Below are 61,300 nucleotides of genomic sequence, written 5' to 3'. Positions count from 1 at the left end.
GGGCGGGGCCTGTCCACACACACACTCAAATGGTATAAACACACCTGTTGGCTCCAAAAACGTCCACTTGTCAACATGTACACAACACAAATAATGTTCACACACGCATACCTATGCCTTCAAACCAGCTAGTTTGAAATATTTCATTCAATCACCCAAAGTATTTGTACAAAGGTGAGCTAACACCTGTGGTCGAGTGAGTGTTTATGTTCTTCTGAAGTAGATGATGGAATGTGAAAAGAAGGAGGGAGAGTGCCCAGCCATCCCCACACCAAGACCCCCGCCGCAGCAGCAGCGGCAGCCAGAACCCCTCTACAATTATTTTTAACATTGATTCAATTTATATCATACATTTGTAGATGATACAATTGATGATACAATTGATACAATTAATTTTTAACAATCCAATTCGATCCGATTCAATGAGCTAAGATTGATCCAGGACAGTGTATTTAGGAGTGTGACTCAGAGATAATTACTTACTGAACAGTGCTGGTGAAGTTTTCCAGATTCCTTGTATTTCTTGCAAGACACAATCAACTGTAAATTATATATGTGTACAAACATACAAGAATTAATGGAAAATCCGTTCAAATTTTAGTTTCATAAAGTTCTGCACAATGTTGTTTTTCCACATCAAAATTATACAAATGGAACATTATTAGATCATTTTACCACACTGTATGGTGACATGTCTTTGCAAAATGCAAAAATCCAAATGGCATTTTCCAAGATCAATATAATATGATTTTAGAATAGTACAGCTCAATTCGATTAACAGCTTGCCTCAGACAGATTGAACTGGTTGGAATGTAGGAATATAAATTGATTAAGTCGGTTAATCGTTACACCTACCATTTACTTAAATTCATGTTGAATTATGGTTGACAAAAAATACTTATTAATGCTCAGCTGAGGTAAAATCAATGGAAAGATTTTTTTTAAAACGGTGCCATGAGCTGTTTTTATAGGAGATGTAATATTTTTATTCAACATTTTCATCAACTGCAACCAAGAAAGTAGGTATTACAATATCCCTTATCGAATGGAGTTTATTTCTTTCTTTCTTTCTTTCTTTTTATTCTTTATTATTTAATAAAGCTGTTTTCATAGATTTTTCTTACACATGGATCTGTGGCTGAAAATTGGCTGATCGATGTTTTCTGTGATCTACTTTTTTTCCCTGAGGGCTGTCAGTGATTGGCCTAGAAATATGAATCTGGGCCAATCCAGAAAATCCATACCAGATTAATCGATCAGAGTTGAAAGTCTACAGCGAACTGAGTCGTTTTCCCCGTCATTTTGCTGTTTTACTTCCACGTTTTACTTTTTGTTACAGCGGAATGGACACCGAGTTTACTTTCAACTCTCGTCGCTCCCCGGTGGTCTGTTTACACGGCTGTGTAGCAACCAGCCAACCTTTAGCCTCGACGGTGGGACTGGGTGAGTCAAAGTAACCATGGAAACTTGCAAAGGCAAAGTTCAACAAATGTCCAGTCGTCACCAACAACAATTACCCTTTTAAAACCATTTTACTTTTACATTTAAACCTTATTGTTTGAAGTACACTAGATGGTTAATTATTTATAGAAAAGTTTTTTTTATATGATATTTAGATGAAACTAAAAAATACACAAATATTATTTAATTTTCCGCGTATTTCAATTCAATAAGGACCTATTTGGCTCAAATTATTTCCTATATAGTAGAATAACTGAAAGAGGTGTTTATACTATATTATTGCTGTCTGTGTGATATTTGACTTCAGTCATTTGTGTGTTTTTGTGTGCAGATATCCTAAAGCGTGGTGGCAATGCTGCAGATGCTGCAGTTGCCATAGCAGCAGCCCTTGCAGTAACTGAGCCCTGCAGCACTGGCCTCGGTGGTGATGCTTTCTGCTTGTTCTACAGCGCAGACACTGGAGAAATTCAAGGGATCAATGGCAGGTGGACACCCCCCTGTCACTCATGCTACACCTGTTCTTGCAGAACTCTTATCCAAGCCTTTCTCTGTGTACGCAGTGGCCGAACAGCTCGCGCTCAGACTCTGGACTTCATGGAAAGTCGTGGCTTCTCTACAGAATCTCCTCCCTCTGTGTTTGATGCTTTGAATGTTACGGTACCAGGTGCCGCTGCATGCTGGTGTGACACCAAAGAGTTATTTGGAAGCCAAAAGGTTGGCCTGTTTGTGTTTCTTCTTTGTTCACATCTATTTTTCTTTTAGTGGATCATTTATTTTAGTTTTTGGCAAAACAAAGGTTTATTCAGTATAAATGTTTACAAGTGCAGTTGAGTTAAGAAAATTTTCCATCCGGGACCGGGTCACAGGGGCAGCAGTCTAAGCATAGATGCCCAGACTTTGTTCTCCTCGGCCACATCCTCCAGTTCCTCTGCGGGGACCCAAAAGGCGTTCCCAGGCCAGCAGAGAGATGTAGTCTCTCCAGAGAGGACACTCTCTTTAACTGTACAGCGATGTAATGTTTTTGTCAGTTAATTAAAAAAAATTAGTTCATTTAATTCTTACCATTCTATAGATTTACTATTTGTTTTTATTTTTGCCAGTAAAACTATGTCTAGCAGATTTTCTTTCATGTGAATTATTTTCTGGGTAATCCACTTCACTGAACTTTTCTGTTTTTAATCCTCTACCTGCACAATAATCATATTAGCTTTATTTGCCCCATTGTACATGAATTTTTAAATCTTTTTTTTGTAATGTTTTGGAATTCTTACAAATAAATAAAGTACTTTTTTGTGCTTGTAGAAAGTTTTAAACTCTTTTAAAACATGTCCTAATTTCCCGTGACACAGTGATTCTCCCATCCAGCTCATTGGCGTTTCCTGTAATTGACATGTGTTTCCTCTGTTTCCTTCTGTAGCTGTCCTTGCAAGAGATCCTAAGTGGAGCAGTGGAGCTGGCAGAGCTGGGGTTTCCTGTTGCTGAGGTTACAGCTCACCACTGGGCGGACAATGTGGCTGCTCTGAGGGATGCTGGGAAGAAACTCGGAGATGACTTACTAATTGACGGTCATGCACCTAAAAGTGGACAAGTATTCAAAAACCCAGCTCTGGCTAGAACTCTCAAGGTAAATCTTTAAAAATAAGAAAAAAGAATGAGGTAAATATAAGATGTCATGATATTAGGAGCATTGAATTAATTTTAATGACTTTTTTTCTCAGATACTACTTAAAACCTTGATTTAGTGTTTGGAGACTGGATTTATCCATTAAAGTACATCATTATTTAACTTGCAAAGTCAGCTTTTTTTTGGCAAATTGTTTTACATACTAAAGTTGACGAACACTCAAGCTAAGAATAACATTACCAAGATATTTTCCTTAAATTTACTATACATTTACTTTTTAAATAATAAGTCTCCAAACCACTGTATTGGCTTGTAAATTTGGCAAGTGCATCCTCGGAGGCTTCCATCATTTATCTCAGCCTTTTTTTATTTATTTGCAAAAAATAAATTAATAACGTATTTAACCAATATACTTTTAATTACCTGCTGTGTTTTAAAAAAAATCATTTATGGTGATTTAAAAAGCAGGTTATTCTCAACCATTAAAATGAATTGCTTGTCAGCTATGTCATCATCTTTCACATTTGCAGTGGTTGCACAGACCGGTGTTTCCCAAGCCTGCTCCTGAAGTAACCCTGTCCCGGATGTTTTATTTGTAGTCCTTATCTAACAAACCTGGCTGAAATACATGTGACTCATTCTCAGGTCTCTGTAGAGTTGATGAGCTGAGTCAGGTGTGTCAGGCTAAACCCAACGGTAAAACATGCAACGTTTTTTCTAGTTCTAATCCATTTATTACCTTTCGGGGTCACGGGCGAAGGCAGGGAACACCCTGGACAGGTCGCCAGTCTGTCGCAGGGCCACAATCTTAAACCCATGCACTCTCACATTCACATCTATGGACAATTTAGACAGTGGGAGGAAGCCGGAGTCCCCGGAGAGAACCCACGCATGCACAGGGTGAACATGCAAACTCCACACAGAAAGGTCCCCCATTGATGTTCTGTTTCAGGTCCCCCAGCCAGGATTTGAACCAGGGGCCTTCTTGCTGTGCTAACCACCGTGCAGCCAATCTGGAAAATACTGTACTATTTATAAAGCATGTCGTTTTTTCTTAAAAAGTCTAACACGACGGCCAGTAAACATGTCACTATTGCTAGGTCTTTAACTAGTTTTATTCCAACTCTTCCTGTCTGTGATGGTTCAGTAAAACCATGGCTGAGTCAATGTGTGTGTCCAAGTGGGTTTTTGTGTGCTTCTCTCACCACTGTAAAATTGATTGATTATTTCTTTTTCTGAAATTTCTCTGCTGTTCGAAATGGAGAACTGCAGGAAATCCCTCAAGACGGCCCTCCATACACAGTCACACACACGTGCACACACGGTCATGTTCATAAAACTGCAGAAACAATGGCAATGACCTCAGCTTCATAACACTTGGTCATTCTTCAGCGATTACATAAAGTCATTTCCTTAACTATGCATTCACACCCATGTATGAGTCACTTGATAACGTTTAGTAAATGTAAACCCACACGCAAGCCTCTCAGAAATGTCAATGAAATTGCACAAGCAAAACACAAATCCAACCATTCATCCATCCTTCTCGCGCTCATCTGGAGCCGAGTCATGGGGGCAGCAGTCTCAGTAAATATGCCCTGACACTTCCTCTTCACAGAAACTTCCTTCAGTTCTGTGAAGGCGCACCCAGGCCAGCAGGAAGACATAGTACTCCCAGTGTCCAGGGTCCCTCCTCCCAGTAGGACATGCCTGTAATACCTCTCCAGGAAGGCATCCGACTTCAGGGTGACCGAACTCCTCAACTAGCTCTAAGGGGGAGCCCAATAACTATGCAGAGGAAACTCAGTTCAGCTGCTTGAATCTGGGAAATCCCTCATAAATGACTGCTGTAGTTTAAAGATTGTTTTTGCAGTTTATTATGATAGTTCTTGATAACATCTGGCTATAATATAAACTCTTGCATCAACAGGAGCTCGGTGAACATGGAAAACCAGGGTTTTACCAGGGCAGAGTGGCCAAAGCCATCGTTGATGTTATCAGTAAAGATGGAGGAGTCATGACCTTGGATGACCTCCGTAGCCACAACAGTGAGGTTACCACCCCGATTAGCACAGAGTACAAGGTCAGCAAAGAGATTTGTTGGACTTCTGTTTTGATGACAGCATCATTCTGTTTAATGATGATGTTTTGTGTTTAGAGAGCACGTTTGTGGGAACTTCCTCCAAACAGTCAGGGGCTGGTTGCCCTTCTGCTTCTCAACATACTGGAGAACTTTCCTCAACTTAGAGGTAGTTTGATTTGATTTGATTTGAAATGGTTTATTTCAAGCAATCAAATAAGAATAATACACAAAAACATTACAATCATCAGTTATACATTCATACAATGACCTATCAAACTTAGGATAATTAGACATATTAATAAATATTGCTTGAAAGGGAGTGGAAGGAAGCAAATTTATATAATCCCACCCCGTTATACCGTGACCATTTTATTACATGATTTATCATTCTCCGGTTCATAACTTTTATCATACAAAATTAAGAATCATTTGGTATCAATAAAGCACATGACAAAGATGAACTACTTAATTATTATGTAAAAATAACTATTTTAGAAATCAACATGGCAAATGCAGATCATTTATTCAAAATATATGCAGATTATTTTACTTATAAAAGTCATTTATATGATTAAAAATTAATGCTATATCGGTAAAATAGACATAACACTGTTACAAAAATCTTCATAGCAATAAATGCTCAAGTATCAAAAGTTAAAATATGTGCAAAATTACATTATGAAAAATCATGAATCAATTTTACAGTTTTTTGAGCAAGTGAAGTAATATCATTAGAAATCAATCAATTTAACCATTTTTAATAATTGATTAAGCATTTTTTTATGATTTTTTATTTTATTTTATTATAAGTTAATGCTGTGAAATAAAATAAAATAAAAAGGGTCCATTTTCTTTTGAATGACCAAGATTGGTATTCCTTCTTCTGCTGATTAACAGCCGTTCTTCTGGGTTTAAACAGAGTTTATAGTTCTCTTCGATGTTATGTCTGCAGACATTATATTAATGTACGTATCCTTCTTCAGCTGATATCAGCGGTGCTGAAAGTTGAGGTCAAGTTGTCTGCAGGTCAAAACTTTGCTGAAAATCAGGGTCACTTCAGACTGTTGGAGAAAGCGATGAATCCAGGCGTCATATTTCTTGAAATTATATTTAGCTCGTTGATTTATTACTGCAATATCAGCGACTCTACAGTAATACAGTTCAAAGAAGACATGGTGAGGTGAATAGAAAGCATAGCATATAGTTCATTTAATGTACTTTTTCAAGATTGTGCGACAGAACATGGTCTGAACAGCTGCACCACGAGAGCAAGTATAAGTCATTCTGAGTCTGCTTATGACATAATATTACATTTTATTATTGAAGTGATTCATTTTGACTATTATGTAATGTTTTTATTAAAAGTAGTTTGCTCACATAAAGAAAAACAGCCTTCAAATTCTGACTGATGATATGAGATACGTTTTCCCCACCCCATACTGTCTGACCCTGGTCTTTCTGACTTTTAAAAAAAAACATCACTCCGTCAGACCTCGGATGGACTCAGAGATTTTGAAAGTAGCTGTGTCTTCTATGGAACAGTATAATAATGTAACACAACTAAAGATGCACATAAGGTCCTATTAGAAGTTGTTTGCTTTTGTAAGCTTAGTCTAAATTTTATTGTTACTGAAATAGAAAATGTGATGTACCACATGCTGAGGAAGCTGCAATTGAGATTTGTTTTGATTAAATGCGTAAATCAAAAAGCATGGGGAGTCCAAGCTCAGAGAAACGTCAAGTGTCAAGAGGTCTCAAACTACAGTGTCCAGTGAAACAAAAAAAAATCTATCACCAAAAATATTTGTTCCACCTCCTCTAGACTGCCACATTTAGACCCAGTCAATCTTCAATCTCAATGACTGTGTTGGGCGACCTAATAAGCAATCAGCGCTCCAAATTCTCTACAGACAACAGGAATTTATGCACTCTATTTAGACATCCAGAATCGTGATCGTTTTGTCTTCCTTGAGTTGGTTTCTGAAACACATAACTTAGCTGAGGAAGGCTTGGGTGTCTTGACGAGTATTAACATTTTCTTGTGTGCTCTGTAGCCACTGGCCATAACAGCTCTGACTACATCCACGTCTTTGTGGAGGCTGTGCGTCTAGCACAAACAGATGGCCTGTGTTACCTTGGTGACTCAGCCCACACAAGCATCCCTTTGGAAACCCTACTGGACAAGAGCTACAGCAGTCAGAGAGCACAGCTCATCATCATGGACAGGTGTGTACTTGTGTTTGCATGTTTCTGCTGGTACCAGTGTGTGCCAGTCGATCTCTGTTGACTTTAGATAGGATTGTAGACTTTTACTTCCCCTGACCTTAGCGCCCATCCCATCAGTTCTCATCCCTCGATCTACAAAGGGTGTGTGAGTGTGGGTTCTGACGATAATGTGCATTTACATGACTGTGGTGAGGACTTTGAGCCTTAGGACATTATCAGTTTTAAGACAAATAGATGCTAAACACCTAAAACTGCATAATATTCTGTCAGCGTGGATTAATGCACCGACATTCCTACAATCTCCTCCTGCATTGTTTTCTTTTTTCTGCTGATACTGCTGTTGTTTCATATTTTTTTAAAATGACCATGTGATGTTAAGATAAATCAAATGTGATTAAAAAAAAAAAGCCCTTAAATAGAATTTTTATTGAACTTGAGACTGGGTTTTGTACGGTTTTTCTCACTGCCTCCTTTTATTTCTGTGGTTAAATCTTCATAAAACAAGTGAGAGAAAAATAATAGGTTATTTGCTGCACTGTGATAATTACCTTATATAAAAGTCATTAGAACAGTTACTTAGGTAGATGTTTATGTGATTTAAAACCTCCTCGTCTTATGCCACTCAGAACAGCGGCTTCCTAAAAAGATGCCTAAAAATAATAGATTTCATTTACTTGGTTATTTCGGCATACCTATTTTGTTTTTCATCGCATTGCTGGAAACTTGTTACAGACTAATTTGATTTCCTTTGTCTGGATGAACCTGAAGAGCCATGGAGCAAACCAAACCCGGTCCGATTACAGCAAGTGATACAGTCTACTTCTGCATTATCGACAGCCATGGAAACGCATGCTCATTTGTCAACAGCACCTATATGGGCTTTGGGACCGGCCTCGTCCCTGATGGCTGTGGGTTTTCACTACAGGTCTGAAATTCAAAGTTTATCTTCACTGTTAGTAAAAAAACATAACAAAAAAAAAAAAAAAACTAACAATCAAAAAATGTAAACTTTATTGGTTTTTATAGTAAGAAAGTGTGATAAAACACATTTAGACCTATATAGAAAACGTAACAACATTAGATCTCTACAGAACAGTGTCTTTGCTACTCAAACAAATCTTCAGTGCATGGTCAACTTTTAAAACTACAGATCTTTTTACTGGATAAACAGAATTCATTACCATGTGCAGAAAACAGGCTACAGATCCCACTGTAGCCTGTTTTTGGACATAAATTATTACTTATATTATTGGATTTTGAAGTGTAATAATAATATATATATATATATATATATATATATATATTATGAATATAATAAACTAAGGTGAAATACCTTGTTGTTCAAAGCCAAGACTAAGAAGTAATGTAGAACAAATGAAAAAAGTCACATTTCCATATTTTACGACCCATTTTGCTTGTTAGCAACGCTTTACAGGTACAGCTTTGAATAGTTTCTTTTTTTTCATGTATTAATTTTATGACATAAAACAAGAACAACTGTAAACCTTTACATATCAGGACTTAAATGAAATAACCTTTGATTGAATGATGACCCCATGTATCAAAATTCAAGTATCTTCTTTCTAATTTCATATAGATTCTGTGGTGGGGAAATAAAGTTACAGTACTTTGACAGGTCATCAGCCCTTAGCATATAATACAAAAGCAATAAAGACTCCAGTTATGGGCTAAAAAATGTCTTATTGTTGGAGCTCATTAAGATAAGAGAAGAGCTGTAAAATAATAAGTGGAAAACATTACAGTAGCCATTCTCAAGAGATACACTCCTACTAAGTTGTGTCTGTTGTCAGATCTTTACGATCTTGGCTGGATGAACATTTTCTATATAACAATGTTCAAACAAGTCATAGATGTTGATGGAGGTGTCATGATTTGCGGTCATTTTGGAGCTAAAGATGTATTGCAGTCACCGAACTGAGCATAACTATTGTATTCAGAGATATAAAAAAGTAGAGAAATTTACAAAGATTAACTGTTTTCTGCTTTTATCGTGTTCTACTTTAGCACAACATGACAAAGAAGACTCTTTTGTTCTCTTGTAGAATCGTGGCGCCAACTTTTCTCTGCACCGTGGCCACATAAACTGCATTGCTGGAGGAAAGCGTTCATACCACACTATAATCCCTGCACTCCTCACTGACTCTGTGACTAAATCACAAAAGCCGCAACAACTCCTTGCAGCCCTCGGAGTAATGGGAGGCTTTATGCAGCCACAAGGACACGTCCAGGTATTCAGTTACACCAAAATGGGGAAAAAAACGGGAATGCTTGGTTTGATGGTATTTGTGTTTTATTGTATATTACAAAATCCAATCTTGAATCAGGTGCTGCTGAACATGATGGAGTTTGGGATGAATCCTCAACAAGCTCTGGATGCACCCAGAGTCTTTGTGCAGTATGACCAGAAAAGTAAGACTTTCACACCAAACATACATGTAAAAACAATCCTAGGTAGAATCCTTTTTATCCTTCAGCAGAGGGTCATGTATTAAAAAGATACAATTTTTTGCTTTTTATTGAACCCTAATCATAAATTAAATCTATTAAAACTTTTAAAAAAAGCTTTTTGAATATTCTTTTTTATCCAAAACAACAAAATAGATAAAGGATACTTTTATAATATTGAATGTTAACTTAAATTTTGCAGGTAAGCATTTAAGTAAAGTTACAATTTTTCTTTATGAAGCCCATTCAGAAGAACACACTGATATACAGTAGTTTTGGTATAACGCCTTTGCAGGCGGACAGTGGTTTGTGAATTTGGAGGAGGGGATTGAGCAGGAGGTGGCTGAGGAGCTCCGGAGACGAGGCCACAAAGTAAACTGGCCTGTCACAGGTAAACAAAACAAACACACATTTATTCATATTCTAATGTGACATTTTTCATCTATCTATTTTGGAGTTCCCAAAGCGTGAAGCAGTCACACATTAATGTGTAACTTTAATTGCTGTATTGTTGTAAAGCATAACAATCCCTCAAAACAAACAGTGCAACTGCTTAAACAAATTGTTGTTTTAAAGTACCCATATCATACAGCCGTTTCCATAAAACTTTTGGCTTCCTGTTGCAAACAGGATGCTTATTTGTTCCTCTTCCCATTACTGGTCTTTGCTTTTCTGAAATGTGTGAAAGCACAGATACCACAGCAGCTCTTCAGTTCTGCTGTCCTTTGCAATAAAATCTCTTTTTTAGTCATCAGCAAAGACTTGAAATCTCAGTAGTTTGAACCATAAGGAACAAACCGTCACAAGGTTAATCTCTACAGTTGACTGCTGAGCCCGAGTTTTTGTTTTTTGACTGATGGCGCATTCATATTTTCATCTCCAAACATGCTATCAGCCTCAGTTATTTAGTTTTGATCCCTACTGAAGCATATATAAATCAAGCCACTTCAGCTCCAAAATATATAAGCAAAAACATCTCAGAATTTTTTTTTTCCAGAGCTGAAAATAAAGTCAAACGTCAATGGGTTAAAGGGCATTACGGATGAACAGTTTACTGGAACTGGGCTCATCATTTATTTACCCTCACAGGCCACCAGAGGTCTCAGTTTGGGCGGGGACAGATCATCACAGTGGGGGACTGGTGGAATCCATCTGCCACTCAAGCCAGCCGTTTACCCAGAGTGCTCTGGGCTGGGTCGGATCCCAGAGCTGACGGATGTGCTTTAGGATACTAGTGACATAAAAGTAGCTGATCCTCTGTATATCCACAAGTATCAATTACAGATGACTTTCTTTCAAATCAAAAGTGAACATTTGTTTGGGTTTGATAATTAGAATGTTTTTCTGCTCTTTAATGTGTGATTAAGCCAAATGGTCTTGATTCTGGTTAATATTTGATAGGATTTCAGATAACAAAGTCAAAGTCCAGTCTCTCCACACCAAGACTTTGCTGAAGTGCCTTAACTTATTAGGTTGTGATGTTCTGCAAAAGCAGAAGAGAAGAAGAGAATTGTTCTCCTAAAGTTGACTTCAAATTGGTTTGGAAAATTCCAACAACTTGTGATGGGTCAGCTGATACTCTGACAATATTTACCATGATCTATAAAACAACAACAACCCCCCCGAAAGACCTGTGCTGTTGTATGTAGGATTTTGGTATCTAATTTATATATATATATATATATATATATATATATATATATATATATATATATATATATATATATATATATATATATATATATATATATATATATATATATATATATATATACTCAATCCTCAGGAATTAGATTTTAGAAGATGACACAGCGTCTAAAAAAATCCATACAGTCTTAAACAGAGAAATTTGAAAATATGTGAGAATCAGTTGACCTTGTAGGCAATAATACGATTTTGACTCGAAACTTGGCTTGAAATAAATTTGCAAGAATATTAACTTTTCTGTTGCAGTTAATGGAGCATGATATGAAGCTGTAATCATTCACACAGAATTTTTTTTCGATGTAAAACTTGGATCATTCTGTACCATGAGTTTGTATTAATTTAAAACATTCCAAATAAACTGGAATATTTCTGAATGATTTCATTCCTTCATTTGAATTTAAATTTGAATTTTTTTGGAACAAATATCAATAAGGGTAGTCAGAGGGACCGCACGATGGGGTTGATGAAAATAAATAAAATCTGTTTAAAAGACAGGCAACCATTAAAGGTGCTGCATATGCCGGAACAACAATAAACCCTACATGGACAATCAAACAGCACAAGCTAGACTCCACAAACTAGGACCAATAGAACAACCCAGAAATAGAGAAGAAATTATAAAGGGAAAAATGAATAAATCAATGGTTACAACTAGTATGTTTAAATACATTAACAAGTCATGAGAATGGCAACAAAAATATTTGAGCGTTAACATGTCAACAGGGCAGAATAGAACACAAAGTCACACAGACAGAAGAATTAAAGCAGAAAAAAGACCAAAATATCTTCAACTCTGACAAAATATATAAACACAAAACAAAATGTGAAAGAGGATAAATTGAGATATCATTTTATATTTCTTGTAGGGTATACTCCATAATGGTTGTAGGATCTGTTATCAGATCTTGGCTAGTAAAAAAAAAGAAACAAAAAATTCTAGCTACCCCTATACCATTAAATTATTACAGGGAAGTCAAAGTACCGTGTGTTTTTTTGTAAAAAAAAAAATGCAATCATGACTTATTTACTCTAAACAACTTGTTTACCATTCACTTTTCCACCTATATGCAAGTCTCTCAATATTAGACTTTGTCATAAAGCTAATCTTCTTACAGCTCCAAACCCATGCTGGTACCACACGTTCACTCCCATAATGCTATGTGTGCATGCAAACACAACTGGCTTATACAGCTCTAATTCATGGCCGTTATTGGTTAACCAGGTTTGATACTGCTGATTGTTTGGATAGGTTTCATGGTAACTGGATCATAAAAGGTCTAAAAATGTATTAGCCCTCTAAAAAACAAACATTGTACCTGTGTTGTTTCCTCTATTGCTATATATGAGGGGCTCACACCTAACCCAACTTCAATCGTGCAAAGTTTTAACCATAAGAAGACAGTAGAAGTACGGTGGCCCTGGAGTACAAATCACATCAACAAATCCCTCAACGTAAAAACATATATAAGGTCATGACGACAATCAAAAAAGCAAAACAAATAATCAAAAACTAAAAACAACATTACATTTTAGAAATTTCAGAAACCAAGGTGCACCAGGTGTCTGTATGCAGACTCGTCCCCTCCTCTGATGAGGCCAGGGACGGTTGTGATGTCTGGATGTTGTTGGGGTCGGGGGAGGTGCAGTCGTAGGTGTAGAGTGAGAAAAGCTTTGGACTGCGACAGCACCCCTGTGGTGTTCTGGTGCTGACTGTAAGCTCAGCAGAAACCTTCTTTCCCATCCTCACCACCTGTGGTCGGTCAGTGAGAAAATCCGGAGTCCTGTTTCTGGTGGTTGTTGGTATTCCCAGTTCTGCAAGTTTTGCAGTCAGCTTCAGGGCCTGATGGTGTTGAAGGCAGAGCTGTAGTCCAGGAACAGTAACCGGGCGTACGTGTTCTTGGTGTCCAGATGTTGCAGGGTGGAGTGAAGTGCCAGTGCCATCACATCTTCTGCTGATCTGTTGCGGCGGTAGGCAAACTGGTGGGGGTCTACTGATTCGTCGTCCAAGGAGTTGATGTGTGACAGAACCAGCTTTTTCACTGTTGTGTCGTGTCTTTTCTTCGGGACCGGCACGATCATTGAGGACTTGAAGATTCCTGCGATAGCGAGAGGTTGAAGATGTCTGTGTATACCTCTGCTAGCTGCTCTGCGCAGGCTTTCAGAACCCTTGGTGAAACGTGGTCCGGTCCCGTTGCCTTGTGCGGGGTTCACCTGTTTCAGGGCCCTGAGGACCTGTGTGAGACACCTGCAGTGCAACCTCTTCTGGGGCCCAGGAGGTCTTTTGGGGGACCTCTTTGTTGTTCTGGTCGAATCTTGCATAGAAGCTAAGGGTGTCTGGCGGAATGTTCTGATCTACTGGTGTTTGTCCTGTAGTTGGTGATCGATTTGATCCCCTGCCACAGGCCTCTTGTGTTGGTTTCCCCGTGGCAGCTCTCAATTTTCTGGCTGTAGCTTCTTTTGGCAGCCTTGATGGACTTCTGGAGGTCATAGTGAGCATGTCTCCTGATTTGAAGGCTGCACGCCGTTTGTTGATTTTTATGCGTATGTCTGTGTTGAACCAGGGTTTTTGGTTAGGGAAGATGCGGACGGTCCGAGTTGGAATGCAAATGGAGGTGCACCAGTCTATGTAGCTGCTTACTGTGTCCCCGTATTCATCAATGTTAGGGGAAGCTGCTTTGAAAATGCTCATATCTGTGGCCTCTAAGCAGCCTTTGAGTTCTTCCACAGCCTTGTCAGTCCATGTCATTACAGTCCTGGTTGGGACTGGATCTGCTTTAAGCCTCCTGGAGTATGTGGGATTCAGAATTTCCAGAATTCAAAATGAAACACAATAATAAACCGGAAAAGGTTGGACTCATGGGACATCGCTGATTGGATGATGACGTTTGATTTTTGATGTTTGAGGTTTTTTTTAATGACTTTCTAATGTCCACATACTTATAGAAGTTTTATGATAATGGACCCTTATTTGTTTAATACTTTTTTGCTCTTTTAATTGTTTTTTTTTTTTAAATACATTTTTGCTTTGAGTGATTTGTTGATGTGATTTCGACTTCAGGGCCACCCTACAAAATGGTTGAAAAACTGTAAAACAATAGTGTTTAAGCAAAATGGGAAACATTTCTGAGAAATTGCAAAGCTAGAAAGCAAAAATGGGAAAGGCAAAAATGGCAAAAAAGAGATCGATCAAGTTGTAAAAGAACCACCAGCCCATATGCATTGAAAGCTATGCACACTTTATAAAGGTTAGGTAGAAGTTGCTCAGCAGCTTTAGTTTGCCCTTTATGCAACTGCATTGCAGACAGAATGAGGTACAATAACATATCCTGGGATCATAAGAGTCAATCCCAAGTCAAACACAGTGGTCAAGCAGCTGATGCCTATGCCTTTCAGCAAAATTAACTGAAACCAGTTTAAATGTGCGTGCTTTTCAAAATTAGTTAGGTCTGGAAAAATGTGTAGACTTTATTGTAACTTTTATTTCTTATTTGTGTTTCGACATGCTGTTTTTCTTTTGCCTGCTAAACAATATGTCAGATTTATTTTCTTAAAGACCCACTACAATTTAAAAAAATGTGTTTTTGATGCTTTTAACATGTTCTTGTAGATTTTTTCTCATGATGAAGAATATACAAAAAGAAAATTAAGATTAAAATTGCATTTCTGAGTATTTTTTGTTTCAAGTTGTGGTGCATCAGGAGCATATGCAAAAATGCAGTTTAAAAAATCTTGTAGTTCCCTGCTCCGCTCCATCCTGATGGATCCATTTGCAGACAAATAGATCCCACAACAGTCCCGCCCACAACTCAGGGGTGAATTTCTATTGAACTCCTGCTGCTCTGCAGAAACGTTCTCTTTTTCTTTAAATACCTTAAGTAAAATCGACATAATCATAATTAAAAGACCACTGGGAACGCCTTTAATATATCAAAAGATGAGTGGGACTTTAAACTATATTATTATAATTATTATTGTTAATTATCCTTTTTTATCGTAGCACATTTCTGAAAAGAGGGTTAACATCAAATTTGAGATTGATGGTTTAGAGGGGATTATCAACCATTAGTGTTCATAACGTAGACATAGGGCACTGGTACTGACTGTGCATTTTTACATGTCAACCAGCTTTTGTGAGTGAGTCATTCAGAGGAAATTGAACTTTAAAATGTTGTTTTGTCCTGCTGTGTGTGAAACAAAAACAAAAAAAAACACTCATAGCCAATCGGCAATCTCCTTCCTGTGAGAGTTTCCTTATGCTCATTCTGTCATGAAAGCTCCAACCCCCACCCCCCAAAGAGAAGAAGTCTGTCCCACTCCTACACACTAACCCTAAGCAAGCCTCTTCCACTTCGCTCCTTTTTTTTTTTTTTTAACAATTTCTGGCTCCCCAGCTGCTAAGACCCTTCCCTCTGAGCGTTCTTTTTCCCTCTCGCCTCAGCCAGCTGCAGCTTTCTCCACTTCTCCTTGTAGTTTGGTTTTTGAAGGAGAAATGTGTTGTTCAGTGGGCTTTGCCCGTTCCTTGGGACTGGCACTGTTGCCACTTGCCCTCTGCTGTATTGTGGCCAACCTGCTGCTGCTGTTTCCAATGGGAGAAACTACCTACATAGAGCAGGATCATCTATCAAGATACATCTGGTACTTTGGTGGACTAGGAGGTGGCGGACTCCTGGTAAGTAAAATGTCAATTGGGACTACATTTAGGTTTAACTGGAAAATAAAATTTAAGAAAAGATTAGATTAGGATTTGTAATGTTTAGGGTTTTACTAAACACTTCCAGCTGGATGTGCTGGGGAAATATAGTTTATAACCTAAAGAGTAGGTTAAATTTCTAACCTGATAATTGTTTTATTTGAGTCCTATCAAAAGTCAACTTTTAAGCTTTGGCTTGAAATCGTTCAATAGACATTGTTTTAAAACCAGGAAATACTTGAATTTGCATTTAATCAAGTTACACGACTTCCCTTTCTAGGAAAACCTCCTCATAACTTAAAGTAATCCTTAACCCTTGTGCTATCCTAGGCACTTTAACCTTGGGAGTTGGGCCATCTAGACCCCACTAGACAGTGCGCTGAACCTTTTTTCTTCAATGATTTGTGAACCTCACTGGTGTCCATGGACTATATGAAATCTTTCCATCTTAATCCACCTTTGTCATGGTAAGGGTGGGGTCATCTAAGATAGCACAAGGGTTAAGAAAGACGATGATGATGTCTGGGAAAAGCCACAACACAGTGAAGAAAGAGAGTCACTGAAAGGGACCTAAGAGATGTTCAGCCTGGGTCTAGAAACTAAACTGAAAAAAAGAGGGGGGGAAAAAAAGAAAAGAAAGAGCTTCTTTGAAAAGGATTTGAGCCACGTGACTCTGGAAATCTCCACTTTTTTACTTGCTGTGCACATTTTTTGCAGTGATTGAAACATGATTTTCTTGGCTTGCTCAGTAGAGTTTGTTGCTGTTTAATACAGTCAGCCCCATTTTTTTGCGAACATTTTTGTACTCATCGATTTATTATTTTTAGTTTATGTCATTTTTTAACTTGTTCTTCTCATCAGTTATTTTATGTCTTCAAAATAAAAAAATAGCTTGTTGTGGTTTTCTTTTCAGCACCAGACTGACGGATTTTAAACTCTGAACAATAGTGTTTTGTGTGAATAACAGTTAATCTGTCGGCTCTGCCTGCCGCTGATTGGGTGGGTTTATGTGGTTCCTGAGCAGAAAGGAGCTTTTCTTTTTATGTATTTCTATGCTGGAGCACAGGATAGCCTGTATGTCATCTAGATCTAGATTACAGTAATACATGAAGACTCACTAAATTGGCTTTTTCCATTTCAACAGGGTGGGTTTAGAAGTTTGTGTCAAGATGAAGTTTTGAACAACAGCTTTGGTATCAGAGGCAGGACACTCTTCCTATTCTAGAGGAATCACTCTATGGAAGAAAAAAAATCACAAGAACTACAAAAAGTCCAGGACTTATCATTTAAAGTGTCCTTTGACATTCACACGAAACTTAAAAGCAAAAAACATAGACTTGTGTTTTATTCACACTCTGTTGCTTCCATTATGAGTGTCAGCTTAACCCTTGTGCTATCCTTGGCACTTTAACATTGGGAGTTGGGTCATCTAGACCCACTAGACAGTGCTCTGAACCTTGTTTCTTCAATGATTTGTGATCTTCACTTGTGTCCATGGATTACATGAAATCTTTCCACCTTTATCCACCTTTTTCAATGGTAGGAATAACACGTCAAAGTAAGGGTGGGGTCATAGGATAGCACAAGGGTTAAAGTACTATTTCAGAACAGAAACGTTTCATGTTTCTTTCTATAATGAGCAGAATGCATAAGGTTAATTTGTCGTTGGCCGTTTTTGTGTGGAAATGACCAAATGCCAAAGAAACAAAAAGCAAACTGAGACCCTTTAGAAACAAATCTATCTTTAGTTGCCACCCTTCCTCTTTCTTCTGCTTCCTTCCTTCCTTTTTCCCACTGTCTTCTTTTCTTTCTGTGTCATCAGTTTTTCCTTTAGCCTGAGCTTTGGGGTGACATCCCGGATGTGAACATCTGAGCAGATGTTTCTGTGAGGCCATGTAAAACCTTGGGAACTTGTTCCTTATAGGAGGATGTAATTTATTGTTTTTGAGACACGAAGATATGCAACACAGGAAAGACAGATTTGTCCGCACAACCGGGAACAAAGGATGAGGCCATAGTGATTATTGTTCTTCTTTTATTCCCTTAGTAAATCACATTTTGTTCTAGACAAACTTGTGTAGTTTTAGGTATTGTTATATTCTCTTTTAAAAAAAAATGTCATTGTATGTCACCTTTAAAACTTTTAATCTACAAACGTTTGCCTTTATGACTTTGGAGTAAATATTTATTTCAACCAAAAATGATTTTACATTGAGCTTAACTTAAAAAAATTTAATTAAGAAGATGATATATGGGCTATTTTATTTAGGCTTATGGATCAGAAAGTTTGTTGAACACTTTCCTTATGTTCAAAATCACTTATTTCCGTAAGTGAAAATGATGCTACCAACTACCAAATCCAAGTCCCTAATTGATCAAAGTTCAACTGGCTTAACGTTCAACACTTATTCAATTATTGTGCGTTTTGTATTTAGGGGCTGAAATTGGATTTGATAACTTCACATGTGAACATGAGAGCTATGAAAGCGGAAGCCTGAAATGTGCATATACACTTGTTTCCATAGACTTTTCATTAAAAGTGGTCGCGTAAACGCACGTTGCGAAGGGCGGTGTAAACGTGGCTTTACAAGTTAAAGATCTATTTATCTATAAAGACAGTCAAATCTTCACTTAAGTTTTATCCAGATATAATTTTCCATTTTATAAATGTTTTTCGTTTTTTTTTTTACATCAAAGTACAACATTCAACGTGCACACAGTAGAAATAAACATTGTCACTGTTAGCACATTATTTCTACAATCCAAACAATGATGTACGTTACTGGATTATTTCAGTAATCTTTCAGTAAAAACCGACAAAAATAAAGCAGAATTACAATACGTAAACATGACTCTTTCAGATCCCAATGATAAAAAAATGTCTAATGTCAAAAACATGGAACTTTTATTCAAAGGCTTAATGAATGTTTCTGTCATTCCAGATGCTGATTCCAGCTGTGGTCTTTATCACTCTGGGGAAATGCAGCTGTTGCTGGAATGAGAGCCTAATGGTAAGAACTGTGTTCAAAAAGCACCGGAAGCACATTCTTGACAGTATACAGCCAGAACATTTTGCTGTTGCTACACACACAAACCCTCATTCTCTGCTTGTTTTAGCTGCTGTTTTGATGCACGAGTATCTTATTGAAATGTTGATCCAGATTGCACAGTTTTTTTCCATCACTTTATGTTCACTATTTGGACAATAACACTAATAGCCAATTAGAGAACCAAATCAGCTCTTCTTCCTTATTAGACAACAGTACTAATACAGCTAGGATTATTCAACAAGGGTCCCATTGTTGAGTAAGACATCACAATGTGAGCCCGACTGAAACTTATTCAGGCAACTGACACAGCTGCACTTGTGTGTGATATGTGCGTGCCTAGCAGCTGCCTCTATCTCTCCAACATGAACAGGATAAGAGGAACAGCCAGCATTGATTCATACAGCCACAGAGCCACAATACTATACCCTTACACAAGCAGCCAAACATGTGCTTGTTCTGTTAAAAAATAGCTGTGTGCCGTTGTGTTGTTCCACAGATGTGTGGGTCGGTTTTCGCAGCTGTCATTGGCCTCGTGGGTTCTGGATATTGCTTCATCATATCGGGGCTTGCCTTGCTGCAGGGTCCTTACTGCTTCACTTCACTTGGGTGGAGATACCCCTTTTCAGAGCTAGGTGGCAGGTGAGGCACACTAAAAAGTTTATAAAGCAATCTAACAAAATTTGAAACTTTTTCAGTTAAACTTCTTTATCAAGTTATGATTTTCATTTATGTTCACAACAACAACACGAAAATGTACTCTGAGTTATCCTTTAGTCAAAAATAAAGTCACATAAACATATTTTATGAAATTATAGTGATAAAATGCAACACAAAATAGCGATAATGACTTAAGATGTTCTTTTCCAGTATTTCATTAATTATTTAATTGTTTTATTTAATAGTTTTGTATTTTCATGAGTCTTAATTATAATTTTAACAAGATAATTAAAAAAAATCATGTTCTAAAGAGACTTTACTCTGTGCTTTGAGAAAGAAAGTATTTAAATATATTTAGATATTTGGGTAAAAACATATATGACTGTCACAGATTCTGCAAGTTATCCCTATGTTAGTAACCTTTGTTATTGTGATCCCAGCTCTCTTCAGGTCAGTTATCATTTCCTCTGTGTAGTTCTGGACTATTTCCTCACTGTTCTCAAGATTGTGTTTACCCCATGAGGTAGAAATGGCTCACTTGGCTTGCCAGTCACCTTATATTTCTTTCATTTGTATTAATAAATTCAATCCAATTCAATTCTATTTATATAGCCCAATTTTACAACAATAGCTTTCTCACTGGGCTTCCTTATTGTATAAGAACATGAAGTCATAATGAACATGAAGTCATAAAATTGAATAGGTATTGGCTAAACTAAACAGACTAAGCTAAACTAGGCATCCCTGCCCTTAGACCCTCCTTATGAGTAAGGAACAACTCCTAAAAGAAACTATTCCGGAAAAAATAAGAAGAAACCTCAGGGATGTCCATGTGAAGGAGAGATCCTCCCCAGGACGGACAGGCGATGTACCAGAACTCACTCGTACTATAACACTCAATCTATTGTCTTACAAGCTGCTTGTTTATTGTACTTTGGTTCATCTCAGTCTTGTTTGGGTATACAATCCTGTCCCTGGTGTTCTTAGACAGCTCTTTGGTCTTAGTCACGGTGGAGAGGTTGCAGTCTCACTGCTTAAGGGTGTGGACACGTGTCCTTTGCACAGATAACCAGTTCAAACAAATGACATAAATACACGTAATGAGTGGAGGTAAGAAGATAGCAGAATCGGTGACTGCCAAACCCTCTACCTGTCAGAGGTAATGTATATCTTGCCAGAGAAAAGCATAAAGTGTACAGACAACAAGGATTTTTCATATAACACTTATCTATTGCTTCAGGATTTTAATCTCATTTTAGATGCTGTAGACCTAAGCCTGTTAAGAAAGTCTCAACTAGAAAAAAGACAAATTAAAACATAACTGAAAAAAGAAAGTATATGGCTGAAATCCTGCATCACAGATAGAGATCAGCCATGAGGAAAGACATCATATCAACTTTATTCTTTCTTTCTAAACTCTCTTTTTTGGGGTCTATTCCAGCCATTGTTGGGTATAGGCGGGAGAAACCCTAAACCCCTAAACAGTTTACCAGTCTTTTGCAGGGCCTCACTACTAAACACACTCACACCTAGGGATAACAGAGTCATCAATCAACCTATGAAGCATGCTTTTGGTTTGTAGGAGAAAGCTAGAGTGCCCAGAAAAAAGTCTTTGCATGAATGAGCCAAGATTTTCATGCTGTGAGACTAGAGTGCCAGCCACTACACCACTGTGCAGCTCAATGATTAGCATTTCCTTCCAAAAAACAATACATTCAGTTAGATCAACTGTTAGAATTTGTGTGAGTAACCTTTCTTTTAGTATTTTGTTTTTCAATGGATAAGCTTGTCATAACATTATTTAAAAGCTGCTATAAATGTATTTAGTTAAAAGTATACCAGTTAAGTTTGCATCTAAATACAAAAATGTCTGCTGTTTTCCCAACATTACATTTTCATGAAACTAAAGCTTAAAGCTTAACTAAACTTCCATTTATCTTTTGAAATGTTTGACCTTTGACATTTTTGAAGCAAAAAATGTGAACCCTGATAACACTGTGCTACACTTACACAAGTTTAGACTTGAAAAAGCTACAGTTTTGCTTAAACTAGCCATGATTTTGCACATTTAGGCTTTGAGAAAATAGTGTTTAAAGTATTATGAGACAACACAGTCATTTACGAGTTTAACTTTCATGCAATCTTCAGTTGCTTAAAAACATATTTAAAAGTTGCTAAAATGTCAGTTTCCTTCTCTGGCTGTCCTGAAAGTTGATTGAGCTGGTCGAAGAATGTTCTCTGAAATGAGAGGAATGTATACAGCTGTTTAAAATTATAATGGCAAATTCTTTCCTAATAATTCTGTCATAAGTCATAAACATGTCTGTAACTTTGTGTTTCAGCTATCTGCTAGAGCCAGAGTCGTGGTCCAAGTGCCACCAACCCGTTCATATTGTGGAATGGAACATAACCTTGCTGTGTGTGTTACTGGGTCTGGCTGTGCTGGAGTTCGTCATCTGTCTCTTACAGTTGGGCAACGGTCTAGTCAACGCCATCTGTCGACCTTGCTGCTACAAGCAGCAGTACAGCCTAAATGCTTAGAATTGTCACTCATGTGTCGGCACTTGTACGTCCAGAGTACACACAACAGCACTGGTTTTTCACTGAAACTCACACGCACCATTTTTAAACAAACATCAGATGTATGGTGTTGTTTTCATGTTTAAGGATTAAAACTGTCATGCAGTCAGGGGTAAAAAGAAACTAAGGCTACAAATGTAAGTTTGTACTGCAGTTTAGGGAAGTTCTACAGGAATGATAAAACAGAAACGTGGGGTTTTTGATCATTTGCAATACTTTTTTTTTAATAGAATAGGTGGTACATTCCGTCTGAAGTTTTGGCAAAAAAATTCCTATTACTGTAATAAACATTAAATGGGTCTTATTTTTATATATGCGTTGTTTGTATACCTAAGAAATCATGTGTCTGTTGCAAAAACAGACTTTGGCAACAAATGAAGGAATTTGTGGTCATTCTCCATGAGATTGTTAGAATTTGAGATTCAGGATTGTCAAAATTGATTTTACAGTTTTTGTGTGCTTTTTTGCATATCTGAGCGAACACTGAAGTTTCCTATCTTTGAAGTTTGAATGTGTGCTTTTGATGTTGATGTAACAAGAAAATGTAAAATGATGTTTTTTTAGATTTATTTGCGATAATAGTTCATTGTAAACCAACATCATATAAATATATATATATATACATTTAGTGTTCCTACTTTGTACATGTTCATGTTTTTAGAGAACGCATTACTTTAAGATAAAAGGACTTATGTTTAGTGTGTGTTTTCTTTCTTTACAACATTAAATTGAATTGTATATAATTTGATTCCCTTTTTTATTTTATGTTGAACTTCATAAATCTGAAACCAACTTCTTTTTTAATTTGTTGTATAAAAATCTGTATGTTGGTCAAAAAACAGATGCCCTTTGGTAACTGTGTGCTGCAAATGCTCGTTGGGCAAGTTGGAAAATTTTGTGCACTGGAATTTCCAGAATTGTCCATTGATTTATACTGCATTAAGTAATTCATGCCTGTGAGCAAAATCACCAGAAACTTTTCCAGATATCTATGAATCTATTAGAAATACTTATTTTTAACATCTTTCCAAATACTGAGATTGACCACATTTTAAACTGACAAGAGAGTCAAAGCCACCTACTAAAATACTAGAAACGTATTTTTTTATGATTTGGACCACTCTGTCCTTAGGAAGGCACATCTTAATTGTTAATGAGTTTTACAACAATGACTAGATCAGAAATGAAGCCATTTTCAGCACAGGCTGAATGAAATGAGTTCTGTGTTAATGATTATGAACAATTAATTAGGCTGCAAACGCTGTGGCTAATTATGAATTAAAGCTAGCTAAAGTTTTAAAAAAAATTGGAAACATTTACAGATGGAGGATGAGTTTCAGGACAAATGTTTGGTTTGTCACAAAAAAAACCATTCTGTTCATTTTAAGTTCAGCCTGCTTATCAGGCAGCTACATGTTTGCCTCCCAGTCTGACGGTCAGTGACCTTTTTATTTCATCAGTCCTAAGCGTTGACTGTGTCAGTATAAAGACAAAGTACAGAGAAGGTCTGAGGTTTAGAGAGGCTGAATGGCCATCTGTCAAAAGTTTGACCCGACTCATCCTCTTTATTATCTTAGAAAGTCTTTTAAAAAAAATCATTTCATTACTTTTGACTGAAGAAAAAGAATTCTCAAAATGCATCGATTTGTCATAAGAACTGCATTGCTCTTTTGCTGCACTGCAATGTGTGTTTCTGGTATGAGAAGAGAGTATTTTCTCAGGATAGAAGAGGTAACTTGGAACTATGCACCGAGCGGGATGAACCTTATTCAGAACCAAACACTCCAGGAGGATGAGTGAGTACACATCACACTTGGGTACCTGGACTTGAATGAAGTTGAACAGCACTACAAGTTAAATGCAAGGAGTTTAAGATTTGTCTTAAGGATAAAGATTGTAGTGTCTTCTTAAACTCATTTTTTTCTCTGTTAGATCTAACAAAAACATCTGTTTCCTGTCCTTCTATTGACGAAGTGCAGATACACTAGTCTGTATCATAAAGTCTTTTGTAACTAAAGAACACTAGTTCTAGAAGTCTTGACATTTAAGTTTAACTGGAAAAGATTTTCAGCATCTTGGTTTTAAAAAATATTTATATTTAGTGAAAGTGAGTCAAGAAAAGAGTGTAAAATACTTACGTACTGTAAAGCGTGTCAGATACATCGCATCAATGCACCCAATACTAGAAACATGCTGAAAGTCAGTTATAGCTTTTTCAAGAAAGAAATACCGAGTTATGATGAAAAAGGACTTTTACTACAAAATACTTTTTTGGAAAAAGATTGCCTTCTAGAATATTAATGTTTGCCAAAAATATAGACATGTTATAATTTTTAAAGTGAAAAAGTCTGCAAATCGTTATTTTCTTTTTTCTTAAAACATAGCAGCCTGATGTATGGATAAACAGGAGGCCAAAATGGTAAATGGTATATGCTTAGATAGAGCTTTAATACCTTCTTAGGAGGCCCAAAGTGCTTTACAGTCAGAGTCCTATTTACATACGTATACACACAATGATGGCAGCTCTGCTGCGAAAAACTGGTGCCAACCTATAACCACCACAAGCCATGTGGGGTTCAGTGTCTTGCCCAAAGACTCCTCAACACATGGGTGGGGCAAGGCGGGAACTGAACCTTCAGATCAGAGGTCCACCACTCTACCTCTGCATAACTGTTTTTTATGGTCTGTTTTTAGATTACAAAAGATGTAACTTAAAAATAATATAAAGTTAACGTTTTAACATAAAGTTTTCCACATATTTAAAGGGTGTATAGATACTTAAATGTATGTAACAAGAAAATAATTCCGAAACTGAAATTTAAGCTGGATGTCCAATCAGTAGTAACCTTAAAGAAGCATTTTCTGCAGCACCTGGTCTGAAAGCAGACCTCTTTTCTGATCCATATTTTAACTTTGACAATAAAATCAAAATTGTTTAAATATTTTTGTGTCAAGTTTAGCATAAATCCCTCTATTAAAAAAAATCCTCAAAAATAAAAATAAAAAAACGAAACAAGATTTGAAAATTCTTATGTCAAACTTGTTTTCCTTTTTTTTATAGAGAAGCGGCAGTCTTTTTGAAAAAGGGCCCTCAGCGAATCGGCTCCACCTACAAGAAAGCAGTTTACAAACAGTACAGTGACGCCACCTACAGAACAGAGGTGGTAAAACCAAACTGGTTGGGCTACCTAGGCCCAGTGCTGATGGCCGAGGAGGGGGACACAGTGATTGTCAATCTCAAAAACTCAGCATCCAGACCTTACAGTATTCACCCACACGGACTGAACTACAGTAAAGGCAGCGAGGGTGAGACTCAAACACATCAGGGTCTGGGCAGGGTGTAGACACTGGTATACATCCCTTTGTTTGTGTGGACATCTGCAGGAGCCCTATATCCAGATGGAACAAGTCATCTACTGAAACAAGACGACTCTGTGCCCCCTGGTAGAACTGTGATCTATGAGTGGACCCTCCCAGAATCTCACAGTCCAACAGCTGATGACAATAACTGCATGACCCGGTTCTACCACTCACATGTGAACGCAGTAAACGACATCAGCTCGGGACTCATAGGACCCCTTCTCATCTGTAAAAGAGGTATTTCTTTTGTCCACAAAGAAGCGCAAACACTGGATATCCTTTATATTACATTCAATTGGTGAACAACAGCAGAGAAAAAGAGGCTCCACCACAATAAGTATAGCACAAAATACTAATACACAACGTGAAAAAGAAACAGCTCAGAAATCTATGCATTTTTTGTTGGAGGCAGCACATGTAGCATATGCTTGACTTTTTAAATGAATGAAAGTAAAAATAATCCAACCATTCTTTAAAAAATATCACATTTTACTTAAAAGAGAATAAATCTTGGAAAAAATATTCAAATGACCAAAATACAAAGTCTGGTTATGGTAGTTGTACGTCATGCAAACCAGTTTATCTGTTTTAAGAAATAAATACAACAAAATAAAAAGAGTATTTTCTTGTTCTGTGTAGGAACTCTGGATGTACATGGAGACAGATCTGCAGACTACACCTACGCTTTACTGTTCATGGTGACAGATGAAAACTTCAGCTGGTATCTCGATGAAAACATCAGGACACACATCACCAACCCTGTTGGGAACCTGAAGCAAGATGAAGATTTCATCGAGAGCAATAAGATGCACGGTTTGTAGAGGAAGAACATCTTTTATTTTTTATCAACACCCAGATGCACTGATAACTTTGTGTATATATATTTCTATTTATTGCAGGAATAAATGGTTTTCTGTATGGCAATCTGCCTGGACTGAGCATGTGCCAAGGTAACAAGATTCAATGGCACATGATAGGTTTAGGCAATGAGGTAACATGATTAATAACACAATATTGGTTGAATTTATAGTTCACAAACTGTTGTAACAGCTGTAATAAAAAGTAATGTTACCAATGTTACAGGTGGACATGCATTCAGTTCATTTCCATGGTCAGATCCTGACGGTCCTGAAACACCACACAGACTCGGTCAGCCTGTTCCCGGCCTCTAGTTTTACAGCGGAAATGGTTGCAGACAATCCAGGACACTGGCTGCTGGCTTGCAACGTCAATGACCATCTAATGGGTGAGAGGGATTACATGTTGTTTCTCAACAAACACACAAACAAAAAAGTTAGTTATGCATGTAGATGTCATGCCTCTACTTTAAAATAACTGGGGATGTCTTTCTTTAATTGTTTTATTTTGTGCAACAGCTGGAATGCAGGCTCTATTTGAGATCAAGAAGTGCTTTCCCAATGTCCATAAGCCAAGGCCTCACGGTGAGCTCAGACAGTTCTTTATTGCTGCTGAAGAGGAGGTCTGGGACTACGCTCCTACAGTGCCAAGTGACGGGTGGGTTACTTTACACACACAAAAAATAAAGGTCATGTTTCTCTTGACACCCACACACTTATTTGCCCTTTTATTCCCCTCAGTGAGGCACAGACATTTGTGACCAAAGGTCAAAACCGCATTGGAAGCCGCTACAAGAAGGTTCGCTATGTGGAATACACTGACAACAGCTTCATGACAAAGATGCTACGCAGCCCAGAGGAGCAACATCTGGGAATTTTGGGTAATCCAAGCTGAACATTAAGCATATAAACTATCATTCATTACATCAAAGTCATCGAACTTGACTGCATCTCTTTCTATTTTAAGCTCCCGACTCACCGCTTCTTCCAAAGAATAACTTTTTTAGTTATTTTAACGTTTTTTAGTTTTTTAATCTGGCTTGCTTCGGCATCTAACTCTGATCTACTACTTCTAACCAAGACAAAGCTAAAAAATACAGGCTCAATACAAAAAGAACTAGAACAAACACCAAAATATTGTTCAAAAGAATCATAGAAATAGTATTTATCTAAAAGAAAATTTTGGTGACCACAAGATTTTTTTCACTGCACTGGATTGTATTTTAGAAGGACTAAAGCTGTCTACAAACTTTTTCATAAACACTGATGTTAAATAGACATTTTCTTGAAAAAGATGAGCAAAATTATTATGTAAAGTGTTGGAGTAATTTAATAACATTTATAATTGAAATCTTCATGACTTGTTCTTTTTGGCAACACGTTTTTGCCTATGAACCAAACCTTTAAAAATCTGTTTGCTTTTGGGTCACTTCTTCTCCTCTTGAACTCAACCAGGTCCAGTTCTGCGCGCTGAAGAAAAAGACACCATCCGCGTTGTTTTTAAGAACAAAGCCAGCCGGCCGTATTCAATACAGCCCCACGGAGTGCAGTACAGCATAGAACAGGACGGGACTCGCTACTTCAATGAGCTTGAAGGTTCATTTATTTCAAAAAACTGTTATTAAAGTAGAACATTCTAGTCCTTTTCTCAGCATCTTGTTTTAACTTTAAATTGTTCTTATCAGAGTCGTACACAGAAAAGAAACTGAGGGAGCTGAAAAAACAACCAAGTGAGTTTAAGTCTGGCTATAATACTGTTACTGAGATTCTATCTAAAAAAGTTTTAATGCAACTAGTCATACCATTGCATCTGCAGGGGTGGTGACTCCTCCACCAGCGGCTTTGGTCAGACCTGGGACAGTGTATACCTACGAGTGGACGGTGCCTGAGGGTGCGGGACCTGTGGAGGGAGAATCTGACTGTCTGACATACCTGTACTACTCTGCTGTCGACCCGGTCAAAGACACCAGCTCCGGTCTGGTGGGACCTCTTCTCATCTGTCGACCAAAATCTCTGAAGAAAGGAATACAGGTGAAAAAAGATGCAGTCAATATAATTTTCCTATAGCTTTTTAGAGAAAAAGAGAAAGCGTTTCCCTTTTAATCCTTCTCCATCGAGGTTTAATGAGTTTTAGAATTGCTTCACTGTTTTTCAAGGAGTTTTTTTTTTATTTCAACTGGAGTTAAAAAACTAGGCCCAACCTGGGTTCAAGCAAAATTATGTTTACTCAGAAAGTATACTGTTTTTGGCTGACATCTGCCTATCTTCTACTTGTGTTTTTTCAAAAATATATTACAATTACAAGGTCACTCTGACCTTTAAGATGCAATTTTACAAGATAGGAACACGTTTTTCAGGCATAGTAGAAAATTGGACCATGAACAGTCTTCAGGGCCAAGGGAAAGTGCAAATTGAATTAGAAAAGCCCAATGAAAAAAACTGCATAAACTTTAGCAGCTGTTTCTTTTTCTGTTATCTGATAATCATAGTACACTTTTGAAACCTCTTTTCAGCCTTTAAAACCAAGATAAGAAAACAGCTCAAAGCAATTCTCAGAATAAAAGGAAACGTTTTGTTTTCTCTTTTAAATGTCACACAGAAAAACTTCAACAAAGAGTTTCACCTCATGGCCACAGTGTTTGATGAGAACCTCAGCTGGTATCTTGATGACAACATTCAGACTTTTACCACTGCTCCCAAGACTGTCAAAAAAGAGGATGATGGCTTCATGGAGAGCAATAAGATGCACGGTGTGTCCAGCCTTGTGTTCCTCAGACACCTCTGCTTTAATTCAGTTCATTTAAACCTTATGTAAACAGTTTTGCCTTCTCTATCTTGATCCACTAAGAGCCACAGTTTTAACCTAAGGCTTTTCTTTTTAGTTGAAGTGTATTTATGTGTTTGACTGAACATAATAAGTAAGATCAATAGATCTGCTGTGATTTAGTCGGCTTCAGGAGAAGTCACGTTAGCATACTCATTAAGAAAAAAAGTCTAAATCAATGAATTCTATGTTTAGAGAAGATGAAAGCTTTTGAATTAAAAATGATAACATAAGAAAAGTTTTACAGAAATGAAAACAGTTGCAGTGTTTTAACGTCACAGCAAAATTCACTTTTATGCACATGTCTACTGAACATCCCCTCTGAATTATTCAGCCTTAATTGATATCAAATTTACTTGTTTTATACTCCTTTGTCTTTTCTTTTAGCAATCAATGGGTTTGTGTTTAAAAACTTACCTGGCCTGACAATGTGTAAAGGGGACAAAGTCTCTTGGCACCTGTCGGCGCTGGGATCAGAGACGGACATCATCAGCCTTTATTTCCAGGGCAACCGTTTCATCTACCGGCAGAACAGACGAGACACCATCAGCGTTTTCCCTCACATCTCACACACCGTCACTATGGAGCCAGACAGCATGGGTATGGATTTGCCTCTAACGTTCTACCAGGTCAAAATCCCAGGACCAGTAAAGTATGTGTATATATAAAGAAAAAAAATTGACAAACTAAATCCGAAATAAGAATACAAGCTTTTCATTGATTTAGAATAATAAATACAAATTTCATTCACTTTACAACATGAACAACAGCCATCTTTTACTATTTCAAAAATTATAATTAGAAATATTTTATCTATTGTCAAATATGGAAGGCTCTACTTTCCACCTGAACTCAGAGATTTCAATAGAAAATAATAACCACAATCAAAAGAAACAGTTTTACTGTAGGTAGGTACTGTAGTGATGGGTGATTCTACACTGTCCTGTAGCTCAACATGGGAATTCAGCAGGTTTAGAACATGGATGACTAGATATTATTTTAGTTTTCTAATTTAACAGTTGTATTAGAAATATTTTTTTCCAGCAAATTTGAACCATTTATTTACTTCCACTCTTTACAGTACTTGTGAGTGTTTAAACGTTTTCTAATCAGTGACTTGGTTCATTCAAACTGATTAGTTTATGTACATAGGTGTTAAAACAGGTGGAGTAGCCTGTGACAGAGTTTGTGGGTTTACCACACAGGTTCACATGGGCAGCAGCTCATTCACAGCAGCTCCCTTCAAGGCAATTTTTTTGTGTGTTTCAGGTCAGTTTGAAGTGGTGTCCGCCACACTGGACCATTATCGGAATGGTATGCGAGCCAACTACACTGTGGAGAAATGTAGTCTGTTTCAGCGCCAGAGTGAGGTGATGCTCCATTCAAAAACGTACTACATCGCTGCTGTGGAGATCGACTGGGACTACTCTCCAAACCGCACCTGGGAGGCAGAGATGTTCAGGGATCAAGGAATGAAGTATGAAACATCAAAACAAATATTGTGAAAATACAGCTCTGATGTCTTTATTTTTTCCTGTTCATGAATAAAAATTGTAAAAATGCCAGATGTCAAAATTGCCCACATCTTTGAACATTGCATATGAATTATTTTAAACGATATTTTTTCAAAACTCAGGTTAATCCAAACAGTCATGCTTCCAGAAGTGCAACATGGATTTCAATTTAATCCTCTGAAATGTTGTCATCTGTAACCCTTGTGCTATCCTATGACCCCACCCTTGACGTGTTCTCCCTACCATGACAAAGGTGGATAAAGGTGGAGAGGATTTCATGTAATCCATGAAAACCAGTGAAGATCACATATCATTGAAGATAAAAGGCTCAGCGCACTGTCTTGTGGGGTTTAGATGACCTCACTCCCAATGTCAAAGTGCCTAGGATAGTACAAGGGATAATCCAATCGATCCAATCCACAAGCTTCACAATAATAGTCCGTGTGGAGATGTGTTTGTCCTCAAAGTTTCTTTCTCAGAGTAATAATTGCATCGAATGTCAGTATTACTGTACACAGTAGAAAATGTGTAAACTTTCATTTAGTCAAATGTTTTCTTCATTTTAGTCCCGCCCCCGCTTTCGTTGATCCACAAGGAGGACTCATAGGTTCCCGTTACAAAAAGGTTGTATACCGACAGTACACCAACGAGAAGTTCACAAAACCAGTGGAAAGAACACCTGATATGGAGCACCTCGGCATCATGGGTAAACTGAAATTCAAATATAATCAGAAATTTACATGAACATGAAAAACATTGTTGTGCTTTAGTTGTTCTATTCTGATGTCACTGTTCACTGAAATACTTGCAACTCCTTCACTTAGGTCCGATGATTCATGCTAATATTGGGGACAAAGTGAAAATAGTTTTTAAGAATATGGCATCCAGACCTTATTCCATCCACGCCCATGGAATCAAGACAGAGTCGCCCAGTGTCCAAGAAACAAAAGCAGGTACATGAAGACGGTAGAACAAGAGTGACAAGAATTTCTTTTAAAATTAAAATTTGTTTTTTTGAAATTAACATCACTAGGCAACATGTCCCTTTGGACTTAATATGAGCTTTACAAGAGGTCACAACCTCATGAAATAAAAAATGTACTCCACTGAAAGATGCTTTTGGTGTTTTTAACATGATATTGTAGCATTATTCTCCCGATGGAGGAAGTACAAGAATTTAGGATTAAAACTGCATTTCTGAGTGTTGCTTTGTTCAAATCATGGTAAATCAGTAGCAGACAAAAATATACAGTTTAAAAAAGCTTGTTGTTGTTACATACAAGGGACAAGCAGTAGGCCACAAGCTCCCTTCTCTGCCCCCTTCTGATGCATCCACTTGTAGACGACTGGATCCACCGTTGTCTTTGTTTTCCTCGTCTGAGCTGGCATCTGGCTCAAAGTGCTCCAATTTTTGTTTGTTTGGCTCAAAGTGCTCCAACTTTTGTTGCACCGCTGATGTTACGTAGCGGTTGTGAGTGGCTGTAAGCTAGTGGCAGAGTGGGTAAACAACAAGGATGATGGGAAATGAGTGCAGGCTTGCTTCAGGTGAACAGTCCTGCCCGCAAATCAGAGTCAAATTTCTAATGAACCTCTGCTGCTCTGCAGAAACTCTGTTCTAGAAAAACGACCCAGGTTTTTTGATTTTGGCTGAAAGTGACATAATTATGAATAAAAGACCACTGGAAATGCTTAGAAAATAGATCAAAAGAGTGAGACTTTAAAGACTAAAGAGATGCTACAAACAACTAAAAGCATGAAATGCTTTGAGAACACATTGTTGTGTGGATGTACTGTATTCTTTGCCACTAGAGTCATCATAAAACTCTTTATGCCACAGGTGAAACCAACACATATACATGGTACATCAACAAGAACACAGGACCAACCACAGAGCAGGAAGAGTGTTCTGTGTCAGCGTACTACTCCACTGTAGATGTCACAAAGGTACAATGATTATTTTTTAGGGATAAACCAATAAACGCAGTTACCTCCTGACCAACAATCCTCTCCCTGTTTGATAGGACCTTTACAGTGGGCTGATTGGTCCACTGGTGATCTGCCGTCGAAGCTGGGCCAGGTGAGTAGTAACAAGCATATTCAAAGTTCCATGTTGTGCTTGGATTTTTGTCCCAAGGTGATCAACTTACAGGTTTTAAAAATCTTTTGCCTCCATACCTTTAACAGAACTATGATCTTTCTAGGTCCTTCGGACTAAAGAAGGAAGTGGAGGAGTTAGCACTGCTTTTCTTAGTTTTTGATGAAAATGAAAGTTGGTAGGTAAAATACAATAACGTATTTAAAAGAATGATTGTTGTCTAGACTTTATCAGGCTTCATCATGATATTGTTTTCACGTCAAGCATCGTCATTCACAAAAACTTTATTCACTGAATTTGCTTGCTATTTTCACATAAATGTGTTTCTGTTCAACAATTTAGAAAACAACAACTCAATAACTGTTGTATTATTATTAGGTATCTTGATGAAAACATTAGAAGATTCATCAGAAACCCTCGACCAAATATAAAGGACAATGAGGACTTTATTGAGAGCAATAAGATGCACGGTGAGATGAGCTCACACACCATTTTGAGCACATGGATATTTCCTTGAAACTCTGTGACCCAGACATCATATTTGGGTTTTTGAAAATGGATTCTTTACTGATGTTTCTGTCCAAAGGCTGAAGTTTAATGCCAAAAATAGTTGCCAATTGCTAAATTCACATTTTGTGTTTCTGTGTGTTTGTGTAGCCATTAATGGTTATGTGTATGGCAACCTGCATTTGTACATGGAGGCTGGTGACAAAGTGTATTGGTACCTGATGGCAATGGGCAATGAGGTGGACTTGCACACTGTTCATTGGCATGGTCACAGTGTGGAATATAAGGTAAACTATTTTAAAATTGATTTCCAGCTCATGGATGGTTGAGCTCATTAAACATAGTAGAAAAAAAACACAATTTTGCAAAAACTACTCAAATATTTTGCCTATTTCCGCAGCTTGGAGGAAACCGCCATCGTATTGATTCATACGAATTGTTTCCAGCCACATTTCAGGTGAAAACAAAACGTATATAACTTACATTTTGGTTCAAATGTTTACTTAAAATCAGCTAAAAGTAGGTTGTGTCTCAAAAATAAATGAAAGTCAAGAAGTAAGAAGTGATGTTTGTCATCTTTTTGTGGTGCAGACGGTAAAAATGCGACCTCAGTATCCTGGTACCTGGCTGGTCCACTGCCATGTTACCGACCACATTAAAGCTGGAATGGAAGCCCTGTACACTGTCACTGAAAAAGGTCAGAATTGTGGAGGAAGTTACACTGAAATAGAAAAACAACTGAAATAACCGCCTTCCTATTTCTCTTTAACAGCACAACGAAGTGGAATGTTTGGCTGAATCAACGATCAAGGCAGAAGACAAAAATATTGCCCTTGTCTTTACTCATAAGAAAGTGGAAAACTAGACTCAAAATTATCAAAATTCAAAGGTAATTGATATTTTTTAATATCTACAAGTATGTTTTCAGAGCACATAAAAAAAATACATTGAAATGTTAACCTGTAAAATCTTTGCAATTTGTTCATGTATGTTGAATTTACAAATAAAGATTTTGTTTCCTTCTGAATTTGTAGATTGTTTTGTTTGTCTGTTTGTAAATGTATTTTGGACAGTACATAGAAAACAATAAAAGCAACAAAAGAAAACAACAGAACATTTTAAATTAGAAACGAAAATAAATTACACCAATATATAGTTTGAAATGGAATAGGAAGAAGTTAAAAGAAATCGTGTCTTTTAGAGACGTGATTATATTTTTACCTAAAAGAAGTAATAAATTCTTTCAGGAATTTGTAAGATTAGATTTTTGAGATAACTGTGTTTTTTTTTCTGATAGTCTGCTTTGCTTGGATAGGTATGAATGCTTTCAAATTGCAACAAGTTAAAGGTACAGTATTTGATCAATATGTATGGATTTTGCGGTGTAATAAAGTGTTTCTTTTTTTGTAGATTTTTTTCCTGAAACTACTGTTTCCTCTTTAGGTCCTAGCACCAAGCCCCAACAGCTATTAGCAGATAAATGTGTGTTTTGGTGTCCAATTCTTTGCTGATAGAACGTGCACACACAGAAGATAAGTTAACATCTGTGGCTGCAGCTCAAGTGGCAGTAATGCAGCTGAGGATGACTGCTCTGTAGTGTGTGACGAGGATGAGTCCAGCAGTTTTTTTCCCCCTGCCTCTTGTGTTCTTTTTTTGTATCTAGAACAAGACGTTTCTGTTCTCTCCTCTTGCTTTTATGCTGTGCTGACGTTTGAATGTTTTGTTCTTTGAGGAACAAATTAACAAATAAAAATAGCTCAAAAGTCTTCTGACAAAATTAAAGAGGAAAAAAAAAACCTTACAACAAATAATTTTATATCCCTTCTTTTTAAATACTGCTGTTTGAGTCTTTAAGTAACACTGCAGTTACCAAAAGCAACACTCTGCTCTTAGTGCTGTCTAATGTTATTGCGGCAAACGTACACTATTGTTTTAATTATTTATCTATTACTTGTAGGTACCTTTTGCTACTCAGAGAGAAAATCTGGAAAACATTCATTCTTATAAGGAATTCTGTCCTTCAAAAATCAGTGTTGTTGTATTTTGGAGGTTTTGTGTTTATATTTTGAACACAAAGAACATATCATTTCAAGGTCTAAGGTTCAGGTCTTCTTTAGAAAAGTGTTTTTTCATTACTTTGATTCTTGACTGTCATTTTTTTTAGATAAAAGTTTAACTTATATACCTGCTTCATCCTGAGTGGTATAGGGCAAAGGCAGGGTTCACTATAGACAGGTCACCTCGAGAATCATTCACATATATATATTTAAGCTTTTTGCAAAAGCTAAGTAAAGTTGCAATTTTTACAGGTCAGACATCACTGAAATCAATGAATAATACATACAGTAGATAATAAAGATAAAGGTTTTCAATAATTTTATTAAAATATCTACAAATCTTCTAAATAACAATTAAAATTTACTGTATGCCTGTAACTGGGAGTTTTTTATTGGATTTAGGAAGTTTCTCAGCTTTGACCAGTGAATTTACCTCTAACTTTTTTTCTTGCTGTTTAATTATTTTAAAGAAGGTTGCTCAGTGAAGGTAATCATTCCCTTTACAAAGTTGTTAGATTGTTCAGTTCAAAATGCCAACAATTTACAAATGCTTGAAGATGTTCTGTTATTGTGCTAATTCAGCATACTTATCAGTAAACTGTCTATTTGGCACATACTTTTGTAGTCAGAGGCATATTTAATTCCTGCGTGCGGTCTGTTAACTGGGTATATATAAAAATTGACTGAGGTTGAGGCTGCATTGCTACCATAATCTTGATGATCAGTTGAGGAGAAGTAAAAGAAGAAAAGAAAAACATATGCTCTTTTGCATCACTTTTCTCAGACTTAATAAGCAACTGCCCAGATTTTTTCAAAATGCACAGGTTCTGTGTGAGAACTGTGTTATTGTTCCTTTCCTCAACCATCTGTGTTCCTGCCATAAAAAGAGAGCATTTTATACAGATAGAAGAGGTGCACTGGAACTACGCACCCAGTGGGATGAATCTTATTCAAAATCGAACCATCGATGAGGATGAGTAAGTACAGATTTTGAAATTTAACACATCATCTGAAAAAAGCAAGGTGGTTTTAAATTTGTGTGTGTGCATTCTTTGCAGTCTTTTGTGTTTTTACAATTTTAAAGAACAATTTCTAATATTGACCAAACTTTTAATTTAAAAAACCCTTTCCTATACTTTCCCAGTACTTAACCCACTTCAGACACAAACTCTTCACCAATTTGGCTTTGAAGTTCACGCATCCACTCAGTTACTTTACTTTGTAAAATCCGTTTTTTAATATTGCATGGTAATGATTTTCTACTAGTCCTATATTCCTTAAACGATCCGATCAAGAAAGAAAAACAAATGAATGAATTCTCCTTTGGTGAGTTATACACAATGTTTTTGAAAAAACAATTTAAATATGTGCTCTACCCTTTGGTTGAGCAGGCATTTACCGTAATAGGACATATTAGTTGTGTAGTGTAAAATCAATAAGGTTAAGGGTGAAAGTCTGTTTCCATATAAAAGAAGTGTTTATATGATCAAGATGTTCGACTTCATGTATGATTGTGATGGCATATTTTTGAAATTGAAGAGAGAATGTAGTCAGCTCTTATCATTCGTATCTCAAATGTCAATGCAGTAAGTCAAGCCCGGTAAAATTAACAAGTAATTTACAATTTTATTTTAGTATATACTTAGATCGTAATTGAGATGTATTTTGAAAGTTTGTATGTGCCTGATGTGTAGATTTCAGCTCAGTTTTTCATCTACATTTAGTTGCATGAGTTGATTTAATGTTACGCTCTCGATTGTGACATGATTTGGTTGTCTACCGGCCTGCATACTTAACATTACTTGTGAAAATATGATAATTAGTATTGGCATTTTAAGATGTGTTTCAACCGAATCTGTTTAAGGGAAAATATAAACTCCTTCATTCTGTTAATACATATATCTGTTGCTTTACGCATGCTAGTTTTTATTAGATATCTTGCAATCTCCACATATTTGATATCAGATCTCACTCTTTCAACAGACTGATTTGCTCATGAAACTTTATTTTATTCATAATTTTTAATTGTTGCACGCTGGAGTAGTGGTTAGCACTAACAAGGACCTGGCTTAGATCTCAGCTGGAACCTTTTATGTGTGGAGTTTGCATGCCGTACCCGCTCACCAGGGGTTTTCTCCGGGGCACTCCAGCTTCCTTCCACACTCCAAAAACTTCCTTCATAGGTTAATTGGTGTCTTCAAATTGCCCCTAGGTGTGCATGTGTGTGAGTATGTTACTCTGCAAAAGACTGGTGACCTTTCCAGGGTGTAGCACACGTTCACCCAACAGTAGCTGGGTTGGCTCCAGCAGCAGCCAACTTTCATCCTTTTATCTTTAGAAGTTAAATGGATGGATGTTAAATCAAATTTGTATTCTCATTCAGAATAGCGGTGACCACGAAAACACAACAAAACACTTACTACTTGTTTGTGTCTGCTGGGGTTTTCTTACAGAGAGGCCTCAATTTTTCTGAAAAGAGGTCCCCAAAGAATTGGTGCGGTCTACAAGAAAGCTATCTACAAGGAGTACACTGACGCCACCTACTGTAAAGAGATGTTAAAGCCTGATTGGCTTGGTTACATGGGCCCATTGTTGATGGCTGAGGAGGGAGACACAGTTGTAATCCATCTGAAAAATTTAGCATCCAGACCTTACACTGTCCACCCGCATGGACTGGCTTACACCAAAGGCAAAGAGGGTGAGACTTGAACAAATTATATCAACGTCAGGACATGTTTAAAAGGAGGATAGAAACATGCTATTGTTTTGTTTGAACCCCTGCAGGAGCCTTGTATCCAGATGGAACCGGCCCGATGCTGAAGGAGGATGATGCAGTGCCTCCTGGAAAAGTCTTTAGCTACGAGTGGATCCTTACAAAAACCCACAGTCCAACAAGTGATGACAGTAACTGTGTGACCAGGCTTTATCACTCTCATTTGAACACAGTAAAGGACATCAACTCAGGATTAGTTGGACCTCTCATTATCTGTAAAAAAGGTACATTTTCAACCCTATCATATACCAATGCATTTTTAGATTTTTTTTTTTTTTTTTGTAAACCTTATTCTAAAGATTAACATTGTAGATTAACAGTGTTTATTCCTGAATTCAGACTATGAAAAATCATGTTTTTTGCAGTTTTTTTTTTATCATAAAACAAGTTTAATGCCGTGCTGTTTCAAATAAAAACACAACAAAACAGAAGAAAGCATTTTTTGTTTGTTTATCATGAGTTTTAAAAAAACAACAAGCTTAAAAAAATCTGTACCTTTGGAAGAAGAAATGCTCTGCTATAAGGAAAATTGCCGTAACCCTTGTGCTATCCTAGGCACTTTATTATGGTAGGGAGAACACGTCAATGTAAGGGTGGGGTCATCTAAGATAGCACAAGGGAAAAAATATATAAAACAAATGTTGCCAAAGCCAAAAGAGATTTCAAAGTACTGTTATTTACTACAATGGTTTTACAATTGTGATAAAGATGTCATTTTCTGCCCTTTGCAGGAACTCTGGATGCATGTGGTGACAAATATGCAAACCAAGCCTTCACTGTGATGTTCCTGGTGTCAGATGAAAACATGAGCTGGTACATTGACGACAACATAAAAAAATTTGTCTCAGATCCTACTGAGGGCTTGAAAGACGATCCGAATTTTATCGAGAGTAATAAAATGCACGGTGAGTTTGGAAGGAAAACATGACTTTTATTGTTGTATTATAGTCTTTGATTGACTAATAGTGTTTTATTTATTAATTACAGCTATCAATGGTTTTATGTATGGTAACCTACCCGGACTAAACATGTGCCAAGGCAACAGGGTAAACTGGTACACTATTGGCTTCGGCAATGAGGTAACTTCTTATTTTTATGAAACGATAAAAAGTAACAACTCAATTATTTTTTGTAAAAATAAAAGAAAATCGAAATTTTTACCAAGGGCTTACCTATGTTTATTTCACATGTACATGGCAGCAAAAAAAGTATTAACATCGTCTATCATGATGATTGAATTGGTAATATTTTCGTCTACAGGTGGACATGCATTCAGTTCATTTCCACGGTCAGATCCTGACTGCTCTGAACCACCACACAGACACGATCAGTCTGTTCCCGGCCTATAGCGTCACAGCCAAAATGGTTGCACAAAGCCCTGGACTCTGGCTGCTGGCCTGCAACGTCAATGATCATTTCGTAGGTGAGAGTGTTTACTCCTGTTTTAAGATGAGACTGCTCAGTCCAAAATATCAAATGATGTGTTAACTCCTATTTGTTTTTTTGTTTTTTTACTTTTCAATAGCTGGAATGCAGGCTTTCTTTAAGATCTTCAATTGTTATCCTAATGTTCATGAGACAAAGCCAGCCTACAAACTGAGAGAATACTTCATCGCTGCTCAGGAGCAAGTCTGGAACTATGCTCCTAATTTTCCAAAGGAAAGGTTCGTTCAAGAAAAAAAAGAAAAAAAGGAAAAACAAATCACACTTTTCTGTTAGGAAAAATGCTCATGTTTCTCCTTGGTGACTGTGTGATTTTTGTGCGGACAGTGAGGCACAGACATTTGTGAGCAACGGTCCAGACCGCATAGGAAGCAGCTACAAGAAGGTTCGCTATGTGGAATACACCGACAGCAGCTTTAGAAAGAAGATGCAATGGAGCTCGGAACAGGAACACCTAGGAATTTTGGGTAATTCTAATTTAGCTAAAGTGCTACAAACATTCATCTTCTTCGCACCTGCTTCCACAATGACTCATGTCATGCGTTTGTCAGAACTGTTCTGTAATTTTGTTTTCCATGTTCCTTCCATCTACTTTCACTACCTCAAGCTTAGTTTACCTACTTGCACCCTCAGATATTCCCTTCCTTTCTACGTGTAATTGCATTTGTTGATCTTCAGTAACTGCTCAAACTGTTCCTTATAAAACAGGGTTTTTGTTTTCTCTTGACCCAATGATTTTTTGAAAGTTTTGAATTGTTAGAATTACACTACTTCTAATGGTAAACCAACCAACCAAGAGGGTCTACCCCTGAATAGAAGAATCTTTTAGTTTAAAAAAACATTGCAACCTATACAAGAGCCCCACGATAAAAGAAGAGCTTATATAAGGCAAATTTGCAGCACAGTGGCCAAACTGATTTTAGTTTTTTTAATTCATTTGTTTCTGTAGCTTTTAGATGTGAAAAAATAAAACAATAAAAATGCTAACATCCAAGTTTTACATTATTTTTAATCAGAAAAATTATTATCTAGTGGCAGGATCAACAAACAGTATTTTGATATTTAATGTTACTTTATTCAAAACTGCACAACTTCATTAATCTAAGCTTGATCCAGGAATATGAGCTAATGACTAATCTATTTTAACCTGCTCTAATTCTTCACAAACAATTTAGACATTTTCTCTTTTCATCTCATGGGTTTCATATCTTTCATTTTTAGGATTTTCATGATCCTGTCTCATTTTTTCCTCTTTTTCTTGGACCTCTTAAGGTCCTGTTCTGCGAGCTGAGGAGGGAGACATCATCAGGGTTGTGTTCAAAAACAAAGCCAGCCGGCCGTACTCGATTCAGGCCCATGGGGTGCAGTACACAATAGATCAGGACGGAACACTCTACAACAACAGATATAAAGGTTTGTAATACTTCAAGCACACCAGAGAGAACAGGGTTTTGTTCTAAATTCAGCAACTTCCTCCCTCAGTTATTCTGTTTTTTCTTTTTGTGCTCACACACAGCAAGCCAATTGTAGAGGTTAAGGAAGAAAAAGAGAATGAGGTTGAAATTTGTGTGAGTCAGTTAGCCAACTTTCCAGGTTTGTAAATAGAAGCACAGACAAGCATTTCAATTCAAACACTACAAAAACTAACTGGCTCAAATGCTTCCCATTACCATCATGGGTGTGCACATAGAGGTTGCTTACCACTACAGATACTCGAGGAAACACTTGAACAGTGGGATGGACTATCTAACACCAATGCTGTGTAAAAACAGGGCTGAGAAGGCTTTGTTTTCTGAAGAAACTCAGATCCTTTACTGCAGAGAGATGCTAGAACTTTTTTATCAGTCTGTGATGGTGGGTGCAATTTCCAGTGCAGTGTAGGGAGGCAGCAATAATGCCAGGAATGCAAACAAAATGAACAAAATCATCCATGAGACTGAACAATTAATTGGACTTCCACTGGACAGACTGGAGACAGCAAAGACTGAAAAATCACGGAAAAAACCCATCCCACCCGCAACAAGCGCATTTTCAGAAGCAGGAAAAACATTCTCCAAAAGACTTTTACCATCACACAATGCAGGGACTAAGCTTTAGACAACCGTTATCTGCAGAAATTTAAATGGAACCATCACAATGTACAGTGTTGAAACTGTACTTGTCTAAACTTTTGATTTCAGGGAACGGGACTCCAATGCCAGCTTCTTTTGTCAGACCTAGGACAGTGCACACCTACGAGTGGACGGTGCCACACGGTGCAGGACCTGTGAAGGGAGAATCTGACTGTCTGACATACCTGTACTACTCTGCTGTCGACTCAGTTAAGGACACCAGCTCCGGTCTGGTGGGACCTCTTCTTATCTGTCGGCCTGGATCTCTGGAAAGAGGGATGCAGGTAAAAGAAGTAATTCACTAAGATGTGAAAAACAGTTTGTCTTTTTATGCTATTTTTAACATTACAAATTTTATCCACATTTAATAGGGTTTCTTTATTGCCTTATTGCATATTATTTGAATAAAATGATGATTAGACATTTGTTAAAGTTTTATGTTAATGAAATCTGTGATCTGAGAAATTCTCTTGCAAATTGTGGCTGGAAGATTGGAGCAAATGTGGTAACATGTAATGAATATAGAGGTCCACAAGATGGCAACAAAACATTTTTTTTTATAAAAGTTAATGCTATATTACATGTAAATACATGTGAGATCCTTTTTTGGATCTCTCTGATATAGCCAGTCAAAAATTAGCTGAGTCGCACAAAGATATATTAACATATTACCTCCTGTTTCATCTCCTCTGTCCTACAGAAAAAATATAACAAAGAGTTTCACCTCATGGCCACAGTGTTTGATGAGAACCTCAGCTGGTATCTTGATGACAACATTCAGACTTTCACCACATCTCCTCGGACAGTTAACAAGGAAGATGAAAGTTTCATGATGAGCAATAAGATGCACGGTGTGTGCAGTCTCTCATTCATCAAACAATCTTTTTCAAATATTCTTTTTGACCCAATATTTCAATCAGATTAAACATGAATCCAATTTCTTTTCACATCTTTGTCTTTTCTTTTAGCAATCAATGGGTTTGTGTTTAACAACTTACCTGGCCTAAGGATGTGTAAAGGGGACAAAGTCTCTTGGCACCTGTCGGCGCTGGGATCAGAGACGGACATCATCAGCCTTTATTTCCAGGGCAACCGTTTCATCTACCGGCAGAACAGACAAGACACCATCAGCGTTTTCCCTCACATCTCACACACCGTCACCATGGAGCCGGACAGCATAGGTATGGATCTGACTCTTTATCTTAGTGTTATCATAACAAAGAACAGAAACAGAATTTGGTAATGCTACTCCTACCTTTTGTCAAGAAAATACATCAGGTCAGTTTATTTATTGTACAATTTTAGGCTATTATTTCACCAAGACCACCTCAGGGCTGCTAGAAAGAAAGAAAAAAAAAGTGTAAAAAGCTGTTTTATATAATGAAATAACAGTTTTATTAGCTGGAGAACCAAAAACCCAATTTAAGGGTAGAGGAAGGAAAAACTGCTTACCGGTACTAAAACCAAAACAAACAAAAAAAGAACAAGAATAATATTAAAAAGAAAACAACAAAAAATAAAAATCAGGATGAATTACAAACTAAATCCAATAAAAAATATGACAGATGAGACAAGGATCTGGCGGAAGTAAAAGAAAAACTAAAAAAATAAGATCCTAGCAGGGTTTGTCAGTGGAATTAAATATAAGAGACAGCATACAAAAAAGCAAGGGATATTCACCAAATAGATCTAAAAACTTACAAAAATCAAATTTCTTTTTTTTACAAATAGACTACACACAAAAATAATATTCAACAAAAATAGTATAAGTAAATGAAGAAAAAGACAAAATAGACATATAGAGACTTATATTTAATGAAATTTCATTAATTTGGTTTGGGTTTTTTTGGTTTGAAATGGTTTATTTCAAGCAATCAAATAAGAATAATACACAAAAACAATACAATCATCAGTTATACGTTCATACAATGGTGAATCAAACTTAGGATAATTAGACATATTTATAAATATTGCTTGAAAGGGAGTGGAAGGAACCAAACTTATATAATCCCATCCCAGTTCTACCATAACCATTTTATTACATGATTTATCTTTTAATGTGAAATTTAACAAAACTCTTTCATTTTTGTTTTGTTTTAACATGTTTTCTGAGATTAAACTTGGAAAATAAATTCAGTTTACAAAGACACTATTTTCTCCCAGGTTTGCTTGATGTTTAATTGCATTATAATCAAGCTAATAAAAGACTTTCTTGTATTAATTATTCAGATTTAAACTAGCTAGGTTGACTTATAGAGCCAATAACCAACTTTGTCTTCAAATGGTCAAACATTCAAAAAAAGGTTTAGGATTCTTTAGACATGTTGATTATGAGATTTCATAAACTCAGAGTGGTTAAAGTGCAACTCACCCAGATAATTACAGACATTTGCTTTTCTGTGTCTCAGGCCAGTTTGAAGTGGTGTCTGCCACATTGGACCACTATCGCTATGGGATGCGAGCCAACTACATTGTGGAGGGGAGTCATTCGTATCGGCGCCACAACAATGGGATAATTCACTCAAGAAAATACTTCATTGCTGCTGTAGAAACAGAATGGGACTTCTCTCCAAGCCGTGCCTTTGAAGCAGAAATGTACAAGGGTGCAAATAAGTATGACTTTTAAAACTAGTGAAAATACAGCTTTGAGTTTTTATTGAACTAATGTTAGTCAGTAAAATTTGTAAGTGTTGAATCAGAAGCCTAAACCATATTTGTTGCCAGAAATAGCAAATGCGAACAAGAAAGTTATATAAATTAAAATCTACTGATAAATGGGGATGTATTTGCTAATAAAGAAAAAGATTTGGCTTGAAATATTTCAGATTTTATTATTCAAATGAGCCATTTTAACTTTATTTTACTATTTTATTTTTCATTATGTTACTTTTATAACTTTCATTTAATATTAATGTTATTTAGCTTTACATGAAACGTCTATTTAAATTTATTGCTATGCATTTACATCAATAATAACACCTAGACAAACTTTTGTAATTACATTTATTGTTGATATTTATTGTTTAAATAGAAATGTAGTTATGACATTAAGTGTATGTTTACAAATATATTTCTGTATTTACACCTAAATTTAACATTTCGATGCATTTTTAAATTGAAATTTACACTTATAGTTAACATATATATTATTTGCATTTAGCTTTTGACTCAGCATTATTTTACCCAAAATATTTATTACCTTCACTTGACTTCAAATGTTTATACCAGGAAAATATTTGTCTGTAGTATAACTCCATGATTTGTTAATGGAAGTATACCATTTTAAAAAGCTTGATGTTAACAAATCTTTTTTTTTTATAGTCCTGCCATAATCTTTGTGGATCGACAAACTGGATTCATAGGATCCCGTTACAAAAAGGTTGTTTACCGGCAGTTTACCGATTGCACGTTTACTAAAGAAGTGAAACGAGGAGATGATATGAAGCATCTTGGCATCATGGGTAAGCTGGGAGAATAGAAGTAATATTTCGAGACTTTAGCATTCTTTTGATCATGACACCAAAATCTACCACATGTACATTTTCAAGACATATTGTTGTTGTTTAAATATTAAAACATTTCTCTTCCATTTAGGTCCAATAATTAATGCTTTTGTTGGTGAAAAAGTTGAAATTGTTTTTAAGAATATGGCATCCAGACCATATTCTATCCATGCACATGGAGTCAAGACAGATTACCCCCATGTATATGAAACAAAACCAGGTACATGCACAAAATGAGGATAAATTGACAGGAATGACAGGAAAGTCAAAGTTTAAAGCTTCTCCTAAAACTCCATTGCAGGTGAAATTCATTCATACACCTGGTACATTACCAAAAATACAGGACCGACCCCTAAACAGGAGCCATGCATTGCTTCAGCGTACTACTCCACTGTTGATGTCACAAAGGTATAGTGATTCTATTAGGAGGTTACACTCAAAAACTTCTAAACTTTCTAATCAGTTATCCTCTCTGCCTTTTAGGACCTCAACAGTGGACTGATTGGTCCACTGGTTATCTGCCGTGGCTGGAATAGGTGAGTGTTTCAGCATCTACATGTGTCAGGGATTATGTAGCAGCTTTTCTTAAAAGATTATGGAATTATGTGCTTGCCATGTTAAAATGTAAGGATTTTTTTTAAAAGAAGCATCATTTTACAAATCATGTTGTTTCAGGATTTTTCGACTAAAGAAAGACGTGAAAGAGTTTGCAACACTGTTCTTCATCTTTGATGAGAACGACAGCTGGTAAGTGGAATGCTGGTAAAAGAATCTTAAGTTTGAAATCAAATATAAAATGTTTCTTTTAATTCCACAGGCTTTAAAAATAAAGTTGTTGTGCTAAAATGCTTTAATCAAACCCTTGAGGCTATTTAAAGCTTTTTTCTAAAAAAGTGTTGCTTGTTTCACTTATAGGTATCTGGATGATAACATCAGAATCTACATCAGAAACCCTCAACCAAACTTAAAAAGTGATGCAAACTTTTTGGAAAGCAACAAAATGCATGGTGAGATTAACTCAATTTCAAAACCTTTCCAGATTAATCATCCAAGTTTTCGTCAGGAATTGGTGGCAAAGGACCCAAAATGCAGGAAACTCAAATGTTTACCAAAACTTAGGGATGGCCCGTTTGACACGGATGCTCCGGCACTTGTTTCACCTTGGTGAAGATACAACTGAGATACAAGAGAAACAAAAAGTGTGGTAAAACAGATGACAGGAAAATCAGACCCTTATATACACCTGGGATAATTACTTAAATTAAGACAGCTGTGATTAATTAACAAATGACACCAGATGACACTGTGCAGATAAAACAAAAGACATGACAGAAATGAAGAAAGCATGGCAGCAACTGAACAAAGCAAACAAAAGTTCCTAATCCTCACACCTATAACATTTATTCTGACTAAATTCTATAATTGAAGAAAAAACCCAGTGTTTTTAAAATTGCCATATACGTCTTTTAAAAAGCAACTGTCCATCCAAAAACTGTCTTTCTTTTGTTATAGTTTGTATATGTATACTTTGTTATGTTATAGTATATATATATATATATATATATATATATATATATATATATATATATATATATATATATATATATATTTGTTTTTTTTAAATCAAATTTAGATCTTGATTTCTCTCTTTAAAAGTTTATTCTTTGACATAGATTTACATATTTAGTAGATTTAAAGCACAACTAATCTTGATTTCATACTCACAAACTTAAATGATTTTGATGTCCTTGATTGTGAAGTAAGTGAAGTGATTGCTCTTTCTGTTTCATACAGAACAATGAAGTTGTCCTTAATAATAATGTACCTTTTATGTTTGTCTTTGTGTAGCCATCAATGGTTATGTTTACGGTAACCTTCACTTGTGCATGGAAGTTGGTGATGAGGTTTACTGGCATATCATGGCAATGGGCAACATAGTGGACATACACACAGTACACTGGCATGGCCACAGTGTTGAATATAAGGTAAATCACAGTAATTTTACACCATGTAAACATATTTTTTATGAAAAGAGAAAAAATAATTTGTTTAAATAAAATATGTTAACATTCTGCAGTTGGGAGGAAATCACTACCGCACTGATGTCTATGAGCTGGTTCCAGCCACGTTTCAGGTAAAAGTGAAAAAAGTTTAATGTTGGCTACTTTGATTTTTCAATCAATTTCACGTGTTTATTAGACATTAAAATAAAATGGGCATGACAGATTGATCAAAAATAAAGTTAATATAATGTGTTCATGGATCTAATCTTTTGGTGCAGACGACGAAGATGCATCCTGTGTATCCCGGTTCTTGGCTGTTCCACTGTCACGTCCACGACCACATTAAAGCTGGAATGGAAGCCATATATACCGTCCTTGAAAAACGCAAGGGTCCACCAAAATACTGAGATGACAACTAAAAATGATGTGAAGCCAAACCCATCTTTTTTTTCTCTTTTACATCTAGTAAACTGCTTATACTTATATAGTGCTTTACTTTCTGCTTTGAAGGCCCAAAGTGTTTCGTAACATGTCCTTAAATACACACGTACATGTACCTACTTCGATTTGTTTTTTTATTTTAACTGCAAAACACATTGTGACAAAGTTTTCACTCTTGTTTAATTTCATAAGTGAAGCTATATATATATATATATATATATATATATATATATATATATATATATATATATATATATATCGGTAAATATAATGTTCAATCAATATATTCGGAAAAGGAAAGGGAAAGGGCCTGAATGACCTTTTTTTATTATTTTTTTTGTTTTTGTATATGCTGTTTTTCAGATATTTAAATTGTTTCCTACTGTTCTAATCTTTCTAATTTTCTAGTCACTGTGCTGCTTTTTCCTTTTTCCTATATGTATGTCAACCAGTGCTGTATGCGATGGAGATGTCAATTTCCATGCGGGAACCTCCCAAATGGATAAATAAAGTTATCTATCTATCTATCTATCTATCTATCTATCTATCTATCTATCTATCTATCTATCTATCTATCTATCTATCTATCTATCTATCTATCTATCTATCTATCTATCTATCTATCTATCTATCTATCTATCTATCTATCTATTAAACTACTCTAAATGCTTTTGAACCCGTGTTTTCTTTTTTGAAGATAATTAAGATAGATAAAATAATTTAAAATGGTAAAAGAAGAACTTTCAACATTTCATTTATATAAGGCTAATGCCCATAAATATGGGATGGGTCAATTAACACAAAAATTTGGGTAAACACAAAAGCATCAAATCAACCTTATGCTTAGGGGATAAAGGCCAAATTGACTCCCTTACAAAGGTGTGGATGGAACTTACATTATTACTAAGAAAGTTGGGAAAAACAAACAGGATGGTGGAAGAACATTAAAAAATGTTTTTGGTTTGCTTCATTTGAAAACCATTGGTAAATGTGCTTAACAATCATATGTACTCTATACAAAAAAATTATGGGCCAAATGCACCTGAGCGGGGGATTGACTAGCACCAATGCTGTGAGTTTTTTGGTTGTCCAGGCCTTTGGAGGATCAGTTTAAGGTGCATCTTGAGGAGAGCACAGGTGTGTCTTACAGTTCCCTTGAGGCTCTTTAAGTGTATTGTGTAGCACTATAAAGCATTTGTTAGTGTAATGTAAGTTGCACTCATGACGGTTAATGCTGTTGTAGAATGCCTTTACATCACAGTGTAGTTATTAGTAATACATTAGTCAAAATTGCCTATACAACTGAATATTGGCTGTCTGCAACTGAAAATGAGCAAGGCTAAAAGGAGCATGCAAGAAACATGCCTAAATCCCGTAAACAACATTGGCTTCTTGTGCACATTGCAGCATGTGGGGGGATTCATTCTTACTTTACCCTTTATAAGTGTTCGCAACATGATCCATTCTTTACAGCATCCTTTTAAAAAAATGAGCAGATACATTTTTGGTCCATGGGCTCACTGAGCGGTCAACAAAGTTGATATTTCATGTGGGCCACCTGTGTGCCCTGCACAGGTTTGCCCATTTTTCACCTGCAGACATTCCACATCCACCGGTAAGGCCAGTTGTGAAACAATCCAGCACATAACTGCAGGGTTTAAGGTGCTGGCAGGGAAAGCATACATGGAGCGCCACAAACCAATGGGCTGGAATAATATACAGAAACACGTGTGCATAATGTGTACTGGAAAGCCCAAAATCAAAATGGGAAACAACTCTGAAGGTGGTCTAGAATGAGTGGATACAGAACAAAGGAAAGACGTTGTGGTGGATGTGGCAGTGCCAAGCGATGGGAACATCAGGAAGAAAGAACATGAGAAACTGGAGAAATACCAGGGACTCAGAGAAGAACTGGAGAAAGCATTTAAAGTGAAGGTGACAGTGGTACCTGTGGTAATTGGAGCACTCGGGGCTCAGACCTCTGAAAGTATGATTGAGCCTCAACGTTGCTTCAAAAATAAAGGTCAAAAAACACACCAATTGCCTTCTCAAGCAAAGCTGATGATGATAGTCTCTTTGCATGGTTACCCAACACTCATCAGTGAAGATGACTGTAGACCATTGCTGCATTGTCCAGGTTACATGGTCTTGTGCCCTCTACATACTTTCACATCTGTGTCTTGGTAGCAGTGGAGTCACTTGCAATGGTCGTCTTGCATCATGTCAGAGCAGAGTAGTTAGTTTCAAATGGAAACCCCGGTACCCCTCTCATATGGCAAATGGGCCTTCAGCTGTGTGGTGTTGGCAAAAGCATGCCTGGTCATGGCTGGGGTCTGTCACCCGTGGGCCTCCACTCCTGAGTCCGTCACAAACTCTGCCAGTAGTTCTATGTTTTGATGCAAGTCTGCTGATGCCACTTTGAGACTCACCAAATTCACCTGTAAAACCTGACTTCCTACTAGCGAAGGTGGACTATGGCCATGTGGAGCTCCTCAACCGTTGTGCTATCCAATGACCCCACCCTTACATTGATGTGTTATCCCTAACACAACAGAGGTGGATAAAGATGTGGAGGATTTCATGTAATCCATGGACACCAGTGAAGATCACAAATCATTGAAGAAAAAGGGTTCAGCCCACTGTCTTGTGGGGTGTAGATGACCCAACTCCCAATGCTAAAGTGCCTAGGATAGCACAAGGGTTAAGCAATGTTGTGTGTTCATGGCTGTTTGAATGATGAATGGAAATATCAGCTTTTGATACATACAGAATTCTGATGCCACATTAAAAAATTTTTTCTTGTAGAATCTTTTTGGCTATGTGAGGCACACTGTACACAACGAGACCATTGTGTGGAAAACCCAAAATGAGGTGTGTCTGTCACCTCAATTACATTTTCTTTCTATTCGGAAACTTTGTGAGGTGAAACAAAAACTGTGTATACATGTGTGACATTCAAAATCTGTTTTTTTTCTCAATTTTTAGACATTTGCACACATGTATCCCCACACCATGTGAACAGAGTCCAATTTGGTACAATAATTTGGTACAACGACAAGATACACATTTCACAGCATAACAGTTAACCCTTGTGCTATCCTGTTAAAGTGTAACATTGTGAGTTGGGTCATCTAGACCCACTAGACAGTGCGCTGAACCTTTTTTCTTCAATGATTTGTGATCTTCACTGGTGTCCATGGATTACATGAAATCTTTCCATCTTAATCCACCTTTGTCATTGTAGGAATAACACGTCAATGCAAGGATGGGGTCATCTAAGATAGCACAAGGGTTAAAAGGAATGTCCATCTGTCAGCATGTCAAATAAACATATAGTAGTCCTTTCATCATGAACATGTTTTCAGGCACCTACAGAACAAAAATACAAAAACAGCAATGAAGTTTAAATAATAAAAAAGGTAATTTTTACTGCATAGACAGTCTATTTATCATAATCTGTTACCTTTGGCAAGACAGTACAAAGAAAAAACTTGGTCCACAATCATCTTAAAAGCTGTCCAGAGTTTAACTGTCTTTGTGATGAATGAGCCCATTTTAAGTTCTACTGGAACTACAGCTTCTCCCCTCGCTGTTGTGAGCCTCTGTTTATGTCTACACAGAGATGGACTTCATGGTTTCATCAGTCTGCCATCTCTCTCTGTTGTATGTTGACAAGGATCATTTTGGTCCCGTCAACCTCTCACATTTCCAGTGTCTGTACACATTCAGTTTGGGGAGCATTTCTACCTCACATAATGATAACCATAATACATTTTATTTTTAATGCACTTTATATTTCAATTAAACTTTATAGTGCTAAACTAAAATGCTATCAAGTCTTACAAAAAGGATGAGGAGGAGGCAAACACGACCAAGACAAAGATCGTTCAACAAACAAGGTTTCTGGTACAAGGTAAATCTGACGTAAGCAAACTTAGATTTCAAAGAAGTAAGATCAAGTTGATCTGTGGAGCTGCAGGCACTCCACATGAAACCAGAGTTTCTCTCCGCTAATCTTTGCTTTTGCTTTTGGCACTTTTTTTCAGCTTGAATATATTTTATCTCTGTTTTACAGCTATGTTATCTCATCTGACCTTCTGATAATTTAAACTACTTTTATTTGTGTTGGATTCAAACTCAGTAATAATTTCTTAAGTAATCTTTCAACTTAACTTTCTTTTTTGTGATTTATCATGTTAAAACACAACATCCCACACTTTATTTTGGCTATAAACAGCATAATTGTAGTTAAAAAACCACTTGGAATACTTTTACAATAGATCAAATGATGATTGGAGTGGGTTTTTAACCCTTGTGCTATCCTAGGCACTTTAACATTGGGAGTTGGGTCATCTAGACCCACTAGACAGTGCTCTGAACCTTTTTTCTTCAATGATTTGTGATCTTCACTGGTGTCCATGGATTACATGAAATCTTTCCGCCTTTATCCACCTTTGTCATGGTAGGAATAACACGTCAATGCAAGGGTGGGGTCATCTAAGATAGCACAAGGGTTAAACATGTAGAAATCTGGGTTACATCCATATGTAGACTTGTAAAACAGTCCAGTGTAGACCAAAAGAAAATAAGAAGAAATCACTGTAAGCTTGTAAGTAAAAAATAAAATAGAAAACACAAATGCTTAAACATGTGCATTTTTTGTTTACCTGAAATAACCAGCAATGTTTTGAAGATGTCACCTGAATGTGTTCCTTCGCAATCTATTAAAATAAACTACATTTAAAAATATCTGGAAAAAAAAAATACATTTTTGTGTAATTTGTGATTGAACATTCACATCTGCTCTCTGTGCTTGAGAGGAACTTGATGTATATACTGTACATTTAGTTCATATGCATCCTCATTTCATGAATGGTCAGGTGGATGGTCTCAGGAGGATTAAAAATAGTTTCTTAACAAAACTGACTAATGAAAACCTTTCGGTGTTGCCTCTCATCTTTCTGCTTTACTGCTGCTCTTTTCTCCTCATTAGAACAGTGTAAATTGATGCAAAAGGGCAGGAGTCACTGTGACGCCACATTTATAATGTGTTCATGACTCTTACCCTGTAGGAAGCCATGTTTGGATGTACTGTTTCATTGCAACTTTCACTGGTGGAGTTCAGGAAGATAACAGATCACCCCAAATAGAACAAGTCAATGATAATATCCTAGAATTTCTGCAGAAAGAAAATGTCTTAAAAGTGTTGTGTGGCAACTCCTTTTATGCAATGGAGTCACGCATGCCCTGCTGTGCATGTTTTTTGTTGGACGAAGACAGAACACTTCTTTTAAAGCCTGTCTGAACTGTACAACTTAGTGTAAAGGTTTATTAATGCACCAGGGTTTTTGATATACTGATGGTGTGAGGAAAAGGCATCTTTAAGCCTTATTTCAGTGACTTTATTGCCCCTAGTGACCCAAAAAACTGGATAAAAGATCCGTGATAAACTAGAGATCTCATAACAAACTGAGTATTTATAAAATGTTCAATAATAAATGTCCATTAAAAATGACCTTTAAGCCATCTAGGATTTTTTTTCCATTCTGTTTGTTGCTTTCCTAATGGCATGAAAAATGGGGATGTTTTGCACCGTGAGGAAATTATTTCCCAAGCTGCAGTGTTTGTTGCTGATTCAAACACTGTTCTTGCATTAGATTCAAACCCTCATTTAACAGGGAGTCACTGTGTTCCTTTGGTGCTGAATTTCTGCCTTTGATGAAGAGTGGAGATGAAGCACAGTTTTACCTGGCAGCTAAAAGTCCTGGGAGGGCAAGTATCAAATCCCCCTTGTCTGATTTCTGAGTGAATAGAACCGGATGTGAATATTTTGGCTAGCCTCTTGGCTCAATCTCTGCATATGCTTTGGCTCCTCCTTTTCTGGGGGTTTTGGTGTTGTGGGGGGGCTTAAGTATTACAGAATTCTATATTAAACGTAATATACCTATGTAACGCATTATGATAAGTAACAAGATTACATTTGTTAATAATAATAAGTAATCTGTCAAATCATTTGGGAGTAACTTGCGCAACACTTTTGTTGATTGTTTTGTGAGCACCAAAGGCGATTCGTTTAGTTATTAATTCCGTTTGACAAATAAATGTTGGTCCTCAAGCAATGTCTTTTATGAATTTTTAAAAAAATGTTTTTTCTTCTTCTTACACTTGCTTCTCTTTCATTGTCTTATTGATGAACAGTGAAATCAAGCTGAGGCTTTTAATTTGTGCAATGGAGCTTGTGAATCTGACAAAACAGTACAATACATTTACCATTCTAAGTATTATACTTTACTAAATCAAAGGCCGTGTGCAACTTTTCTGTTTCATTTGGTTCAAGCAGAAAACATCGGGGATTTTTAAAACCAGAATAAGTAAAGTTAAATATTTGGGGCAAACAGGGTGTAATGATTAAAATACAAATGTTCTGTGATTCCAATTCTGTTTTCCCCACCCCCTGAAATGATACTTTAATTTGGCACGTTTCTTCCAAAACCCATGCTGAACCCCTGATGTCAGCAAATGTCAGACTAAGATAATTAGCCACAAGTCTTTTCTTTTTAAATTCAGTTTGGCTTGCTCATAACAAATAATATCATTTTTGAAAAGCTGGTAAAACATCGATAAAATAAACAAATCCATGCTGAGAATATAAATGACTGACAATCAAATTATGATACGTGTGATTTGCTTTCTTTTTTTTCACTATCTGTAGCTTCTGTTTCTGAACCCTCTGTTCAGAAACAGCTTTATTGGCCAAGTACAGTGCTTGTACAAGGAATTTGGTTTTCGGTGTCTTGTGCTCCCGTGCAAACCAGCAAGGTATAAAAATGTTTGAAGCACAAAAAGGATAAATAATACAAAAAGAAAAATAACATAAAGTAGATATAGGAAAAAAGAAACATAACTAAATAAAGATGACTAAAATAAAATGCAACAGCAGTTCCAATGTGGTAGTTTCTATGGTTATGTTCCGTGTTCTTCCGTGTTCTTGAGTGGTCAGGAGTCAGGAGTTCATCAGAGTGACGGCTCGGGGGAAGAAGCTGTCTTTGTGGCAAATGGTTTTCGTGAAGCCCCTTTAAAACTTTCTTGACTTTTTCATGGACTTTTATTCAATTTTAATAAAAACTATTAGCAGCATCTATCACAGCATTAATAAACTTTTAATGCTATTATTTTTTTGTATCTGAAAGTCAATTCATTTGTGGTTTCTGAACAGCATTTTGCTGTAGTATTTAACAAGTCAGGCACCAAAAATTAAAGAGAACTTTGTCCCTAAGGTAGTCAGAGCATAGGAATATGTGGAGAAAAATGTATTTTAATCAATTAGTTTATATTTACACTGTCCCATTTCTGAGGCAACAAACATGTGGAGCCACAGTCTGTTGCACTACTTTTATGTATTGGGTCTTTTTAGCTACTCAGTGGTTGAAATACTTCTATTTTCCTGAAAAGAAAGGTAGGATAGGAAAATAGGAAGATAGGAAGTTATGCTAAAAGAGGGAGGTGGACAGAGGGTATTAAGGAAATCCACCTCATTTTCAGAGTCCATGTGCACAGTCCAGGTAAACTCTTGATGTCACGAGTCTGGATGGACAAAAAGAAGAAGTTGACATGCTTTAAGAAGTGCTGTTTGCAGAGCAAAAACGATTGCATGAGCATCAACAGGCAAATGTATCTGTAAAAGGTAAAATATGCACAATATAACAAGAGAGCCACCTGATACAAAATACTTCTGCTGTAAGCGTTTGAAAAAAATCACATACAGCCAAAGATTTCTAATGTTGACTTCTTCCACGTTATTTCCTTTACACTTCAAGGTGCAAACTGTATTTTTATTTTGCGCCTCGCTCATCAGCTGATCTCCGGCAGAACTTCACCTCTACTCTCAGCTTCTCATATGCATGTGTGATAAATACATTGAAATAGGTTAGAGAAATTACAGTGACCCCACTGTGATGTATCAAGTTACCTTTCTAAAAGAGTTTATACTTCCATCCTAAGCAGCTACAGGAGCAACTTAAATCTGCAAACAAAATGCTGTTTTTTTTAGCAATACCGCAGCACGAATCATGTTGACTACAGGATACAAAGTCTTTATAGTTTGATTGCCATTTTGTTAAGGTTAACGTATTGCTTGAAGGGTCAGATAGCATCAAATTTTCACGCACAGAAGGCAGACATGTAAAAAGTTGAGGGAAGTTGCTCAGTGTGTTTTGATAACATTGACTGAAAGCGAGAGGAGCTCATGAATATTACATGGGATTCCATGACTCCATTAAGTGTAATGTATGCAACTTTGACTCAAGAAGCATGAAATAATGCAGCTTAATGCGGCTTAAAGGAGTATTTATCATGTTCATACCAGCAAGTGTGACTGAAAGCTGGAGCTGTTAAAAGATAGACAACCACACAGAGGGACTTTTTTCCATGGATATAAACCAGCAGAGGGAGTTTTTATTTTATTTTTTGCACTTTAAAAAATGAAATTTATAGGTTTGGATGAAACATTGAGACACATACTGTTTTTCAGCTCTTGACAGACATTTTTATGAAATATTTGATGTTACAAAGTCATATAATTTCTGTGTCCAGATGTTATCAACCATAAAAGTATATATTTTCATCTCTATAGTGTTATGTTGGTCTCACAGTATCTCAGTCAGTTTCTATCAGAGCAAAACAAAACAAAAAAACAGCTCAACTGCACAAACTAAGTAATTAAAGTTAATTTCACGCATCTGCAGTTTGTGATCTGCCTGACTCTGAGGCATAAATCATAATTAGTTTAGATGTTCAGATGCCCTCCAGACTTCCCAATCAGCTAGCTGCCTCTGGCCCTAATGCCATGCAGAAGTGTTCTGTAGATGCTGCAGGACCGATCATAGGGTACAGAAACTGCTCATGAAGCATTAGGGACTGGCATCAGTGTCTCACAGCCATTTATAAGAAAGTAAAAACGTATTCCTTGGAGATCTTGTTTAAATATTTAGTGAGCACAATCCCCTAATTGTGTATGCAGGACAAGACTATTTCTGTTGTCCCGGTCACAAATGACCCCCCAGTCCCATCACGTTCTTATGAGTTGATATGTAGCTTCCAGGGTTGGATTAAACCATTAAAAAAAGAACTGACTTAGAAATCTTGTATTTGCCAACAACTACAGAAATTATGTAATTTGGCACAATTATTAGGTTTGGAATTACTTGGCAATCTCTCTGTGAGTGCATATACTTTTCTTTTTTACACGGTTAATTAATTACTTATCTTCATCTGCACTTTACCTGTCCTGGCTGCCACTTAACTGTTGTGTTTATTTTCTGCACCTGAATTTTATTTTTGGTATAAAATATGTCTATATGTAATAGGAATAATAATAATAATATTAACAATGACAAATGCATATCAACAATAACTGATCAAAAGAATAACAGCTTAGTTTGTTGCTTCCAAATGATTGCTTTTCCACTGCAAAACTATTTTGATGACTGGTGTTCTGAGCTGCACACTAAAATTTGATTTGGTAGTCTCACCTTTGCACTGTGGAACAAACCACAAATGAAGACTTGACTTGTATCTCCACAGGGAACACTGTTGGAAGATTAGATGGCAGCCACCTGCTGTGGGCCATGTGTTATATATATATATATCTTTTTGTTCCCCAGACTGAGTTTCCCGCTGTTATTAAAACTGGAATGGAAGTGGAAACTCTGTTTCTGCAGTCTCCCTTTTGTCACAGAATCAAGAGCTGCAGTTTGTTCAGCACAGGCTCTTCATGCTTTCCTGTATTGATTTTAGCAAAAGTCACAATTTGTCAAAAAACTTCTCAAGCCATGAAAGCCTGAGCTGAATGGTGCTCAACCTGAAGTTAAAGACCAACAAGCATTAAAGACCCACTCCGATGAAAAATATGTTTTGGTGTTTTTTCTACATGTTTTTGACATTGGAATTTTTCTTATGAAGGAGGATATATTGGAAAAAGTTTGTAAGTGTGATGTACACGTTTCCAAGGCAGCTCCCTGCTCCGCTCTATTCTCATGCATCTGCTTATAGACGACTAACGTGTACAGTACCTCTTAATTTTTCTCGTTGGAGCTGGTATCTGGCTCAAACTGTACGGCTGGATAGCTCCGACATTGCTCACCAGTTTTGTTGCGTCCATAATGTTAGGCTGGGGTTGTAAGGGGCTGTAAGCTAGTGGGAGAGAGTGTTAACAGGTGGATGATGAGAAAGGAGGCAGGCTTACTCCACACTGACAGTCCTGCCCCCAACTCAGCGGTAAATTTATAGTTCACTAGAAAACAACACAGGTTTTTTGATTGAGGCTAATGTGACAAAGTAGTTTTCTACTTGTCACCGGTCTGTCATAACTGATCACCTTTAGACACATTGTGCATAATCACCAAATGTTTAAGACTTCTTTGATTTTTGTAATGTTTCTCACCTTCTCTTCCTGTTGCCCAAGGAACAAAATGGTGGCCAAGGCCTTTACTTCCTGTTTAATAGTTGGGCACAGGAAGTGGAAAGAATTTGGATTTCTTTGTATATACATTTTGTTGTAATGATTTCAGTTGTTTGTTTATTTATGTATGTCTTTATTTGCAGGACTTTAACTGTATTATTTACAGGAAATTTCTATCTTTTGTTATTATTTGAAATGTTTGTCTGAGTGAGTGTGTGAGCTGTGCAGCCAGAGTGTGAGACCAGAGAATAAAACCTGTTCCTGAACTTAAGAGTCATCTGCCTCCTATGTACACCAGGCCACTCTTGTCACATCACATTGTGACAGCTAAAAATGGCATAATCATAATTGAAAGACCACTGAGAATGCTTTCAAAATAGATCAAACGAGGATTGGAGCGGCTTTAATTGATAGAATAACTTTAATTTCTTGTTCTATAACTAAATCCAGTGCAGATCCCAAAAGATTTTGGAATTAAACTAGAAACGTAATGTTTTAGTAAAAACAAAGACGTCACTCAGTTTAAATATCACAGTTTTAAAAATAGTTGTCACAATTTACAAACTAACAGACCTACATTTCGTATTTACTTTTACTAATTTATGCAGATAAAATATTTTCCTTTTTTTATCCAGGCTTTATTACATCCCACGGCAGAAGAAAAAGGACTGAATGGTGCATAACTGCATGTGGATAAGTTACACATAAGGGAAGTCCAGTAATCCTGGTCATTACTCTTGCAGGCAGTGGGTTTAAAGGCCAAGTCTGCAGTGCTGACAGCGACGTACATCTTATAGAATGGTACGTCTTTCCATGTTTATTTATGACTCCATGTGCATGTACATTTTTCCAGCTGTCTGTGAGCGTACCTGTTCATTTGTTTCTTTGTTTGCCATCAGTCAGCCCAGTCTGTCACCTTTCCAGGTGTCATGTTTATGAATAAGGCTTAGTTTTTGACTAAATATATCTGGTCCAAGCAGCTTTTCCCACATCCCAGTGGATTATCCATAGGATCCAGACATATTTTTCCAGTCAGAGTGATCCTTTCGATGGACTTCTGAAATGTGCTTGTTGCTTTAGTTTATTGCTTTGGAACAAGTGACAACTAGAAAAATACTCAGCAAAGAACCTAAGAAACTGAAGTAGCAAAATTTGTGGTGGTGAAGCCGAGACCCAATTTCAATTTCAGTAAGATCTTCCTCATCTTCAGGTATGCTGGGTTGCTGGTTCTTCACTCCACACGTCACTCATCAATTAGTCCTCCTCCCTCTGAGCTAATACTAAAGTGCTCACTTTCCTCATAGCAAATCACAGTCAAATCCCTGGCTTTAAATTTATAGAAGTTTGTTTATCCGCACTCCAGACATTTTTGCTGGCTCACATCTGCCCCGTTCTCCTCCTGGCTTTTTGCTCCGGCGCAGTCTGGCCTCAGCCACCAGCAGCGTCTAAGCTCTGGGGTCTCTTTACACGTTCCAAGGTCATTCCAAGCATGCAAGATGTCTCCGGCCCAGTGCCTAATTGCCAAAATACTTCGGACTATTCCATTCACTGTTTCACTGTTAAATCTTTTGATTACACTTTCAAGATCTGTCCTTCTTGAAATGTATTTATCTTTTCTAGAACTACACAAGCTTTATCCCTTATTTTGGCTTAAAATGTTTCCACATACAAAATCTGAGACCCGATATATTATTTAGTACGTTTCTATGAAGACTCTCATTCATCCAGGTTGGTTCCATTGTAGTAGGTTTAGGGGATGTCATCTGGACTTGGTTTTAAAGTTAGAAGACGTTTCACCTCTTATCCAAGAGGCTTTGTCAATTCTGAATTAATTATTTAGTACGTTTGCTTTTTCACCAACCACAGATAGCAACAAGGGTGGGAAGCACTGAGTTGCTTAATACAATAACAAAAGCCATACAATAAGCCAATAATAAAAAACTGTGATAAAATCAATCTGCAATAGCTGATAATTTGCTTGAGAATCCAGTAGCTGAAGTGGATTCAGGTTGCAATCCTGGATTGTACCGGAAACATCTTGTCTCACGTTGCTCCATAAGTCATCAGTGTCTCCCAGCTATCTGTGGCTCATCTGAAATCTTCTCTGCTGCTCTGCACAGTCTTATCTGGAATTGCATTAATCTGTTTAAACTCAATCATTAAGATGAACATTCTGTTCCACACGGGAACACAAGGATGTAATCTGTACTAAAACGATCTCAGTGCCGGAGCGACCTTCTCTGTCTTTCTTCTTGAAGAGGTTTAGACCTAATCTGTTATGAACAATCAACAATACTTCATTGTTTACTGACTTTAATATCTACTATTTTTCTTGTTTAAACTAAAGTGTGAATGCAAACAAATAATGCATTACGCTACTTTACTCTATAAATAGTGACAAAGACATATAACCTTAAAAAACTGTATTTTGTGCAAATCTTGCAGCTTACCTGAGTGTGCCGCACCTCTATGAAAGCTGTGTTGAATAAAAAAAAAAAAGTTATCCTGACAGTCTTGACAGCTCACTTTCAGTCCTGCTTTGGTATCACACCAACCCCAGCTCCAGATCCTGACCTAAATACGGCACCTTATTCTCTCCAGGCATAAACACCTACTGTGAAATGTTTCCATGCTTTGCCTTTGGCTCTAAATTCAATCAACCTCATCTTTACTCAAACTGCAGCCACACTTGGCTGTTTTCACTTTGGACCCACGTTTCATCTTCACCTCCGGCCCCAAAGTTAGACCACTTTGCAGAAAGTCACCGGGACATCTGACCTCCAGTCAGCTCCTCCTTTTTGTCCTCTTT

The 61,300-nt window shown here is 36.9% G+C and overlaps 4 protein-coding genes across 6 annotated transcripts; all 4 read left to right on the top strand.

Moving 5' to 3' along the window:
- The first annotated feature begins 1,227 nt into the window (after positions 1 to 1,227).
- Positions 1,228 to 11,551, top strand: LOC101171819 (glutathione hydrolase-like YwrD proenzyme). Of its 3 annotated transcripts, XM_023954351.1 has the most exons (12): positions 1,228 to 1,443; positions 1,793 to 1,946; positions 2,022 to 2,175; positions 2,879 to 3,085; positions 5,016 to 5,168; positions 5,244 to 5,334; positions 7,223 to 7,394; positions 8,163 to 8,319; positions 9,458 to 9,643; positions 9,740 to 9,824; positions 10,156 to 10,251; positions 10,950 to 11,551. In XM_023954351.1, exons 1-12 carry the CDS (start codon positions 1,344 to 1,346, stop codon positions 11,093 to 11,095), a joined length of 1,701 nt encoding a protein of 566 aa, XP_023810119.1. In that variant the 5' UTR covers positions 1,228 to 1,343; the 3' UTR covers positions 11,096 to 11,551. The 3 variants fall into 3 exon arrangements, with proteins under 3 accessions (XP_023810119.1, XP_023810120.1, XP_023810121.1); XM_023954352.1 differs by lacking the exon at positions 10,950 to 11,551 and having other exon boundaries at positions 10,134 to 10,211; XM_023954353.1 differs by lacking the exon at positions 1,228 to 1,443 and having other exon boundaries at positions 1,857 to 1,942.
- Positions 11,552 to 15,875: 4,324 nt separating this feature from the next.
- LOC101159736 (transmembrane 4 L6 family member 1) lies at positions 15,876 to 23,242 on the top strand. The gene is made up of 4 exons (XM_004068042.4): positions 15,876 to 16,236; positions 19,200 to 19,268; positions 19,804 to 19,946; positions 22,307 to 23,242. The coding sequence occupies exons 1-4, from the start codon at positions 16,057 to 16,059 to the stop codon at positions 22,503 to 22,505; spliced, it is 591 nt and encodes a 196-aa protein (XP_004068090.1). The 5' UTR covers positions 15,876 to 16,056; the 3' UTR covers positions 22,506 to 23,242.
- A 790-nt stretch (positions 23,243 to 24,032) lies between these two features.
- LOC101171566 (ceruloplasmin) lies at positions 24,033 to 34,635 on the top strand. The gene is made up of 24 exons (XM_011474179.2): positions 24,033 to 24,340; positions 25,606 to 25,850; positions 25,929 to 26,141; positions 26,544 to 26,717; positions 26,804 to 26,895; positions 26,988 to 27,150; positions 27,281 to 27,419; positions 27,503 to 27,642; positions 28,217 to 28,357; positions 28,447 to 28,491; positions 28,578 to 28,792; positions 29,361 to 29,511; positions 29,973 to 30,185; positions 30,855 to 31,062; positions 31,666 to 31,805; positions 31,924 to 32,052; positions 32,937 to 33,043; positions 33,121 to 33,176; positions 33,301 to 33,372; positions 33,573 to 33,664; positions 33,852 to 33,988; positions 34,102 to 34,158; positions 34,293 to 34,398; positions 34,474 to 34,635. Exons 1-24 carry the CDS (start codon positions 24,180 to 24,182, stop codon positions 34,497 to 34,499), a joined length of 3,222 nt encoding a protein of 1,073 aa, XP_011472481.1. The 5' UTR covers positions 24,033 to 24,179; the 3' UTR covers positions 34,500 to 34,635.
- A 1,460-nt stretch (positions 34,636 to 36,095) lies between these two features.
- Positions 36,096 to 48,151, top strand: LOC105353959 (ceruloplasmin-like). Its single transcript, XM_023954350.1, has 22 exons — positions 36,096 to 36,735; positions 38,212 to 38,456; positions 38,543 to 38,755; positions 39,263 to 39,436; positions 39,519 to 39,610; positions 39,792 to 39,954; positions 40,057 to 40,195; positions 40,302 to 40,441; positions 41,247 to 41,387; positions 42,155 to 42,369; positions 42,786 to 42,936; positions 43,054 to 43,266; positions 44,494 to 44,698; positions 45,407 to 45,546; positions 45,680 to 45,808; positions 45,890 to 45,996; positions 46,072 to 46,124; positions 46,264 to 46,335; positions 46,504 to 46,595; positions 47,437 to 47,573; positions 47,666 to 47,722; positions 47,870 to 48,151. The coding sequence occupies exons 1-22, from the start codon at positions 36,575 to 36,577 to the stop codon at positions 47,996 to 47,998; spliced, it is 3,168 nt and encodes a 1,055-aa protein (XP_023810118.1). The 5' UTR covers positions 36,096 to 36,574; the 3' UTR covers positions 47,999 to 48,151.
- Positions 48,152 to 61,300: the final 13,149 nt, after the last annotated feature.

Source organism: Oryzias latipes, chromosome 4 (assembly GCF_002234675.1).
Source record: "Oryzias latipes chromosome 4, ASM223467v1".
In the NCBI taxonomy this organism is placed as follows: Eukaryota; Metazoa; Chordata; class Actinopteri; order Beloniformes; family Adrianichthyidae; genus Oryzias; species Oryzias latipes.
Note: the sequence above shows the minus strand (reverse complement) of the source record. Positions and strands in the feature narration are given on the sequence as shown.

Coding starts and splice junctions, on each gene's coding strand:
- LOC101171819 (XM_023954351.1), top strand. CDS start 1,344: ATGGACACCGAGTTTACTTTCAACTCTCGTCGCTCCCCGGTGGTCTGT. Junction 5,169..5,243: donor CGATTAGCACAGAGTACAAG/GTCAGCAAAGAG, acceptor TTTTGTGTTTAG/AGAGCACGTTTGTGGGAACT. Junction 10,252..10,949: donor AGTAAACTGGCCTGTCACAG/GTAAACAAAACA, acceptor TTACCCTCACAG/GCCACCAGAGGTCTCAGTTT.
- LOC101159736 (XM_004068042.4), top strand. CDS start 16,057: ATGTGTTGTTCAGTGGGCTTTGCCCGTTCCTTGGGACTGGCACTGTTG. Junction 16,237..19,199: donor TAGGAGGTGGCGGACTCCTG/GTAAGTAAAATG, acceptor CTGTCATTCCAG/ATGCTGATTCCAGCTGTGGT. Junction 19,947..22,306: donor TTTTCAGAGCTAGGTGGCAG/GTGAGGCACACT, acceptor TTTGTGTTTCAG/CTATCTGCTAGAGCCAGAGT.
- LOC101171566 (XM_011474179.2), top strand. CDS start 24,180: ATGCATCGATTTGTCATAAGAACTGCATTGCTCTTTTGCTGCACTGCA. Junction 26,142..26,543: donor CCTTCTCATCTGTAAAAGAG/GTATTTCTTTTG, acceptor TGTTCTGTGTAG/GAACTCTGGATGTACATGGA. Junction 26,896..26,987: donor TGATAGGTTTAGGCAATGAG/GTAACATGATTA, acceptor CCAATGTTACAG/GTGGACATGCATTCAGTTCA.
- LOC105353959 (XM_023954350.1), top strand. CDS start 36,575: ATGCACAGGTTCTGTGTGAGAACTGTGTTATTGTTCCTTTCCTCAACC. Junction 39,611..39,791: donor CTATTGGCTTCGGCAATGAG/GTAACTTCTTAT, acceptor TTTCGTCTACAG/GTGGACATGCATTCAGTTCA. Junction 47,723..47,869: donor TGGTTCCAGCCACGTTTCAG/GTAAAAGTGAAA, acceptor CTTTTGGTGCAG/ACGACGAAGATGCATCCTGT.